The 69578-nt window shown below is 47.1% G+C and overlaps 4 protein-coding genes, 3 long non-coding RNA genes, 2 other non-coding genes and 1 pseudogene across 11 annotated transcripts; 4 read left to right on the top strand and 6 right to left on the bottom strand.

Moving 5' to 3' along the window:
* Positions 1-4238: 4238 nt before the first annotated feature.
* LOC120680448 lies at positions 4239-5298 on the bottom strand. Its single transcript, XR_005677674.1, has 3 exons — positions 5075-5298; positions 4343-4524; positions 4239-4254 (listed from the first exon to the last, which is right to left on the bottom strand). It is a non-coding gene; the product is annotated as an uncharacterized LOC120680448 (long non-coding RNA).
* Positions 5299-14531: 9233 nt separating this feature from the next.
* LOC120683428 (cytochrome P450 724B1-like) lies at positions 14532-19202 on the top strand. 2 transcript variants are annotated; one of them, XM_039965512.1, is made up of 9 exons: positions 14535-15015; positions 15340-15721; positions 15991-16143; positions 16285-16521; positions 16621-16707; positions 16863-16941; positions 17145-17251; positions 17743-17867; positions 18775-19202. In XM_039965512.1, exons 1-9 carry the CDS (start codon positions 14804-14806, stop codon positions 18872-18874), a joined length of 1482 nt encoding a protein of 493 aa, XP_039821446.1. In that variant the 5' UTR covers positions 14535-14803; the 3' UTR covers positions 18875-19202. The 2 variants fall into 2 exon arrangements, with proteins under 2 accessions (XP_039821447.1, XP_039821446.1); XM_039965513.1 differs by lacking the exon at positions 17743-17867 and having other exon boundaries at positions 14532-15015.
* Positions 18291-18775, bottom strand: LOC120683429. Its single transcript, XR_005678795.1, has 2 exons — positions 18601-18775; positions 18291-18460 (listed from the first exon to the last, which is right to left on the bottom strand). It is a non-coding gene; the product is annotated as an uncharacterized LOC120683429 (long non-coding RNA).
* A 5700-nt stretch (positions 19203-24902) lies between the features above and the next one.
* TRNAI-AAU lies at positions 24903-24976 on the bottom strand. Its single transcript has one exon. It is a non-coding gene; the product is annotated as a tRNA-Ile (tRNA).
* Positions 24977-25431: 455 nt separating this feature from the next.
* Positions 25432-26534, bottom strand: LOC120683680. The gene is made up of 2 exons (XR_005678880.1): positions 26044-26534; positions 25432-25931 (listed from the first exon to the last, which is right to left on the bottom strand). It is a non-coding gene; the product is annotated as an uncharacterized LOC120683680 (long non-coding RNA).
* A 265-nt stretch (positions 26535-26799) lies between these two features.
* LOC120683436 (ATP-dependent 6-phosphofructokinase 2-like) lies at positions 26800-28872 on the bottom strand. Its single transcript, XM_039965519.1, has 2 exons — positions 28187-28872; positions 26800-27886 (listed from the first exon to the last, which is right to left on the bottom strand). The coding sequence occupies exons 1-2, from the start codon at positions 28793-28795 to the stop codon at positions 27065-27067; spliced, it is 1431 nt and encodes a 476-aa protein (XP_039821453.1). The 5' UTR covers positions 28796-28872; the 3' UTR covers positions 26800-27064.
* Positions 28873-29174: 302 nt separating this feature from the next.
* Positions 29175-32612, top strand: LOC120680590 (monothiol glutaredoxin-S1, mitochondrial-like). 2 transcript variants are annotated; one of them, XM_039962088.1, is made up of 7 exons: positions 29199-29381; positions 29707-29784; positions 30864-31040; positions 31252-31351; positions 31449-31515; positions 31983-32061; positions 32147-32612. In XM_039962088.1, the coding sequence occupies exons 2-7, from the start codon at positions 29713-29715 to the stop codon at positions 32213-32215; spliced, it is 564 nt and encodes a 187-aa protein (XP_039818022.1). In that variant the 5' UTR covers positions 29199-29381; positions 29707-29712; the 3' UTR covers positions 32216-32612. The 2 variants fall into 2 exon arrangements, with proteins under 2 accessions (XP_039818023.1, XP_039818022.1); XM_039962089.1 differs by lacking the exon at positions 29707-29784 and having other exon boundaries at positions 29175-29381; positions 32147-32593.
* An 818-nt stretch (positions 32613-33430) lies between these two features.
* Positions 33431-33627, bottom strand: LOC120684088. Its single transcript, XR_005679073.1, has one exon. It is a non-coding gene; the product is annotated as a U2 spliceosomal RNA (small nuclear RNA).
* A 327-nt stretch (positions 33628-33954) lies between these two features.
* On the top strand, positions 33955-38696 carry LOC120680589 (annotated as a pseudogene).
* A 10507-nt stretch (positions 38697-49203) lies between these two features.
* On the top strand, positions 49204-50183 carry LOC120683333 (heavy metal-associated isoprenylated plant protein 16-like). Its single transcript, XM_039965406.1, has 3 exons — positions 49204-49440; positions 49567-49645; positions 49759-50183. Exons 1-3 carry the CDS (start codon positions 49435-49437, stop codon positions 50010-50012), a joined length of 339 nt encoding a protein of 112 aa, XP_039821340.1. The 5' UTR covers positions 49204-49434; the 3' UTR covers positions 50013-50183.
* The last annotated feature ends 19395 nt before the right edge of the window (positions 50184-69578 follow it).

Here is a 69578-nt window from a genome sequence, read left to right as displayed (position 1 = left end):
TTGACTATCACACATTTAGAATGATTTTTTTGAATTATTTTATGGTGACATGTGTATATGTTATTGTGCCAATTTATTTTGCTATTTAGTTTAAATTTACTAGATATGTGGCCTATGACACACTTACATTTTTTTTGAATTACTTCATAGTAACCTGTTTTTAGGGATAATGAGCATGATTTTTTTAATTTGTACAGATGGACCGGCAATGGATGCACGGAAGCCGGAGCACCTCGGCATGGATTCAGGGTTTAGATTCTTTTCTCAAGGCGGCAATGGCAAATAGATCGCCAAAGGGTTTAATGTGTTGTCCATGCAGTGTTTGCGAAAATAAAAAGGAATTCCGAAAAAGAGATACTCTATGGAATCACCTGGCCTTGAATGGATTCATGAGTAACTATACCCTTTGGACCAAGCACGGCGAAGTTGGAGTTATGATGGAAGATAATGAAGAAGATGACGATGGTGATAACAATCTTCCAGATTGGGCATGGGTTCATGAAGCAGGTGGCTTTCAAGATGAACCAATGGACGAGGGTGAAGCAAATGTTGCACAAGAGGAGCCACCTGACGAGCTAGGTCAGGCGTTGCTTGATGCACATAAAGACAGTGAGACTATGAAGGAGGCATTAAAATTTGAGAAGATGTTGGAGGATCACAAAAAGCCGTTGTTCCCTTGTTGCAAACCGGAGCAGAAGAAGTTGGGTACCACGCTGGAGATGCTGAAATGGAAGGCAACTAATGGTGTCACCGATAAGGGATTTGGTGAGCTATTAAAGATTGTAAAGAACATGCTTCCTGAAGGTAATGAACTGCCGTCAACAACATACGAAGCTAAAAAGATGGTTTGCCCTCTTGGATTGGACGTGCAGAAGATTCACGCATGTCCTAACGACTGCATCCTGTATCGCGGCGAATACGAGAACTTGGAAGCTTGTCCTGTTTGTAGCGCATTGCGGTATAAGATCAGGCGAGATGATCCAGGTGATGTTGATGGGCAGCCGGTAAAGAAGAGAGTTCCCGCAAAGTTGGTGTGGTACTTCCCTATAATACCACGTCTGAAGCGTTTTTTCAAAAACAAGGATAACTCTAAGTTGATACGGTGGCACAAAGAAGACCGTAAGGAGGATCACATGATCAGACACCCAGCAGATGGGTCCCAGTGGAGAAACCTTAACCGAGAGTATCCTCAATTTGACAACGACCCAAGGAATATAAGATTTGCTCTAAGTGCGGATGGAATGAATCCGTACGGTGAGTTTGGCAGCGCTCATAGTACATGGCCCGTGACCCTATGTATGTTCAACCTTCCTCCTTGGTTGTGCCTGAAGCGTAAGTTCATCATGATGCCGGTGCTTATAGAAGGGCCAAAAGAACCTGGCAACGATATTGATGTGTTCCTGCAACCCTTGATGGATGATCTCTTACTGCTTTGGAAAGAAGAAGGTGTACATGTGTGGGATGAGTATAAACAGGAGTCTTTCAACCTCCGAGCTTTGCTTTTTGTATGCATCAATGATTGACCTGCACTTGCAAAACTTTCGGGACAGTCGAACATGGGATACATGGCCTGCACCCACTGTTATGATGAGACCGATAGCATTTATTTGAAACACTGTAAGAAGTGCGTATACATGGGCCATCGCCGATTCCTTCCTACCGATCACCCCCTAAGAACCGAAGGGAAGCATTTCAAAGGAGAACCCGAAACTCGTCCTAAGCCTCTGTTCCGTAATGGAAAGCGTGTGTTCTCGATGATCAAGAATGTGAAGGTAGTATTTGGAAAGGGTCCCGGTAGCCAACCTGTTCCCAAGGATGACCAGGGACATGTTCCAATGTGGAAGAAGAAGTCTATATTGTGGAACCTACCTTATTGGCAAGTCTTACAAGTTCGCAATGCAATTGATGTGATGCATCTGTCAAAGAATCTTTGCGTGAACCTACTAGGCTTTCTGGGAGTGTATGGTAAGTCAAAAGACACATTGGAAGCAAGGCGCGACATGCAGCAGCTAGCTGGGCGACAAGGCTTGCAACCTGAGAAGAGAGACAAAGGAGGCCACTATTTAAAACCTGCCAGCTATAATCTGAGCAAAGAGGAGAAGGAAAGTATATTCGATTGTTTGAACAGTATCAAGGTCCCGTCTGGGTACTCCTCAAATATACAGGGCATAATAAATGTGAAAGAAAAGAAAATCCAAAACTTGAAGTCCCATGACTGCCACGTTCTGATGACACAATTACTTCCGGTTATACTGAGGGGTGTTCTACCGGAAAATGTGAGATTGGCAGTTGTAAAGCTTTGTGCGTTCATGAATGAAATTTCACAGAAAGCAATTAATCCAAATAATCTAATAAAGCTACAGAAAGACATTGTCGAATGTCTTGTCAGCTTCGAGATGGTCTTCCCACCTTCATTCTTCAATATTATGACACACCTTCTAGTTCATATTGTGACAGAAATAACTATCTTGGGTCCTGTTTTTCTACACAATATGTTCCCTTTCGAGAGGTTCATGGCAGTATTGAGAAAAGTTGTTGGAATTGAGAATACTTCGGACAATTCGGAAGATTATGACCAGATTGATGACCTTCCTCCATTCTCAGTTGACGTTGACCCTAGCATCCTCTTATCCAAAGAGGACACACCTTACTTACGCCGTGATCACGCTCAAGGCACTTTCGTCAAAAGGAAGATTATCAATGTTCCAGTAGATAATGATAATGAGTAGTAGTTTTATATAAGTTATATATTGAATTCTCTCAATCAGTGATGTAATGTAACGCACCGCATCGTATTTATCTCAATTCTCGATACTATTTGTCCAATTATGATACAATATCATCTTCAGATAATATTATATTTTTGCATGGTATAAATATTATTTATGTTCACTAATTTTGCATTACTAGAAGCATTGAAACATAAAATTACAAATAAATAATCAAGTAATATACGAATTAATTACATCATTGTATAGGCTACTATTGAAAAGTTTTTTGAATATTTTTGCATGGATCAAAATGAAATATTTTCAATTTATAACGAATAACAAAAACATATACACATATAAACCCTATAAGCTACACATAATTGATAATGGTTTCATATTCGTATATTTACTTCAAAACGAAATGTTTTCAATTTATTGTGTTGATATAATTAATAATATGCTAAAAAAATTAAGATATATTTTTTTCTATATTATTCTAATTTTTAAGCCTATTACGAATAAATTAATCAATATTAAAAGTTTATTGTAAAAGGGAATTGATAGGGCAAATTTTTTGTTCCCGCCAGATGGAACACGTTAGTGCCGGCTGGTAAAACCAGCCGGTACTAACTTTTCACGTTAGTACCGGCTGGTTTTATCAGCCGGCACTAACCTGTACTGCTGACGTCATCGAGGGCACATTAGTGCCGGCTGATTAGGCCAGCCGGCACTAACCTTACCACCACGCCCAACTATTCCCCTTCCTTCTCTCCGACGACACCTCACCAATTTCAGATCGACGTCGTCCGGCCGGGTGTGCCCCTGCTCCCGCGCTCGCCCGCCTGCGCCGCCGCCACCGCCATCCCCGGCCGCGCGTTGGTCCCCGACGGCCCTCGCCCCGCGAGCTCTGCCGCGCGTCGCGTCTTCCTCCGGCCCCGCGGTGCCGCACGCCTCATCGTCCTCGCGTCCCCCGCGCGTGCTGCGCCGGCGTCTCGTCCCCGGCAGCCCCGACGCGACACCTGCCCCTGCCGCCCCGGATCCTCGAGGTCGTCCTCGCATCCCCCGCCGCGCCGGCGCCTCGTCCTCGGCGGCCGCCTCGACGCTCTGCCCTGGCCGCCGCCCGGTCCCGACCTCGCTCGTCCCTGGCCGGCCAGCTGCCCCCGCGCCGCCTCGGCTTCGCCGTCCTTGTGCCCGCGCCGCCCCTCGCCGCGCCCGGTCCGCGCTGCCGCCCCTCCTCATCCCCGTCGACGTCCCGGCCGCGCCCTGCAATAGTGCTGTACCGCTCAAGCAGTATTGCTGCACCCAGCTCTCAGTTTCAGAGCAAAGTAAGCAGACCATCGATCCTTGTTTGATTATCCATTCGCCACAGCTAAGTTTATTTACGGTTTCTTTTTACGGTAAATTATCCATTCGCCACAGCTAAGTTTCAGAGCAAAGGATTCATTGGCTTGGTTTCTATTTACGGTTTACATCATAATAAATCGCCACAGCTAAGTTTATTTCAGAGCAAATGCTAGCTTTCCATTTGACCACCCAACAATCCCTGCATGATCCCTCATTCATCAAAAGACAGTTACAAACCATATAATTTTCTATCAATATAACAATCAAGTGAAACTTTTTGCTAGTACCTTGTAAACTTTACCAAAACCTCCCTTGCCAAGCATGTTGGTGTCAGAGAAATTATCTGTTGCTGCAACAATGTCGTTGAAGCCAACAAATGGGAACTCTATATTCTTGTTCCCTGCTTCATCAGTAGATCTCAAGTACTCTAGCATCATTTTCTTTTGGACTTTCTTCTTTTGTTGTTTGCCTGCTAGTAGAAACATCAATGAATTCTTTCCCCTAAACACTTATGCATTATTTGCTTGGAGCTGGTCACCACAGAATATCCTAGCCATGCCGAAATCTGATATCTTTGGGCTCATCTCCTTATCTAACAAGATGTTGCTTGCTTTCAGATCTCTATGAATTATAGTTAATCTTGAGTCCTGATGGAGGTACATAATTCCTCTTGCTACTCCCTGGATTATCTTGAACCTTGTCGGCCACTGAACCATTGATTTTCTTGCAGAGTCTGATAAGAATATTATGGAACAAGGCACATATGCAGATTTATTTGTTGAGTTTTGTAAACATTATGAAAAATTAGAAACTGAATGTACCAAAGAGGAAGTAATCCAAGCTTTTGTTGGGCAAGTACTCGTAAACCAGCATCTTCTCATCTTCATGAATACAGCAACCTAGAAGCTTAACTAGGTTCTTGTGCTGCAGTTTTGCAATCAAGACTACTTCATTTCTGAATTCCTCCGTGCCTTGTCCAGAACCCTTGCTTAGTCTCTTAATAGCTATTTTCTTTGGACCTCTTCTCTTACATTTCCATACAAGGGCTGCGAATGCTAGTAGCAGCAGACATGCTATAATACAAAACCACTGTTATTTCTGAAGAAACACAAGAAAGTTCAAAGAGGGCAACCAATATCATAGCTATACCTTCTTAGCATCTGGGTCCTTGATTTTCTTTGGGGGAAGAATGTCCCAGTGCTCGTAGACGCTGCCTGTTTGCTTCTCTTCATTGTCAATGAGAATGCTGCAATAAAGAAGTACCAAGTTAACTACATTATAAGATAAATAGGGTGAAAGAGTACGAGAATTGAGTCCAAAGCTACCTGTAAGGTGTGTCGCCACCGAATTTCTTCTGGTCCACATCACCGCCGAAATGGCATAGAACCTGTAGTCCTCAGAGGTCTGGATACCTGCAACAAGAAACACAGTTCAGTACATAATAAACTGAAATCACCAATCTTCCTCTCCAAGGTATTTAAAGGGATTGTGCATTCACCTTTGTCCTCAGCATCTCCATTCCATTTCCCAGAGGTGTGGTTCCATTCACCAGCCATGTTCTGATACAATATGTTTTTTTTATTGTTTCAGGTAGTGGAAATGGATCCTACGGATGAGTTAATGCACGAGCTCATTCGTGGTAGTACTGGGCACATAGCTCCAGAGTTTGATGAGGACGAGAACGATAGCAACCAATTTTTAAACTTGCATTATCATGGCGACGAGGAGCAAGATATTAGTGGGGAGGAAGAAGAAAATGTCGAGGAAGCCGAGGTATAAAAGTTTAGTGATTCTTTCAGGCATCAGGATAAACGTTTTGTCAATATATATGTTAGGAGCAAGATATTGTTTGTGACACAAGCGGCCCAGCTGCGAACTATTTGTGTTATGTTGCTAGCTTTGTTGATGATTTCAGTCCTTGTGTAAGCAGTCGTGCTCCAGCTAAAAATTCTTATGCATGCTTCAGTCAATAATTATCGATCTGGAACCCTTGCTTGCGGGTTATGCAGGTTACGCATATCTGCCGCGACGTCCACTAGTTGCTAGCAACCCGTTTGATAAATTTGCGATTCTTTCAGGCATCAGGATCGACGAAGCATAAACGGAAACGTGGCTCCAAGAGGAAGATGGTAGGATGTACGACCATCACGGAGATCAACGAAGCAACCGGCGAGCCACTAGCCCCTGGTCAAATTAAGACGACATTTGTAAATCAATTGGGATATCTTGTTAGGGAAAGCGTCCCCATAAAGTACAAGCTTTGGAAGAGAAATAAAGTCTCTGATCGACCTGAAGATATCGTGCCAGATTCAGAGAAAGATTTGTTATGGAAAGAGGTGTCGTTGCACTTCAACTTTCCCCCAGGCAAAGCTGACAAAGTAAAGGGATGGGCATTTAAGAAGATGGCAACTCAGTTCGGCTCGTTCAAGAAAAAATTAGTGGCAAACTTTGTCAACAAGGGCCTCACACCAGATTTTGATAAAGTCTGGAAGAAGCAACGAGAGTGGTGGAATGAATTCGTGAATTACAAGCACAGTGCTGACAGCATGGCAGCCTCGATTCAAGGCAAAATGAATGCTAGCAAAAAGAAAAACTTCCATAGACTTGGGCCTGGAGGTTATAAGGTTGCCATTCCGAAATGGGAAAAGATGGAAAATAATTTAATTGTAAAAGGAATCGTACCGCAAACATTGAGTTGGCCCAAACGAGCAAGGTATTACTTCTATGCTCATGGAGGCACACTAGACCCCGACACTGGAATGTTTGTGACTAGCGACGTACTAAGAGAGGCTGCCCAAAGACTCGAGGACGCAATGAGGCGTACCGAAGAAGGAACCTTCCAGCCCAACAGAGAGAATGACGAGCTGACTTACGCTCTTGGGAATGCGGAACACACTGGACGGACCCGAGGCGTGGGCGTAGTTCCATGGAAATATGGCTTTTCCGGAGATCTCGAAACCTACCGAAGCCGATGCAGAAGCAAGGCAGTAGTGGCAGAGAAGATCCATAGCTTAGAAAACCGGATAATGTCACTTGAGGCAGCAGTTGGGCAACGCTCGGACCAACCAGCTGCCAATGTGGAGATCAGCCCCTCTTCTCAGCGTCGTAGCAGTGTTGCTTCCACAGAGCACCCTAATTTGGGTGCCGACAGGCCGAGGGACCCCATTGATGACATCACTGTTAGGACCCAATGTGAGCTTCTGGTTCTTTATGGGAAAAAACTCAAAGTTTGTGCTGAGGGTTATGCGGAAGTCCAAGAAGAAGGCGGGACAATACATTGCCAGCCGATTCCTGAAGGATTCGCCAGAGTGTTTGTTGACCGAATTATTGAAGAACGCTGGGAAGATTTGGACCTCCCGATCCCTATAGGTCCTGAAGAAACAGAACTACAACATGCCGTACACACATGGATCGCGTGGCCAAAGCGCGACATAAGATTGGTGCAAGCAGCCACAGATTCCGCTCGGTGCTCAAGGCAAAGATCACCAACGCCAGCTGACAGGAATCCTAGTGTTGGCCCACCTTCTCCACCGCCTGCACGGGACCCCAGCATGGATCCGCCATCACCAGCCGCACAGGATCCGCCATCACCAGCCGCACAAAGCGAGCCAATTCCGGCATCATCACCAGCCGCACAACAGAATCAGAGTCAGCGACAGAAGGCATACACGGTACCTTCGGTCCAACCATCTCATAAGCAGCAAAGAAAGAAGAAAGCGAAGGCTACAGAAGAGGAAGAGGCAGAAGAATCGTTTCAAACCTTCTTGCTAAAGCGCAAGCTACTGAGGGAGGCTGCGAACAAGAAGCCGGAAATAGATCCGGTTGCAAAGGCACACTTCATTAAACACTTCATTAAAGATCCCACCAAGGAGAAAGAAAGGGAGTCGGATTATGATCGTCAGATCAGAAAGTGCTACAGCAACCCCAAGAATCGGCGGCTTAATGCAAAGACCGTTCCCCAGCTCGGAGAGCAGTCCAAACAATCGATCCCTCCGTTGATAGTGCCGCGTGAAGAATGTCCCGATGAATCAAGAGATCCATTGACCATGGCTGGGATGATATTGCAAACTGATCTAACAAGGGCTCAATTGCTTGGGGAGGCCCTACAGAATGCACGCGGCAAGAAAAAATTTGTACTTGGTGAACCTTTGATATGGCCAGAGTTGCTACCATTCCTACCAACGAGAATGGCCGAGTTACACAAATGGTATGCCGTGCAATCTAAAGCTAATGAATTAGAGATGTTCCCAGCTCGGATTAAAGATGAGCATTTCTGGCGGGGGGGAGATGATGTATATATCGAGTTTGCAGCACTTTACGATTTATACCATCAAGATGCCCTTCACAAGTCCCTCATGAGTGTATGGTGCATGTAAGTATTGTCTCTCGTTTCATTATTTTTAGCCTTGTGTGTTGACTGATCCCCGTTTTTCTTGTGTCCCGTAGGTCAAAAATTCAAATTTGCCGAAAGAAGAACTTCCATAACGTCGGGTTCTTCGACCCCGATATTATACACGAGAAATCGTTAGCGCAAAATTCTAGAGACATAGTCAATGTTATATACAGGGGGTTGCGTAAAAATAGCATGTGTCCCTTCATTCTCTTGCCATACAACCATCAGTGAGTCGTTCTTTGTTAGCCTCTTTTTTTCAATCCCTTCATATTAATAATACTATTTAATAACTATTATGATCAACATTAATTGGTTATGCGTATGTATATGCACAGCTTTCATTGGATATTGCTTTGTATTCGGATTGAGGAGCACAAGGTCTTGGTGTACGACTCGTTAAGGCAAGATATATCAAAGTACCAAGATATCATCGAGGTGGTAAATACTGCATGGAGTCGCTACCTCCACAAACACATAGGCTTGCCCATAGGTGAAATCGAGCCTCTTCATTGGGTGACTGATTTTCCGGTATGAATATACTCTCACTACTAATGTCATTCGCAATAAACATCAGAAAAATTCTATATCGTAACCCACATTTGTCCATAGTGTTGGAGACAGGGCCAAGGAAACAACTTATGTGGATACTACGTATGCGAGTGGATCAACTCTTTTGCAAGTGAAAAAGGGCAAATGACAGTGGAGGCATTCAATGTACGTGAGCACAATCACATCTGCTCATTATTTTAATTCATTATTTTTTATTCTCATGTTTTTATCGAAAAATGTGACAGCGTTGGTGGATGAAAGAAGAACTCATTGAAATCGCTCGGATCAGGGCAATTCAAGAAGCTATATGCGGATTTCTACTCGATGAAGTCATAAATCCTAAGGGCGAATTTCATGGCGATCTCCGTCTAAGCGTCGCCCAAGAAGATCCGACGACGAGAAAGTTGATACGTTACTATAGTTGATGTGCTTAATAATTTGCAATATCTCATGTACTTTTGAACTCCTAAGTGTTCCATACATGACAAATATATATATATATATATAAATAATGTTAGTGTAATATGCTGTTCTAATAATACTGTGCAATGCAAATAGTACGACTATGCAGTCACATACGGTAGAAATACGCATAGCCATACGTATAAAAACGAAAAGAAAAGAAACATAAAAAAGAAAAAACATTTAGTGCCGGCTAGTTATATCAGCCGGCACTAACGTTGCAGTGAGGACTCGGGCGGGGTCGGGCACGTTAGTGCCGGCTGGTATTTCGGACCGGCACTAACACGCGCGCGTTAGTGCCGGTCAGAGTGGCCGGCACTAACGTCTGTCACGTTAGTGCCGGCCATTTAGTGCCGGCCACAGGGACCGGCACTAATACGCCCTGTGACCGGCACTAATAAGCCATTCTCCAACAGTGGGTAGTGCCAACTCAGCTGAAATTCCACCCCAGATTTTGCACAAAAAAATGTAGGTCGCACGCCCTCAGCATTTTTGAGCAAAAGCGCAATGATATGCCTTCCTAAACAAAACAGATGAGAATCAAAACCGGGCTCGGTTAACACGTGAGGGGGAGTGGGAAGGAAGAAGAAGGCCATGGGAAAGAGAGGTCAGGCAGGTCTGAGGCAGCCTTCAATGGTTAAGCTAGTGCACTGTGTCTCTACACCTCATACCAAAGATAGCAAAAAGATCACATCTCCATTGATTTGTCTATCTTATATCATACTATTGTTCAAAGCATTTTATATCATGAAACCTTTCTTCCGAGCCGCTCACTTTTTCTCTATGAGTTACTCCCTCTAGACCTTTTTTATAAGAACAGTCTCAGTGGAAAATGTCAACGCATAGCTTGGTAATTATGCCAGAGGAGTGTCATGGTGATAACACTATCCACTAATCACATAAAACTTCTCTCACCTCATAAACGATTCTTCCATATCACCAAATTTACCAATATATCATAATACTCCCTTCTTATTGGTAAAGGAAGTTGTTTTGGACAAGATTTGGATCAAACATTGAGAATATAAATCATCAATAAATTTTAAGTTGTTGAGTTTACAAAAGTGAAAATTATATGAATAGATTGGTCTTGAAAAATACTTTTATAAAAGTTTGCGTATATTACTTTTCTATAAATATTTTTTGAAAAATAAGATGTCAAAGTTGTGTTTTGGAGACCGTGTCGTTGTCTTAAACGACTTCCATTACCAATGCGGAGAGAGTATTTAATATTTATGTTACTCTTGTAACACTCCCACTGAAATTGTTCTAGATATTTAAGCTTGTATTCCATGGCCTTGTTTGGCATTCTACAGAAATAGCGCGCACGTTTCCCGAAAAGAGAATCTTGCATGCATGAAGTATTAAATGAAGTCTATTTGTAAAACCATTTTAGGAATGGGTGTAACTTTTCGCGATGAATCTAATGACGATAATTAATCGATGATTGGCTACAGTGATGCTACAGTAATCATCCTCTAATCGCGCGGTCAAAGATCTTATTAGATTTTTCAAGGTCACTAGCGCGGGAGTTCTGGAGTTGGTTTTGTAAACTGTCTTGGTTTGACACCGTAATTAGCGATTAAAATGTCACTATTCATAGCATGCTAAAATCCTAGCGCGAACCCACCAAGGCCCATATACCAAGAACAATTAATCCTAGCACCGTTTTATCAATTAGCTTGTGAAGCCATCATAAATTTGCATGCATGCATGCAGGAAGCTTTGTGTCCGATCAAGCTCTAAGAACAATGGAGCCAATGTAGCTAGATCCATGTAACTGAGCTTACCAGTAATACTTGCTCTTAGGTATCTCAAAATAGAAAATAAAAATACATCTTACAAAAGGACCTGGTAGCTTTAGAAGAAGAAATAGTACAGTCTCTCCCCACATTCTCTTTTTTCCATGTATAACACTTTCATGAGCTAGCTGAGGTGGAAAGAAAAAGAAAGCAGCTGCAGCAACGGTAAATTAAAAGGGTAAATGCGGGATTAAGCATCTGGGGTGTTGTTGTGGGCACCCCTATCGATGAGGCTAAGGTGGACCTACCTGCACTGCGACCGCTGCCACTCGTGCGGCACCTTAAAAATTCTCTGCTACCCACACCCACCACACGCACCTCTCGCTCCTCCGGGCCCCACTCTCTCGTGTCGCCCGTGGATCTGAATCTGGCCCTTTTTTATTTGCAAAGTTCAAAATTTCAAAAAAAAAATCGGCACCTACATATAGACTTAAATATAAACAAAATAAAAAATGCATTTCACAGTTTGCCTTATAAATCGCGAGTCGAATCTAATCAATCAAATTAGGTAGTAATAAGACACTAAATTGCTACAGTAATGCTACAGTGAACATCCTCTAATGACGGATTAATTAGGCTCATTAGATTCGTCTCGCGATTTACAGACGAGTTCTGTAATTAATTTTGTGATTAGTCTATATTTAGTACTTCAAATGTAGAAACATTTTCTTTCAAAAACATTACACGAGGCAACTAAACAAGGCCCTGATCGTGTCAACTGAGCCGGGCGCCACAACTACCCTCGTCCGGGTGCGCTCGTGCGACTGTACGAGGCCCGATAGAGAAGCTCGCCTCTCGCGGCAACTTTGCTCTGGCTTCGCCTGTTTTCTGACCGATCAAAGGTGCCCGGTTGCCCAGGTGCCGTAGTCCAAATTTAGGGGAAGTCTATTCGTCGCAGCTGCGATTGGAATGAATCCAATCCAGCTGCGGTCTTCTTCTTCCTCCGCGGCGCTCCCTCGCTTTCTCCCACCTCCCCGGCTCCGGCGCCGCCCCCGGTGCCTCCGCCGCCACCCTCCCCCGCCGCCAACGCCAACTGAGCTCGCCGTCGCGCCGTCCAGCCGCCGTCCCGCCGCCTTTTTCTCGCCCCGCCGCCGGCACCGCCCACCGGGGGTCCGGCCCCGCCAAGCCGGCGGCGCGAGCGCCGCCGCGCCCTCCGCCGGCTGAACCGTCTCCGCTGCCGGGTTGCCGCCACCGGCGCCAAGCCCTCCTCTATGGCTGGCGGTCATAGAGCCGCCCCACCCCCCAGCAACCCAGAATCATAAGGCCGCCGCCGCCCTCCACCACTCTGGTCTCCGGCGGCCGCTTCGCCCACCAACCACCGCTCTCCGGCCCCCCCCCTCCCCTAGCTTGATGGCCGCCGCGCAACCCTCCCCTAGCTCGGGGAAGAAAAAGAACATGGGTTTCTTCCCCTTCTGCGATGGCGCGACGATTTTTCACGCACACGATAAATAGATTTTGCCCAAATTTATGTTTGACTATGCTGCACGGAGTAGCACGCAGCCCATTTCCCAAGTTTCAGTTCTAGTAGTAGTAGCACCGCTTCAAATATTTGTCCGTCCACGTATTTAGGAATTAGGCTCAGCTAGGAATTAAAAACATGAAATATCCGATAAAAGATAAAAGAATGAAATATTGGAAAAGGAGTTCTCATTGATCTAGCGGTCCAACTTGTAGCCACCCAGTATAATAGTATGGTTTACAACTATTTATAATAGTATGGTTTACAACTATTTAGCCACCCAGCTTATTATATCTATGAGTTGGTTCCCCAGCCAATTCCAAATAATATGCCGAATGCCGTTTGGTATTGGAGCAAATTTTCCAATACCAATTCCTAGACCATCCAAATAGCTGATATTCGGTTCCTCTAATGTCAACTTCAAATATCTTTGTATTTTTCAATTGTTTTTCTAAATCTTGTGTGTAGTCTAGAGAGCCATCCTTGGCTAGCATGAAATATTTGGATATTTAATTGAAGAGTTGTGGGAGGATAAATTTTCACCAAAATCTCTATTCCTATAAATTAGAGAATATATAAGAATATCTTGGAGATGCGGTTAGAAAACTCTCATGCAACGGGAAGGAATACATAAAAAAAAATTGGCACCAACTTTATAATCGTGGTATATGCAACGGGCAACGGCACAATTTGTTGGTGTTTGGTTACGGTGCATTTTGGTGACCATTGTGTGGGAGTAGGGCTAATAATTGCCACTGCAGGGTGGGGAGTCTCGGCAACAGTGGTTGTCGGAGTACCCCTTCTCTGTAAATGTAAAGCTCAACTAAAGTTACAAGGAAATGGTGCACTATATTTGAATAAATTGTTTAATTTTGGTTTAAAAGTTTTCTTTCTCTTGTGTTGCTATAAATTGTTCCAAGGGTGACTTTTTTTTTTGGTCCGGCGACAATTTTAGAAGCAGATGTATGCAAAGTCAAATACATTGTAGTCAACTATGTAAATGAGAGGATCATTTTTTTCTCTCCTCTCCTAGATACTAGGCACACTTTGACCTAGGACGATGAGATTGTACTTGCACACAGAAAGCGTAGTTTGACCAACATAGGCAATAGGATAGTCGATCTTTTTTCTTAAGTACTAGTAGTACAGTAGAACACTAGAACGTAATTCATCGCTGCGCCAATCCAATCAATGTATTGGTACTACAAGATGAGACAGTAGTCTGAAAGTGTGTTTCACCCCTCATTTTAGAAACAGTTTCTGATGCGTCCCTGGGATGTGGTCAATTTGACTACGATCAAGCCAGCTCATTGCTCCGTAGCCTCCGTTTTCAGCACTGAAGCGCCAAGGATTAGAAGTGACCGTTCGTTCATTTGTTTTTTTTAAAGAAACGGCTTACGTGGTCACAAGTTGCAATTTGCAAATCTCCACATTCGCGTGGCCTTGTCCAGAGCTGCATGCTTCAGCAATCACCTGCACTTGGCCGTTTCTACAATTTTTCTCTCTCTACCTGCGTGTTTGACTGCACCTTTGCAGCAGCCTAGATGCTAGGCTACTCTACGCTGGACCATCCTCCTAGTCCTAGCTATAGCCCCTCCTTGATAAAAGCTACACTTATGTTACTGTACTGTACAGCATCACGGTGGTAATTTGGCTGCAGTAAAAGAAAAACAGAGATCATATTGCTACCGTTTGTTTTTTAGGGGAAAAAACAGAGATCAAGCTACTCAAGGGTAGAACACTGAATAAATAATCGAAAAGAAGGAGGCCAAGGAAAGGAAACAAAAGGCAGCCTTATTTTTTCTCCCTCCTTTCTCTCTCTCTCTCTCTCTCCCTTTGCCAAGATCCTTCCTGCCTCGCTTCTCCTACTATATAGCTCCCCCCTCGGCTTGCATTCTAGAGAGGGAGAGGGAGAGAGAGAAGGGAACAGCAGCCCAGGGTTGAGCTGTGTGAGCCTTGAACAAAGCTAAGTGAAGCATTCACATACTTGCATATACACTATATAGATATACATAGATAGCCAGAGAGACTCTTGCAGGCTCCATGCTTGGGAGATGAAACTTGGGTGTGGTGGTCGTCGTCGATGATGGCGGGGGAGCTCGCGCTTGCCGCTCTGGCGACGATCCTGCTCGCCTGGCTCCTGGCCCTGGTGCTGAGCCACTTCCTGCCCTTGCTCCTGAACCCCAAGGCCCCCAGGGGCACCTTCGGATGGCCGCTCGTCGGTGAGACGCTCAGGTTCCTCACGCCCCATGCTTCCAACACCCTGGGCGGCTTCTTGGAGGATCACTGCGCCAGGTAAATACTCCAGCCTCAGGCTCCTTTACTTTTGAATTTTACCGCCACCCATCCATGCACAGCAGACCACAGATCCTCTGAATTACCGCGCAATTAAGTATTGCACCATTATTTCATGTGGCAGCCAAAAGGCAATGCTGCTGTCCTGTCTACGCAGCTTTATCATGATGCATCTATCCTTCATGTTTTTTTTTTGTGTGTTTTGCCTTGTTCCGAGCCCGTGACAGTGAGGTGAAACGAGAGACACGGTAAAGGTTAATAACATGCATGGTGGCAGTGGTTAACACAACAATGGTGTTTGTGGACTTGTGGTTGATGCTGCAGGTATGGGCGGGTGTTCAAGTCCCACTTGTTCTGCACCCCCACGGTGGTGTCCTGCGACCAGGACCTCAACCACTTCATCCTGCAGAACGAGGAGCGGCTGTTCCAGTGCAGCTACCCCAGGCCGATCCATGGCATCCTGGGCAAGTCCTCCATGCTCGTGGTCCTGGGCGAGGACCACAAGCGCCTCAGGAACCTCGCCCTCGCCCTCGTCACCTCCACCAAGCTCAAGCCCAGCTACCTCGGCGACATCGAGAAGATCGCGCTGCACGTCGTCGGCTCATGGCGCCAGGCCGCCGAGGGCAGCAAGGACGGCAGCGGCGGCGGCGGCGGCGGCGGCGGCGGCGGCAGGGTCGTCGTCGGCTTCTGCGAGGAGGCAAGGAAGGTTAGCAACTGTACTGGCCGCATGGCTAGCTGCTCCTGACTCCTGAGTGATCTATCGGTCATCAGCAGAGTGGCATGGCATGGGCATGATCCCTTGACACATGGAGAGAAAATCTCTCTGCGCATGCATGTCAACGACGTGCATCGTCGTGTTGTTACTTGCCATGCTGCTTTGCATGAATCTTTTTTCAATGGTGACTTTGACTTACTAGGATCTTTTTTTTCTTTTTCCTCCGGTGTGGCGTGGTCTCTGTCCTTGAAAAAGCACAGTTCGCGTTCAGTGTGATAGTGAAGCAGGTTCTGGGGTTGTCACCAGAGGACCCGGTCACTGCCAGGATACTGGAGGACTTCCTGGCCTTCATGAAGGGCCTCATCTCCTTCCCTCTCTACATCCCAGGGACCCCATATGCCAAGGCTGTCCAGGTAATCATCCTGACATGTCGTATTACTGCACATCAATAAAAAAATATTTTTTCTTACATTAGTAAATATGCATTATGATTATACAGTATATAACAGTGGTTTATATTTTGCTGTCTGCGCTGCTCCTAATAACTCACACAGGCCAGAGAGAGGATATCAAGCACTGTGAAGGACATCATCGAGGAGCGGCGGAGTCCAGGGTCATGCAAGAAAGGCGATTTCCTTGACGTGCTCCTGTCAACCAACGAGCTCTCCGATGAGGAGAAAGTGAGCTTTGTGCTGGACTCCCTGCTGGGAGGGTACGAGACCACCTCGCTCCTGATCTCCATGGTCGTGTATTTTCTTGGACAGTCTGCAGAAGATCTGGGCCTGGTCAAGGTAACATACTGTGTAATGAAGAAGACACAGATGATAGCTAAGCTGTTAGGCCGGTGGCCATCAGTAAACTATATACATGCTAACATGCTATGCACGCAGAGGGAGCACGACAGCATAAGATCCAACAAAGGGAAGGAGGAGAGCTTGACTTCAGAAGACTACAAGAAGATGGAATATACCCAACATGTAAGATGGCCACTCACTATGTACTGTATAAGATTTGTTAGTAACCAAAGGACTTTCTTTTTTTTCCCCTTCTGTTAGTAGCAAGCTACAGAAATGTCATTTTGTCGATATTCAGACTAATTGTGCCTGTGATGCTTATGTGCATGCTCTTGCAGGTTATCAACGAGGCTCTGAGATGCGGCAACATCGTCAAGTTCGTCCACAGGAAGGCCCTCAAAGATGTCAGATACAAAGGTAAACAAACCCTGCATCAGCATCGTGATGAGGCTTTCGTCGCAGATTCCATTTGTGCTCATCACATGATAATGGATCAGAGGCAGAGGGGATGGTCGCACCTTTAATCCTGATTTTTAAGCATTATGATGCCTAGAAACACATAGCTTTTGATAGACGAAGATGCTCAAAAGCAAGTGGCTCTCCCTTTTGCTCTGTTGCAGAGTATCTGATTCCATCTGGCTGGAAGGTCCTACCCGTCTTCAGTGCTGTTCATCTGAACCCCTCGCTTCATGGAAATCCCCAACATTTTCAGCCCTGTAGATGGGAGGTATGCTCTTTTCTGTCCTTTGATAGTGTATACTTTTGGACCTGCCATCTATATTGGTAATGAACTAACGAGCTGATGACTCATACAATCATATTTCATTCCTGTTAGGCCATAATTAACAGGTTAGCTTTGTGACAATAAGCTACTTATTCAAACCTGAAATATACAATTAAAAGGCTACATCACCTATCAAAGAAGCTTATCTGGGGCTTTTAGGGAATCTTCTTTAAAGTGTGTACTCTAACTAATTGCTTCCTTTAATTAGTGAGTGTCCACCTGTGACATAATTACCTGCAACTATGCTGGTATCTTCAGATGCCAAGCAAGCTCCCTGAGGCTGTACCGCCTGTTGTCAATGGTCCTTGCCATGATTCCTCTCAGTCAAAGCCAGCATCCTTGGCTTTGTTTCATTTTTTTCTTTTGATTTCTTTTATAATGTTCATAGCTTAATTATTGATATGCACGCGCGACTTATCTGATTGTTGTATCAGGGCTCAAGCCAAGGGACAAGCAAGAGGTTCACGCCGTTCGGTGGCGGGCCTCGGCTCTGCCCAGGATCGGAGCTTGCTAAAGTAGAGGCTGCTTTCTTTCTCCATCACCTTGTGCTCAATTATAGGTAAAACGATGGGAGTATTTGCCCTACTATAGTTGGAGATGCATACATAAGTCACTGGTACAGTCACAACAAAACTGACAAATCAAAGCAGCACAAAAGCATTATAGACATTTCTAATAACCGGCATAAGAAACTAATGAGGTGGGACAGCTTTTAAATTTAAAAATATGGACGACACAAACATGAACAGGAAAATAGAATAATGCGCTTATCATTGGATTGAACCTAGTAATACAAAGACATACTAGTAAGGAATGGCAAGGTGGTCAACAATGTTGAACAGAGAAAACAGACAAAACATGAACAAGGAAGCAGAACAATAAGGTTAGCAGTGTCACACTAGTAACACAAACTATTGAAAGTAATGGCAAGAAGTTTATGACGAACCACTTGCCTCCCTCCCTATTTATGTTTTCATCGACAGGGACCAGCAAGTCTTAAATTAAATCTCATGTAGTTTTGGATCCAGAACTGTAGAACATATTATCAGACGACAACACACAGTAGTACAAGCATGGCTGCACGGCAGCGTGGAGTTTTCTACAAGTAGGCTATGCAAGTTGAGTGGTACGAATGAACCAGGTAGAGAACACCTTGTGCAGACGCTCTCGCGGACTGCTGGCTAGTGGAGTTCGCTCCCAGCCAGGAGACCCGGGTTCGAGCCCTGCTCCCCTTCTAAGTGAAATGCGCGGAGGCGGTCTGCCTCTTCCCGTCTCGTTTTTTTTTTGAACACCATTGTGTGATCAAACTGCCAAATCTGGTTCATAATAATCTGACAAACAAGGGATCTGGCATTGCTTTCTTGGAGTCATAGAGTTACTTACAGTTACCGAAGAGTTACATACAGTTACTGAAGAACCGCTAGCTGATCATCCTTCCCCTCTCTTGAAAACTTGTCGCCTTGCAGATGGAGAATCGATGGCGATGACATTCCGATGGCATACCCGTATGTGGAGTTCCAGAGAGGTCTGCCAATAGAAATCGAGCCAATCTGCCATGAATCTTGACTGGCCTGAATGCCGTGTCACGGCGAGTTCATCTGTTAGCTAGAAGGTACCTGCACGAGAACATCCATGTCCATGAACGGCTTGAAGTTTCATGAAGTGTAGAAACACTGGGCACTAGCTTGTAAGTAGCTAGCATGAGGCATCTGAGACTCTGATTTATGATGTACATGATGTAGATATATTTTGCCCATGGCAGTTGCTCGAGGTGGTTGGTTCACTTCACCCTGTAACATTCTCCACTGTGGCTCGACCACTATTCTATACGAGAAGATGGGGCTCCTGGGATCCGGAAGGCTTTGGCTTATCACTTCGGAGCTGTTAGGACTTTGATTAAATGTCTTCTAGCAACCGACCACACTGAACTTTGGAGCGCGTCATTGACCGGTTACCTCATTTGAATTTGGTCGAGCACTGGCTTCAGGCTGTCAATCTGAAGAGCAGAGGATGAGAGGATACGGGCGCCAAGATGTCTTAGGAGCTTGGCGTTATGGCGTACTGCGCGTACACCAGAGATGATAGAAGTCATCTGGCTGTCCAGATTTGCCATCTTGACCGCCCAGCAGTTCTGGAGCTTGACTGAAGTCTGAACTTTGAGATAATTCGCTGTGGCTATTTTATAGACTAAATTCAGACTGCATATAACTCTGTTATCCTTATTTCTCTTTTATGCCGGTGGCCCTCTTGTTCTGACTCTTGTCATATGATCATGTTGTCATATGAAAGACGTTTTTTTGCCCAGATTATATATGACGCAAAGGTTTCCTTGGAAATTTTCAGTTGGGTAGTTCATGCGGTTCACATGTTCTGCATGGGCAAGTGGGCAACAAAGCAAGCAGTAGATGATGGTCCGGGCTCTTTGGGTGAGTAACTAAAAATCATGTTAATTTACAAGACAACTGCGAACATAATACATGGAGGAATATATTGCAAAAAAAATCATTTTGGTGGTTTACTTCAACCTACTATCAAATGATATGGCAACTTCTACTTGACAGAAAAAAAAGTCAGTGTTTTGAATGGCGGTATGCATCATGAATCCATTGGATGCTCTTGAGAGTAGCAATTAGGATATGAAAGGTATTTTTAATAATTAATTTTAAAGGTTAAGTGATGCACTGATGTGCTCTTGCATCCTTGAACCATAAACCAGGATCCAACTATTGCCCTGATATTCTCTCTTTTCCTTTTTTTTTAACTAACTCACAGGAGTTCTTTGTGGCTACTTTTGATCCGAAATTCAGACCCGTGATCTTGTTCTTCAGTAAAGATGGAGACAAAACGCAAAGACTGCACTCTGAAAGTCTGAAAGAGCGCATGCGCATGTGAAAACGAATTTGCTTTTACCAGCCTGGGAAGAACAGATACTTGCCGATCGCAGGGGCGGGCTCAGGATTCGAGAGCTGGGTATTCAAAATTTCAAAAAGTGTAATTTTTTAATAGCTCCAAATTTATAAATTACAATGCTAAGTTTCAAAATAAAGATCAAATTTATCACTAGTCAGTTCACTTTATGCTCAGGCTTAATTTCACTCAGACCTGTTTTTACTTGCTCGCCCAAGACATGGGCACAATTGTTGGAGCGGCGGAGCAGTGGAAGCCCTACCACACTGCGCAAAGCGGCAGCCCCAAGATGCTCCATGCCGAGCATGCTCGAGCTTGTTGATGCCCACTAACGACTATTTCTAGGCGTCAATTTGATCAAAAAATCATGAGAGTTTGCATTTCTTACACGCATCTTTATCCAAATAAATTCCTAAACCACACTTCACCTTGTAGAAAATGCAAGATGTGTTTTTGAGCTAATATGCAGGTTGCAAGCACACTTTGGCCCAGTATAAAATTACAGAAAATACCAGAGCACCGATTCAGGCTCAAATGGACCAAGTGTAGCCCAAGAACCCAGTTCAAACCACTCAAGACAGGCCGAGACCAGCATGGATCGGACAAGGGAGGCCAGAAAAACCCACTAGAAGAGAGTTGGGGGCTGTTGGCGCCCCGGGCTGGTCGGCCGACCAGGCCCATGGGCCCCACCGCATCAACTTTGCCACATGGTGCTTCACCATTGGTCCCTTAGGTCGGTTTCAAGGGTTTTAGCCCGTGGATCCCTCCTATAACTACAAGGGGAGGGGTAGAGAATGAACACACACTCACCTCTCTTCTCAAGCCCATCTTGTGTAGTCTATAGGCTTAGTGGAGTTTAGGAGAAGTTTAGTAGTCATTGAAATACCTGCAATCCCAATTGGCGTCTGCGGGTGTCATCGCTGCTTCCCGGTGGTGACGCTGGTAGGCGCCAACAGAGCCCTGCGCTCCTGCCTGGCTGCGGAGCTGACCTAGCCGCTACTCGTATCTCGTCTCCCGCCCAGCTACCACGCTCGTGGCGCTGATCATTTACCCAGCCGTAGAGCCCCTACCAATGTCCATCCTCGCGGCCAACAAGTCCCTGCCTGTCTATTCGTCTGGCCCTCATCGATTGCGCTCTTGCTGCCGAGATCGCCAACTTGAGGAGCTAGAGTTCCGCTCTTGCAGCTGGGCATTGGGGGAATCGAGGGACCGAGGGGGCACACAGGCGCTTGGCTTGTCGGTCAAACTGGCTGACTGGCTGCCTGATCGCTAATGGGCCAGTCGGCCGTTGGGTGGGGAGGGGTGGGACGTGGGGTGCTACGATTTTCAGCACCAAACAGAAACTAGAAGTTTGGAAGCCAGTTATATTGTCCAGTATTCATAGTTTTAATTCATATACATATGCTACACTCTATATATGTAAAAGGTTTTGCCAAAAAATAATGGGTATTCACTTGAATACCTTTCATACAATGTAGGCCCGCCCCTGGCCGCTCGGCAATGCTACTGGATCCACCGACGGGAAAGCGCCAGCCACGAGCGCCGTCGCCGGCCGGAGGTCGCGTCGCCGTATTTGCATCGAACCCGTAGCTAGTAGAATCCCTCGCCGTCTCTCACGTCACCGCGCCGCGCGGCGCGCGCCCTCGATCAGCCCTGCCGCGCGCGGCACCATCCCCGGAGAAAAGGACGATGAGTCTGGCGCCTCTAGTTGATCGCGATTATATATGCAAATAGGTCCTATAATTGTCCTCCTAATTTAGATCGCGACTATTAATTGCGATCCACATATTTGCAAATAACCCCATAGTATTTGGGAGTAGGTCCCCATCCTCGATCCGTTCGTCTTCCCGGCTTCCCGCCCGTCCGCCATCCCTCCGCCGCCTGCGGCCTGCCCGCCGCTGCTACCACCCTCACGGCCGGAATCAGGAAGCCCCATTGCCCGTTCTGCCTTAGCGCGATCCGTGGCCATTGGATTGGAGCCGAGTCGAGCTGGCAGTAGCGCGCTTGGCTTCACGAGGTCGACGGGCATGGGTTCGTCCTCCGATCCGGCACCATGTCTGCCGTCGTAGCCTCTGCCTGCACGACCACCGCCGTGACGGTGGTGGGGCCCTCTCCATGTTCGAGTGCCATCCCACTCTGACGCCATCCATGGCTCCTACAATTTTTGTTAACGAAATCGATCTCTGCTCTCTAGGAGTACTCTGCTTCTGGTTCCTCGAGTAGTAATTGACTGGAATTTCAGAACTGTGTGGCTGTCGAATGTAATTGGCACTTTGGCAGAAATTATCTCTTCTGAACTTGTACTTTCAGGCCTTTCCCGCTCATCGGCACATGGTTCTTCTCTGCTCGTGCTCGTCTTGTTCACTCTCTTATCAAACAATCGTGTTATGTCACATGAAAGATGTTCTTGCTAATGATTATGAACTCAATTAATGGGTGGTCTGGAAATTATCAATCATATCCATCCATTTGCTCTGCATGTGCACCAAAGCATCAAAGCAAGGAGTAGATGATGATTGATACCTCAGCTCTTTCAAGTGACTAACTAAAAAGTCATCTCAATTTTTTCAGCGGGTGAATTCCCAGCGGACTGTGGGTTCCCACTTCCCAACGGACTGAACAACACTGCTTGAATGCTGGATCAAGTTCAGAAAACCAAAGCAATTAAGGCCCTGTTTAGTTCAAAAAAAATATTGCACAGTATCCGTCACATCAAATCTTTGGACACATGCATGGAGCATTAAATTCAGTTCAAAAAATAACTAATTACACAGTCTAACTGATTAGCACGAACTAAATCTTTTAAACCTAATTAATTTATAATTAGACATTATTTGTCAAGTACCAACAAAATATACTACAATATCAAAATCCAAACTTTTTCACCAACTAACACATGTTGGCCATCTGGCATATCGAGTGGGAGCGTACTGAGACAATGAGAGCAAGCATTCAGGCCCTCTTTGGCAGAGCTCCGGCCTCTTTGGCAGAGCTCCGGCTCCAGCTCCAGCTCCAGCTCCAGCTCCAAAACGGGCTCCAGCCGGAGCTCTGCCAAACGGTGTATTTTGCACTAGCTCCCAGCGTGGAGCTTCCCCTGGAGCCCCTCGTGGCTTCCACACACGAGGAGGAGCCCCAAAACGTAGCTCCGCGCGGCTCCTCCGGCTGCTTCATCGCGACTGTCATCTTTGCCCCCGGTTTCGTTGCGCTCGCCTCCTCCTGCGTTACCCCGGTCACTTCGCACGATCCGCTTCCTCAAGGCGCTGCTGCTGCGGCAAGCCAGGTGGCGGATGGCACGGCCGGCTGCCGAAGGCCGCGTGGCGGCGGGCGGGGCGAGCTGCGGGAGGCGTGCGCGGCGGGCGAGGCCAGCTGCGAGCGGCGGATGGCGTGGCCGGCTACCGAGGCCACGCGGCGGATGGCGAGGCCAGCTGCGGCCTGTGCGGGAGGCGCGCGGGGCAGCTGCCGTGGAGGCGGCTGGCGGGCTTCGAGGAGGCCGGAGACGAGCATGGAGGCTGGTGCGGCGAGTTCGGGAGGCAGGGGGTGCAGCGAATCAGGAGGTGACTGTGAGTCCGTGAAGAAGGATAAGGTGGAGAGAGAAAGGAAGGAGAAAAATAGGAAGAAAATGGAAAAAGGAGAAGAGGGTATTATGGTCATTTCATATTTCTTTGATATTTTAAAAGGTAGATGGAGCTGTTTTGCCAAACGTTTTTCCAAAACAGCTTCAGCTCCACCATAAAATCCGCTCTACCAACGGAGCCAGAGCCAGAGCTGTTTTTGAAGAAACCGGAGTCCTACCAAACAGGTCCTCAGTGTCGGAGCGGCTGAAAACTTACTTTCTTTAATCATCAACTGCTAGACACGTGTTGAGGTGGCTGCTCCAGCATGGGTGTGTTTAGTTGGCGAAAAGATTTGGGTTTTATACTGTAGCACATTTTGTTGTTACTTAATAACTATTGTCCAATTATGGACTAAATATGATTAAAAGATTCAGCTTGTGCTAATCAGTTAGACTGTGTAATTAATTATTTTTTCAATAACATTTAATATTTCATACATGTGTTCGAAGATTCGTTGTGACGGATACTGTGCAAATTTTTTTGAGAACTAAACATGGCCTCACATAGGCCGTGTTTGGTTACAGATGAAATTTTTCGCGCACGTTTTTCGAGAAGAGAATCTCGTATGCATGGAGTACTAAATTAAGTCTATTTGCAAAACCTTTTTAGGAACGGGTGTAACTTTTCGCGATGAATCTAATGGCGGTAATTAATTGATGATTTGCTATAGTGGTGCTACAGTACTTACTCTAATCGCGCGGTTAAAGACCTCATTAGGTTCGTCTCGCGATTTACACGGGGGATTGTGGGGGTGGTTTTGTAATTAGACTTCGTTTGTTACTCTAAATTTTTAGTCAAAGATGCTACAGTAAATCCATTTTAACCAAACACGGCCTATTATCACTTTAAAGCTCTTGAAGCGTGACAAGGGCAACATCAATTCCATTCTGCTGTCCGATTGAACACGTCTTCTGGGAGATCTGTAAATGTTCAGAATCACGCTTCCCTGAATCATGGGTTAAGAGTAATTTTCTTCACGTGCTATTGCAAATCTCCATGATTCCGAATTTGACATCGCATATGAATTTGCGCACATTGCGCAGAACTGAAATGAAATAAAAAAAAAACTTGTTTGGCCCATGCAGGTCTCAAACCTGCTACCTTCACGTTATTAGCACGACGCTCTAAACAACTGAGCTAATAGGCCACTTTACTCTATGTGCTATTATCAATTTATTTCAACTTGGAAGCATCGGTTAGAATTAGATACACTGTGCGGTGCGCTGCCACAAATTAATATAACTAGGTGGACCGCGCGCTCCGCCGCGCTGGGAAGGGCCACGTAAAACCATGCGTGATTATTTTGCTTATATAATTATTAGACATTTCTTACATGGGTCATTTAAATATATATTGATAACCTGTTGATATGCGATTTGTTTGAAGCAATCACACAACACAGAGAATAATAGAATCAAGGCACAAAACTATGGCAGCAGGCCATGCATAAAATCAGCAACAAAGAGTTTTCTTTATTGCAAATACCCATAGAGTAATTCCGAAAGAAAAATTACAAAAGGTACAGCAGATCATCAAAACAATGCATAGGGAAAAATCACCCTAATCTGCTCATTTATACACTTCAGTCCTCCAATAAGACAGTAGAAAAAAATCAAGATATTTTTCATATAAGATATCAAGCGCTGCTATGTTATCTGGTGAGAGAAATACCAATTTGTATTTTAGGCACCATGAAGAGATATAACCCTCTTTAGAGCAGTAGGAATACGATCCTCGAAATTATATCATATACCCATATGCAATTGGAGGCCGCATGCAAGATGAATTGCAAAGTCCAAATACCCAGCTGCCTTCAAGGAGAGAGCAAAAGTGGCTTGGCTGCACACAACAAATTCTGAACATGAACGTTATGTTGCACTGATCATCTACCTATGTTGCACTGATCATATACTTATAATTGATTACAAGACCTTATATAACTGCATATACGTTAGCAAGGCAAACTGGAGATTACACGTAGCAGTTGTGCCCTCCATCCGAACTCCGCCGCCCACCCCACCACTGAGCTCCGCCGCCTGCCCCTTTTGCCCCAGCCGCAGCCTCCAGCTGAGCTCCACTGCCTGCCCCTTTCCTCAGACCATCTACACAAGAGGAACCAACGCCGCAACAGAAACAAAGTACAACACAGATGAATCAGCAACATAGATCAAGATGAGGACCATGATTTGTGTACTGGGCGGAGGGTGGACTCACCAACGGAAAGAGAAAACAGCGGTGGCGCCACGCACAGAGGCGGCGGGAGCAGAGGGTCGACTGTCCACGGGGCCGTGAGCAGCCGCAGGGGCCTGCAGGCGACCTCTGCTGGCACCCCAACTTCGGCGGCCGCAACGGAGCCCCGCCGCTGCGAAGTGCGAACGCCAGCGACGCCTGCAGTGGAGCTCCGCCGCCGCCGCACCCGCGCCCGCCTCGCCCGCGCTCCATCGCCTGGCCGCAGGCCTGGATGCGCCGGCCGTCGCCCGCCGCCGCCGCACCCGCGCCCGTGCTCCTTTGCCCGACCGCACGCCTGGATCCTTCGGCCGTCCCTCCTCTCCAACCCCAACCCTAGCAACTGTGGCGGCGGGGCGGAGCAGACGACGGGGGTCGGAGGGGCGGCGGTGGCGGGGGTCGAGAGGTGGGGAGCCCGGGAGAGGGGGCAGCGGCCGAGGGCGGCGACCGGTGGCGGCGGCGGCGGCGGCGGGGCACGCTAGGGTTAGGTTTAGGGGAGGGGGCGGGGGAGGCCGGGGGTGGGTGCGCGTGGGGGTGGGGGTGTGGTGGTGCGGCGTGTGGCTGCGGGAAAAGGACAGAACGCCAAATCGATGGCTCGCGTCGGGCGTCCCCTCCGGGGACACGTGTCGAGCCTGCGTGCATCGGTGCCTCTCAGCTCTCCCTCCCCGGCGGATAGTAATAAGAGTAAGTATGAGGCAATCAGCTGCGTGCGTAAGACAAGACTTTCTCATTAGAACAAGAGCATAGTAGACATCATTTCATTCCAGCGCACCATTTATTCATGAGAAGACACATTTCAACATACGTACATGCACAACAATGGCTGTCAACATTCTCGGAATAGTTTCACAACCACACAAACTGGAGAGGACAACATCTACCACTACCATCTTATTGAACAGAATTGAACTAGGGAAGCAACTGGATCAGCAGAAATCCATTTTAACATGTGCAGTGAGGATCAGTCATATTACAATTTGGCGACACCACCGAGCTTCAGGTCTTGGGCTTAGGATTTTAAAAAATCTGGCTGATTTGTGACTGACCTGACCCATGCCCATTTGTGATCATTCACATCAACAGGGTTCTTTGCCACAGCAACATCTTCCAGCGGTATGTAACTGTAAGTCCCATTTATCGGACCAGGTACAAAGCCGGTAAACCCAGCCATGACCCCATGGATCGCCGAATGCGCCAGCAAGGTGCAATACAAATTGTCAGTAGCATTTGCGGGGACAGCTCTAATCATGTATGTAGGATCAATGTATTTCACAGTGAACAGTTCATCGAGATGCTCTTTCTTCCACCATCTACCAAGCTCAGATTTCAGCCATGGACCTACATCAAGAAACACTATGTTGCCAGACTCATCCTGTTCTCGCTTCTGATCATCAGTCCGGGGAATCAGTTCCGGACCAGCTCCTTCAGCAACCACAACGACAGCATGCCCTTTCTTCTTTATCCGTTCATACAGGAACTCAAACAGACCTCCCTTGCCTTCCAGGAAGAAATCAACCTCTGGAATCAAGCAGCAGTCGACGTCACGGCTGCTCAGAGTGGCATGAAGGGCGATATGACCTGTACTCCTCCCCATAAGTTTGACGAGACCTATGCCATTGACAGCGCTAACAGCCTCCACATGTGCTGCATCAATTGCCTGCTGAGCGATCTCCACCGCGGTTTGGAAACCAAATGACCTGTCTATGATGCCAATGTCATTGTCCACAGTTTTCGGGATGCCAGTAATGGATATGTTCAAACCGCGGCGTTTGAACTCCTGAAAGATTGCCACAGCTCCTCTCATGGTGCCATCCCCACCAATCGCATATATCTTTAGCACAGAAGAAAGATTTGAATGTGATCAGTTTATAATTAATCCCAAATATCTCATATGCAAGAACACTCAACTCGTGTAAAAAGGGAAACAACTGGCATTCTGAAATCTGAACCAAGATTATTTTGATGCCGTCGTGTATAATAAACAGTTCAATAACGCACAGGCTACTTTGTCATTCAGAAACCTGAATCTCGAACTGATAGGACTACTACTTCTCTTCAGCAATTGCTAATATCCATAGTCGATTTCACATATAAAGCAATTTTACATTGCACAGTGTTTGCTTGCTCTTACCTGCGTATACCCGCGCGCGACGATGCCGTCGACAATCTTGGCGAGATCGAAACCGCCCCGCGTGGTCTTGAGCGCGGCGCCGCCCTTCTTGTGCCAGTCGTCGACGGCGGCCGTGTCGAGGCGCACGTGGTCCTCGTCGCCGCCGTAGAACCCCCGGTACCCCGCGGCGACGCCGAAGACGTCGCGGACGCCGTAGAGCTCCTGGAGCCCGACGACGAGCTCCCTCAGCACGGTGTTGAGGCCCGGGCAGAGGCCCCCGCAGGTGACGAGCGCGGCGCGCGCGCGGGCCGGGTCGACGGCGAGGTCCCGCCGGGGCCCCGCGCGGCGGTAGGCGACGAGCGGGGAGGGCGCGGCGGAGGCGAGGTCGAAGAAGGCGTGGCGGAGGGAGACGTCCCCTGGGGAGATGTAGAAGTTGGACGGCGGGTGGGAGTAGGGGTGGCGGGAGATGGGGTTCGGGACCGCCGGGGTCGGGGACGCGAGCGCGGCGGGGAGGCGCGGCACGTCGCGGAGGGTAAGCGGCGGGAGCGTCACGGAGGTGCTGGTCGGGGCCGTGGCGTCGGCGGCGTGGTCGACGCCGCCGCCGACGGAGCCGGGGGCCGCGGGGTCCATGTGTCGGCGAGTGAGAGGAGGGCCCGCGGCTGGCGTGCGCTGTGGCGGGACGATCAAAGGGGACTGCGTGTGGAAGTGAGGTGGGGGGTGGGGGGTGTGTGTGTGTGTGGGGGGGGGGGGTTAGTTTGACTAGTCGGCGACGCGTGGCGCTTCGGCGCCGAGGTTCGAGAAACTGTGGAGGCGCCGCGTCAGTGGGGCACGTCATCGCCCGCGGGCTTAAACAAAACGGGAAAACGGCCACGTAACGGTGTTACGGAACGGAGAGCTGTGCGGCCACGAGTTAACGACGCGGCCACGTAACCGTGTACGTAATCATCATATCCGAAGCATTCAGTATAATTAGGCCCAAGCTCGAAAAGCACTGGGCCCAGCAGCCCCCGTCTCCCATCGGCCCGGCCCATTCACCGTCTGGCACGCCTCCGCTCCGCCGAAGCGAAGCACGGGACGGGATCCATCTCCGGCGGCCAACCCGTATTCGTCCCTCGTCCTCCTCTGCTCCTCGCCTCCTCCCCTCCCTCGAAGGCCGGCCGGCGCAGGGCGGGAGATCGATCCGAACTTGGAGTTGAGTCGGCTCCTTCTTCTGCTGGTAAGGAGAGACTGGGCTTCGCTTGCTTTCTTGCTTGGACACCGTTCTTCCTTTCAGTTCGTCGCGGATTTGGTTGTTGTCCGGAGGGGGGGGGGGCACTCGCTTTCCCCAAAAACTCTGGGAGTTCAAGTGTTCAACTGAACCCCCTCGCCCCACGCTAAGCTCGCCGCCGGTCCTGTCGCTGCCCATTTCGTTCGTATTACCGTTCAGCACGAGTCCGTTGCTGCTGGGTTGGGGCTTCTGCTGTCAGTTGATTTCTCCGGCTCGTTTGGCGGATCCATGGATTGCTCGTCTCGTTAAATTTTTCTGAATCCGCCGTCTGCAGGGTACCATGAGGAGGTTGGTGTTGACCGCCCTCGTCGCGAGGGGGCTCGTCAGGTCGTGCCGCGCGCCGACGACAGCTGTAAGGCTCGCGAACCCGTTCCTCGAGGGTTTTCCTTCCTGCTACCTTAGCGAGACTGCTTGATACAGATGTGATGGTATTAGTTGTTTTTTCCTCTTTATGTTCTTCCTAGGTAATAGTGCATATGTTGTTTGGGGTCTAGATCAATGTGACCTTGTGCGTGCATGGTTCCATGGCTAGTGTTGATTTTGAAAATCGTAACTGTGTAATTTCCATATGTAGTTTGCATACATCTAATTTATTGGTTTCAGTCTGAGGTCGTGTAATAGTGAATATGTGTGGGTTTAAGTTAACAGTTGCCATTGGCTGTGTTCGTTTTGCTGTGGTTGATGGCTGTTGCTGATTTGTTATGAGAGAACAGTACTGCTGACTGGCTGGTAGCTGGTGGCTGGTGCTGATTTAGTATGAGAGAACAGTATTGCTGGCTGGTTGGCTGACAAGCCAAGGGAACACAGCGATTGTATCTTTGGACACTGTACCATTCTATTGTAGTAGCACCAGGAATGAGTGAATTTCTTTATTGTTACCTCTTTTGTTGCCCGTTTTGATTCGCAAGAGCTGATCATTTCTTGTATAATGCTATGGATGCTATAGTCCTCTCACGTACTCGGCACTCCATGAAATTAAGCTGTTCTTGGTGCCATGTGACAAAATTTTAAAAGTAACCCACTAGAAAAATAATGCGTGCAAATGTACTAATGAGAAATGGGGCAATTTGTCTAGTCTTGGCATAGATATTCTTTTTCTCCTTCTGATCACAATTGAGGGTTTATTATTGTGTTTATGTTACCATTCTCTTTTATACTTGTGCTTTATGTGTGTCAATTTGATTTGTAACCTGTGCGATTAAGTGCCAGCCAATTATAGTGTTCTCCTTGTGGTTATGTGATATTATGCATGAGTACATATGAGGTAGTCTCTCTGTTTTCTTTTCTTTAATTTGTTTCCGAGAAGTAGGTTAGTCCTGTTACATATTTGAAACAACACACCACTATACATGATGTATTTACCGTTGTATTAGTGTTTGGCTATACATGATGTTTTGTGAATCCTTGTTTGCATGGTAACCGGAAGAGCAGGCTGTGTCACAACCAGCTTTTCAGCAGTTTATGAACTACTCGTCAGGACATGGTGGTGATCCTAATGCAAACGGGGATTCGACTGTAACACGAATAGCTATTGACCGTGATACACATCAAGATTTCAAACCAACGAGCAAAAATTTGGACACGTCTTTGCATGACATTGTTGCTCAGGTATTTACATATAAAAGGATATTTCAGAATATTTAGACCAAAGCTCCTAACCCTTTTAGGGTTAACAAGGGGTAGGGGGTTGTCCCCACCTGATTCATTTCATTGGACTTCCAGCAAGCCGTGAGAATACATTAGGGTCCTGCAGGTTTCGAAAACCAGTCTATCATGTCTTGCTGCCATTTTGTCATGTAACAGCAAATTTTCTGGGCAGGATATCAGAGAGAACCCAGTCTTGATCTATATGAAGGGTTTCCCTGAGTCTCCAATGTGTGGCTTCAGTGCACTGGCAGTCAAAGTCTTCCAGCAATATGGTAAGTTGGCTCTAGTTAGTTGATTACCATTTTTTTTTGAATCAGTCAATAACCAATGGTGCTTTCTAAGTTTTAAGCTATATCTTGTCCATTGCAGATGTCCCTATCTGTGGTAGAGATATTCTGGGAGATCTCAGGCTCAAAGAGGCTGTTAAAGCCCACACGTAAGTGTCTCTTTACACCTCCCAGATGATGTGTTCATAGATCATTAGATGGCAAATGCTTACACACTTGTGCAGGGACAACGCTCTAGATTGAAGTAACTTATCTAAATATCCATGATTGAAATTGTATGACATCATATGGTAAAGCCATGAAGGGAATGGATTTCAAGCTTGACTTTAAGAGGGAATAACCAGCTTTGACCAACAGTACAACAACAACAACATAGCCTTTTAGCTTTGACCAATAGTGAAAGAACAAAAATTACAGAATATGTTAAAGGCAATAAAATGGGTTACAGTTATCAGGTTGACATTCAGTTTTGAGCCTGCTAGGTTTGATTTATATCATCCTCATACAAACAGTGTCAATAACATCTGTTTGTTTCTTGCAATATGATATTATTACAGAGATCTGAAGTTGTTGATGCTTGTCAATTTCAGAAGTTATTTTATTTTTTTGTATGCAGTAACTGGCCTACGTTTCCACAAATATTTATCAAAGGAGAGTTTGTTGGGGGATCTGACATCATACTAAGCATGCACCAGGCAAGTTTGCTTTTCATTTTCTTTTGTTAGTGCATTAAACTTATCATCTTAAAATAGTGCCTGCTTCCTTCCTAATTTTCTTCAGAAGGGGGAACTAAAGGATCTGCTTGGAGACATCACACAAAGAGATGGACAAAAGGCGGATGCTAACTAGCCATGAAGCAATCCACGTTACATTGTTTTTCACAGAATATTATTCTCTTAGACAATCCTTTGGTGACTTTTGCATGCTGTGTTCTTTGCAGCTCTGGTCCCAGGTTTGGTTGATCTGGCTTTCTGACTGAGGCAATCATGATCATGTCCAGGAGTGCACCAAGTTCTCTGTCAGAAACTCAGAATGAATAATGCCACTACGCAATGCCATTATTTTTGTGCATTGCATATGGAGCTTGAGTTCCAGGATACATAGGTTGCATTACACTGCCCATGTTTTGTAATTCAAATGAACCTGCAATAACAAGTGGTAAGGCTGTAAAATGCTTAGGGATACCTGTTTTTGTTCAATATATTTACTTGGTGCTGTTTGCGAAAACATGTCAGTTCCGCCACCATGATCATACAGAAGCAAATTGTGAGCTTGATGATTACTGTTTACTAAAAATATTTTAATCTGCGAGTGAAGGACTTGTACGATTTGTGTTGTCATAGGTAGACATAATTGCGAGTTGCAGCATGCATGTACTGCGCTGATCTCTTTCCCAGGGTCATCCAGTCAGTCCAAACATGTGGAATTGGGTATGCTTCATCTGCCATTTGAAGACAAAATGCAGATTTATATGCATATTGCATATAAAAACTTAATTTTAATTATTTCGAATAAATAAAACCAGCAGTATTACTCCCTCCGTTCCAAAAAACAAGTCATCCTGGGATTCAAATTTTGTCTCACAAAACAAGTCATCCTAGCTTTTGGACAATTCTATAGACCCACAATCATTGAAAAATACATCTCGCATGCATGTTTAGCCCCGAGATTTTCTTAGCACCCCCTCCCCTTTCCATGCTCGGCGCCAAATAAAAGCCAACAAACCTACATGCGCACCAAATAAAAGCATGCAACAAATCAAAATCTGCATGCAGCCATGCAAACATCTTCAACTAAACAAATCAAAATCTGCATGCAGCCATGCAAACATCTTCAACTAATTAATTGGGGCGTGTGGATTCTACTCCAACCGTAGGGGCTGCATGGTCAATGTACTCTCCCACTAATCTGTCCGAAATTTCCCAGAATGACTTTTTTTTTGGGACGAAGGGAGTAGTTGATATACACCTTTCGAAAGTGATATAAATTTCTAATTCTATGCATAAATGAATCAGTCCACCAAGACATAACTAAACTCCCAAACTAAATTTAATTTTGCTTTGGTTGGGGTGCGCCAGGCCTAAGCAGTAGTGCAACGCTTAGGCGACACTTGAGAACCCTAGTGGCAAGCCACTATGATGAGTTCTCCCCCACAAAAAATAAATTTAATATCATTGTGGGTACTTGACCCACATATCAGATATTAAACTGATAAGAACAGATACTACACTTGATCTTAGCCAAAAGGCCGAGAAAGGTATGAGTTGTTCCGTTCACATGCCCCTTATTTTATATCCTTCTCCACCGGCTCAAATGATCTCTCCTAGCGATGTGGTACTAATTAACAATCTGGAGGCTGGAGCTAATGTTAAGGGTGCGCTTAGCTAAATCGGGATACGGGGGGCAAGTTGTGACGTTGGGCTGGCTTCGTGCTACGAGCGGCAGGCTGACCTGACCTGGCCCACTCTTAATTCAATGCCTGTCTATAGGCTCGGCCCAGATTGGCGGCCCAATCTTCCATTTTGTAAACTGGGCCTTCACGTCGGGCCATACGAAGAACAGAGGAGGCTATCCAACACAATCCACGGATATCTTTGGCTTGCCGCCGATGCCTGCCACTGGGATGAGCGTCCGGCTCCCCGGGGCCTCCAAGCCCGCCACCGCCATGGCCACCGCCGCGCTGTCCCTCCCACGACTCCCCCACCGAACTTCCCCTCCCGCGGCACCGGCCAGCTCGCCTCCCCACTCCGCCTCCTCCTCCCTGAAGCGGCTCTGCAAGGAAGGCGACCTGCGGCAAGCCCTGCTCCTGCTCCTGCTGACGGCCCGGGCGCCGCCTCCTCGGGAGCACTACGGCTGGGTGCTCGACCTCGTCGCCGCCAGGAGGGCGGCCGCGGAGGGCAGGCAGGTCCACGCGCACGCGCTGGCCACTGGTTCCCTTGAGGAAGACGATGACGGCTTTCTCGCGACCAAGCTGGTGTTCATGTACGGGCGGTGCGGGCGGGTGGACGACGCGCGCCGCCTATTCGACGGAATGCCCTCGCGGACCGTCTTCTCCTGGAACGCGCTCGTCGGGGCGTACCTTTCGTCAGGTAGCGCCGTCGAGGCCGTGCGGGTCTACAGGGCCATGCGGGCATCGGCGGTGCCGGGGTCGGAGCCTGACGGGTGCACGCTCGCGTCGGTGCTCAAGGCTTGCGGTGTGGAGGGGGACGGACGCTGTGGGCACGAGGTGCACGGTCTGGCTGTGAAGAGTGGACTTGATAAGAGCACCCTCGTGGCCAATGCACTTATCGGGATGTACGCCAAGTGCGGTATGCTGGATTCAGCGCTGCGGGTGTTCGAGTGGCTGCATCAAGGGAGGGATGTCGTGTCCTGGAACTCGGTTATAACGGGGTGCGTGCAGAACGGGAGGACCTTGGAAGCCCTGGAGCTGTTCCGAGGGATGCAGAGCTCCGGTTACGGTATGAATTCCTACACGGCCGTGGGGGTGCTGCAAGTTTGTGCGGAGCTAGCTCTGCTGAATCTGGGCAGGGAGTTACATGGAGCACTTCTCAAATGCGGCAGTGAGTTCAACATCCAGTTCAACGCTTTGCTTGTCATGTATGCAAAATGCGGCCGGGTGGATAGTGCTCTAAGAGTATTCCGTCAGATTGATGAGAAAGACTACATATCATGGAATTCAATGCTCTCCTGCTATGTCCAAAATGGTTTGTATGCTGAGGCCATTGATTTCTTTGGTGAAATGCTTCACCATGGTTTTCAGCCTGATCATGCCTGTGTTGTAAGCTTGTCCTCTGCAGTGGGACATTTGGGTTGGCTAAACAATGGCAGAGAGGTTCATGCGTATGCTATAAAGCAGAGGCTTCATACTGATTTGCAGGTTGGGAATACATTGATGGACATGTACATAAAGTGTGACTCCATAGAGTGTTAAGCAAAACTATTTGAAAGCATGAGTATTAGAGATCACATATCTTGGACAACAATTCTTGCTTGTTTTGCGCAGAGTTCACGGCATTTTGAAGCCCTGGAAATGTTCCGAGAAGTGCAGAAACAAGGGATTAAGGTAGATTCCATGATAATCGGAAGCATTTTAGAAACATGTAGTGGTTTGAAAAGCCTCTCTCTGTTGAAACAAGTGCATTCTTATGCTCTTAGAAATGGGGTGCTTGATTTGATACTGAAGAATAGGATGATTGATATATATGGGGACTGCAGAGAGGTTCGCAATTCACTAAACATATTTCAGACAGTAGAGAAAAAGGACATTGTTACTTGGACTAGTATGATTAATTGTTGTGCAAATAATGGGCTGCCGAATGAAGCTGTTTCCTTATTTACTGAAATGCAGAAAGCACATATTGAACCTGATTCTGTAGCATTAGTAAGTATTTTGGTGGCTATCACTGGTTTGTCATCATTGACAAAAGGAAAACAGGTTCATGGCTTCCTTATCAGAAGGAACTTTCCCATAGAAGGTCCGGTAGTAAGTTCCCTTGTGGACATGTATTCTGGTTGTGGAAGCATGAACTATGCTACCAAAGTATTCTATGGGGTTAAATGTAAAGATGTGGTTCTTTGGACAGCGATGATTAATGCTACTGGCATGCATGGACATGGAAAGCAAGCCATAGATATTTTCAAGAGAATGCTGCACACTGGTCTGACTCCTGATCATGTTTGTTTCCTTGCTCTGCTGCATGCTTGTAGTCATTCGAAGCTTGTCAATGAGGGTAAGTACTATCTGGATATGATGATGAGCAAGTACGGGTTAAAACTGTGGCAGGAGCACTATGCCTGCATGGTTGATATTCTTGGCCGCTCAGGCCAGACTGAGGAGGCTTACAGGTTTATTGAGTATATGCCTATGGAACCAACATCTGTGGTGTGGTGTGCACTGCTTGGGGCATGTCGTGTCCACAAAAACCATGAACTTGCTGTGGTTGCAGCCAATAAGCTTCTTGAGCTAGAACCTGACAATCCATGCAATTATATTCTTGTATCAAATGTTTTTGCTGCGATGGGAAAGTGGAACGATGTCAAAGAAGTTAGAACCAGGATGGCAGAACGGGGGTTGAGAAAAGATCCAGCTTGCAGTTGGATTGAGATAGGGAAGAATATCCACACTTTCACTGCAAGAGATCACTCTCATAGAGAATCGGAGGCCATCCAGCTCAAGCTTGCTGAGATAACTGAAAAACTAAGAAAAGGAGGTTACACAGAGGATACAAGGTCTGTCATTCACGATGTGAGCGAAGAGGAGAAGATAGATATGTTGCACAAACACAGCGAGAGGCTCGCAATAGCATTTGGCTTGATTAGCACTCGTCCAGGTACGCCTCTAAGGATAGCCAAGAACCTCAGGGTGTGTGGTGACTGCCACGAGTTCACCAAGCTGGTGTCCAAGCTGTTTGAAAGGGACATCGTAGTCCGAGATGCCAACAGGTTCCACCATTTCAGTGGAGGCTCTTGTTCTTGTGGAGACTTCTGGTGAACGTGATTTAAGGCAATGAGGCATAGAACTAAGTACATAGGCGTCCTATTGATTTGGAGGTTACTTACACCAGAGGCAAAGTTGGTGATGTGGCTAAGCATGTTTAAGACCAGAAATTGTCTCTTCTGGCGAGAGGCCCCCATAGCCCGTCATTCTGTGGGCGGAGCAACTGAGAAGACACCTATTTGGATTGGTTACATGTAACTGTGCGCTCCATCCAATCAGTCATTTGCAGTTGGGCCTTTGCCTATTTAGATTGGTGTTATGCAATGTAAATGATTATTCTTTTATCCACTATATAGTTAGTCATTCACCTAATTTTTTTGCTAAAAGGATGTGATGCAAACTGGATAGCATAATAGCCAAAGAAAAGAAATTCCAAATTATTGTTTAAAGAAACCTTTTACACCTCTGTTGAACTTTTATACCTGTGCTTTATGTGTGTCAATTTAACCAGTGTTATTGAGAACCAGCAAATTATTAGAGTTTTGCGGTTTTGCCTCTTTTGTGAATATGTGATATGATGCATGAGTTCATATGAAAATAATCTCTTTTTTTCTTCCTTTTTTAATTGTGAGAAGTTAGTCATTGCCTATTTAAACAACACACTACTATACTTGATGTGCTTACCGTTCTATTGATGTTTACCTCTTGCCCCATAGGTAATTTGGGTTTCCATTTTATTTTTTGTGAATCCCCATTTGCATGGTAACTGGAAGAGGAGGCGGCGTCGACCAGCTTTCTAGCAGTTTATGAGCTACTCGCCAGGACATGATGTTGATCCTAATGCAAAGAGGAAACTGAGCTACTGATCATATACACAACAAGACTTTGAGACAAAGAGCAAAAGTTCATACACGTCTTTGCATGACATCATTGCTCAGGTATTTACATGTAAAGATGAGATTTCAGAATATTTAGATCAAAGCACCTTACCTTTTATAGAGTTAACCAGGGGGAGGGGTTGTCCTCACCTGATTCATTTCATTGGACTTCCAGTAAGCCATGAAAATACAGTAGAATTCTGCAGGTTTTGAAAATCAGTGGTCAATTTGCTAGGCATGACCTGAAGCTTATTAATGTAACATGTCTTGCTGTCATTTCTTCATTGTAACAGCAAATTTTCTGGGCAGGATATCAGGGAGAACACCATTCTTCATCTACATGAAGGGTTTCCCTTAGTCTCCAATGCGTGGCTTCAGTGCACTGTCAGTCAAGGTCTTTCAACAATATGATGAGTTGGCTCTAGTTAGTTGATTACCAATTAGTTTGAAATGCAGTCAATAACCAATAGAGCTTTCTAAATTTTAAGCTATATCTTGTCTATTGCAGATGTCCCTCTCCGTGGTATAGAGATTCTGGGACATCTCTGGCTCAGAGGCTGAAACAAAAAAACTCGACCACGGGGCCTACGTTTCTACAATTATTTATCGAAGGAAACTTTGTTGGGGGATCTGAGATCATATTAGGCATGCACCAGGCAAGTTCGCTTTTCATTTTATTTTGTTTGTGCACTAAACCTATCATCTTAACTAGGGCCTGGTTCTTCCTTCATAAATTTCTTCAGAAGGGGGAGGATCTGCTTGGTGATATGGCACAAAGAGGTGGACAAAAGGCGGATGCTAACGAGCCGTGAATCAATCCACAGTACATTGCCACTATGCAATGCCGTTCTTTGGTGCAATGTATACGGAGCCTGAGTTCCAGGAAACATAGGTTGCGTACGTTACCCTATTTTTACTTCAACTCAATCTGCAATGATAGATGATGTCTGTAAAATGCTTGTGCACTACTATTTTTATGCAATATACCCACTGGAGATGGTGTTTGCGAGAAACATGTTGTCGATTCCGCCACCGTGATCACACAGAAAAAAGCTGTGATCTTGATGATTAACTGCTTACTAAATATGTTAAGTTGATTCCAATTTCCAAGTGATGGACTTGTACAAGTTTGTTTATTTTTTTGATCTCATGTACAAGTTTGTTTAGCTAAGCAAAGATGCGCAAAAGATGCTTACTAATCATATATTGTTTGCTTAGCTAAACTGGGGCAAGCTGTCATGCTTGGGCTTGCTTCGGGTACAGCCTTACGAAAGAACCAAGATGGGCCGTTTCCGCCTGGTGGCAATTTAGTAGATGGACCGACTTGGGCTACCAAATTTACAAATGGGCCTAGAGGGTTGTGGCCCACCTATGTGATCCATTTTCTTAACTGGGCCTTTCTGTTGTTCTCTCTCAAAAAGAGATGATACTATACTTCCCTCAAAGAACAAAAAAGGAACGATTGCTGATACTGTTTGGGCGGTGTAGTTAGGATTTTTGCATAAGATACGCGGAACCACAATTTTCATATACGAACCGATAAAATCTATTTAGCAATTCGTTAAAATTTCATAAAAATTGCCCTGCAATTCGATACATAACTAATAAATGATATAATAAATCTTAAATTACAATATAAATAGTTCAAAACAACATACTAATAGTTTGGAATATAAACAAGCTTAAATAACAAATACCTAAATTAATTGAACTAAATATGTGAGTAATCCACCAATGCAATACATCCCTAATTCCTACTGGACACATCTACAAGGTACAATAGTTGAAGTACATCACGGTAAAATCTAACAACTAGCTAACAAATTAGATTGCATTGAAGAAAAGTTAACGTTAGAGATTTGAGGAAAATAAGCACGGAACAAGTAGATGGCAGAGCTGCTCACCACTTCACCGGCAGGTGGCAGGGTTGAAGCAGGCCACCGGCCAGAATGCCGTGGACGGGGCGCCGGGCGGCCGGTCTAGGATGGAGGCTAGATTTTGTTGTCCACAGGTCTGGTCGTCTGCCGGTCTGGAGCCAAAGATGTGTCATGGCAAGGTCGCAATGGCACCGCCGCCCAGTCGTCGGCGAGCGCCTAGGGGCAGGGGAGTTGACAAGCTGTGGAGTGGATGTGCTGTGCGGAACTCTAACTTTCAGAACGAAGAGACTAGGGGTATAGATCCAGCCGGAGGAGGCGACATCTACTCCATCTCAAAATAAGTGCACTTCTAAAATTTTAAGAAAAAGATCAGTGTTAGTATAAAATTATATATATACATATACCAATTGTTGTACCTCCAGTGAAGATAAAGTAAAAACAACAAGAATTAGTTTATTCTATTTATAAATGTACAATTATTTTGAGATAAACTTTAAATTCTAGAAGTGCACTTATTGAACGAAGTATATTTACACAAACCTAAGATATGCCGTATCATATCTGTGTCACCACCAGGGATTTTTTTACCGACCGCCGGGACCGAACCGCCGGCCACCGGTTCCGGTTTACCGGACCGGTTGGACCGGTTACCGGTAAAAACCGGCCAAACTCAAATTTGAATTCAAAACCCACAGTTATACCGGTTTCGAACATCTAACCGGCCGGTTAGACCGGTTTACCGGTCCGGTTTGACCGGTTACCGGTCGGTTTGACCGGTAACCGGTCGGTTTAGGTTAAATTCAAATTTTTTTTCTTTTTTAGTTTAAATTCAAATGCCCGCAAAGTATACTAAATGAATGTTTGTATAATATGTTTTAGCCTAAATGAACCCTCCAACTCTCTTTTGTACTACTTTTACATTGTATTTGTATATTTTTGTATGCATGTTTTTTTTGTTTAACTTCAAATGCTCGCAAAGTATACTAAATGAACGAATATTTGAAAAAATTTGACACCATTAGATTCGTCGCAACTTGAAGTATTTTTAAGAATTTTTTGGGATTTTTCCATATTTTAAAATTCAAATTTAAAATTTGAATTTGGGCCGGTTTGAAACCGGCCGGAACCGGAACCGGTCCGGGCCGGTTAGACCGGTAACCGCGGTTACCGGACCGGTTCCGGCCGGTTTTTTTAACCCTGGTCACCACTCGCGACTTAAGGGCTCGGGGCGGCCTGCCACGAGTAAAATTGGGATGATTGCCAAGTAGTACATTGTACGGAAACAAACAAACTCAAGTACTGCTAACTCCAAAGTCATAATCTTCCATTTTCTTTTTTCTGTATGTAATTGTAGTTATGTTTCCTCTCTCAAAAAATAAAAAATGTAGCTACTAGTGTAACAGCTCCCATTGCGCTGACCAGCCGTTGACTCGTGGCCTCGTGGGTGTTCACATCCACCATCCCCCACTTTGGCACTTTCGAATCGAAAAGACACAATTTGAAAATGGTTCCGGAGGATAAAAAACCTCAAGCCATGATAGTGGGCGTCTCTGATATTGGTGGTTGTTGTTAGCATATGCTGAGACAGAGATGAACAGAGCCTGCTGCTCGTCATGACTCAGGACTGAGGAGTCGCAACCACCGCCAGCTGCACGGGTGCTGCGCGTGACCTTGAGTGGAGCTGTCCCGGCAGCCCACCTCTACTTGATTTCGTGTTCTGGGTCTGAAACCGATCCAATAATCCGATCCACGTACTCCCTCCGTCCCGCAATAAGTGCATTTCTTTGACTTGCAGACATTATGTTTGACTATTCATCTTATTTAAATTTTTTATATAAATTATAAAATTAATAACTTATTATTAAAGTATCTTTAGTGTTGTAATAAATTATAATAAAATAAATAATATTTATATAAAATTTTTGAATAAGACGAATGGTCAAATACGATGTGTGCAAATCAAATAAATGCACTTATTATGGGACGGAGGGAGTATGTGATCCAGTTGAGTTTGTTACTAGAATATTTCTTTTTGTTGGAAATAATTTTTCAATTGTTTCAGCAATTAAAAAAATTGTTCTAAAAAATTATTCCGCAATAAAAAAAATACCACCTTGATGTTTTAACTGTCAGTGCGACTCTTAACGTTTGCCAATTGCACCCCTCTGTAGTGTACTGTCCCCGGCTACCTGTACTACGTCGTCGACTCCGCGATGGATCTGTTGGTGATATGCCCAAGAGCCCATCATCACAATACGGTTTAAAGGCTCAAGAGGATATTGATCCAAGAGGGATTATAATTACTAATAGACCTATGAGATAGAAACCCATTAATACGCTCTATATATACGAGGGAGGGGCTAGGGGGCGACACAATCCTGTGAGCCGCACCACCTCCCTAGCCGCCGCCCCCCTTCTCTCGGCCGCCGCCCTTTGCCGTGTGTGCGGTGCTAGCACACCGACGCCCGGCGTTTCATCCCCGTACGTGTGGACTCCGTGGAGGCGCTGCTGCGACTGCTGCGCTGATCGGCTGCTGGGATCAAGGACGAGGAGCTCGGTGCGTGGGACGTGATCGACTACTTCCTCTACATCGACGCGCGACTTCTTTCGCTGCACTGCGCGTCTAGTGGTAACGATCTATGATCTTCTACTCGCAAGCATCTTGGGTATATGCGGTAGTGATGCTAGCGTAGCCTACCCGTTTCCCTACAGTGGTACCAGAGCCATTTTGCGTAGTTTTTGGTCTGGATCATTAGCATATAGGTGATATGTTGTTGTAGTAGATTGAATCTATTACTTTTGCACGGTTTGATTAGATCAATTGGTCATAAGGGGTTAAAACTGGAGCGAGTTGATTGCGCGGCATGTGACAAAAGATTAGTTCGTGTTCTTTCTCTGTTATGCATACGACATGTCCCTACCGGCTGGAATCACCATCAGAGACTAAATGTGTGCATAGTCAGCAGATTGAACCAACAGATCAAAGTCATGTGTAGATGCAGTCTTCTCAAGTGCAAAGTTTGCACGGTCAATGTGATTGACCTAGTGAAAATTGAGGCATTATGAATGGCTCGGATTTGAGGTGATGCGATCACTCTGATGAGATTTTCATAGGGATTCCATAGATGCGATATGTGTAATTCCGTGAGGTTTTCAGGGCGCCGTTGCTTTCTCGCTATAGCGGCTTCCTAAGCGCTACTTTGTTAGAACACGTCGTACGCCTAACTTATTTTTGCAGGGTGTGATGTGAATGGTATGGCCTCAATGCCATGTGATGATGTATGTGATGATTTGTGCGGCCTGCGTGTCGCAAGTTAATATAACCGGGTTGAGGTTGCACCATTATTGTATAACGACATGCGTGTCGACTTGTGATGTTTGAATCCTCATGTAATTATTTCACTAGCTATTAGATGTAGTAGCTTAGTATCTTTTCATGGAGTCTTCAATCATGATGGCGATGATGATCATCACAATACAGGACGGATGGCAATGGAGGTCACCTTGGAGCCATGGCGATGGAGCCCATTGTGATGCAAGAGGCCATACTATTCATAATATAATATGATTATATGCCTGTGATGTTTATTTTCCTGTCATACTATTCTTTCATGCTTTTACATATGGTGGATGTTTTAATCATGATAGAATAGCTTCCATCAGAAAATGTTGAGTTTTTGATGCCTTTTACCAATAGCTGCACCTATAAGCTTACCTGTATCACTACTTTTCTAGCCGTGATGCTAAAGCTCACTAGGATTTTAGTAATTATGGATCTTGAACCACTATATGTCATTAGAGGGAAGATGACTTTGATATAGTAGGTTGTCTTTTGTTAAATCAGTTAATGAAAATCTTTACATAAACTTAGTGCTGAAATCTTGCTTTACTTTAATGTTGTAGATCATGTCTGCCAGTAACAATTCCGTATTCAATTTGCGTTCTGTTCTTGAGAAAGAAAAGTTGAATGGAACAAACTTTATTGATTGGTACCGCAACATGAGAATTGTTCTCAGGCAAGAGAAAAAGGAGTATGTTCTTGAGCAGCCATATCCTGATGATCTCCCTGACAATGCAACTGCTGCTGATCGCAGATCTTATGAGAAGCACTGCAATGACTCACTTGATGTCAGCTGTCTGATGCTCGCCACCATGTCTCCTGATTTGCAGAAGCAGTATGAGCATGCGGATGCTCACACCATGATCGAGGGACTGCGTGGGATGTTTCAGAACCAAGCCAGGACTGAGAGGTTCAATATCTCAAAGTCCTTGTTTGCATGCAAGCTGCCAGAAGGTAGCCCAGTCAATCCTCATGTGATCAAAATGATTGGTTATATTGAGACTTTGGATAGACTTGGTTCTGAACTTCACCAAGACTTGGCTACTGATGTTATTCTACAGTCGCTCCCGGCGAGCTATGAGCCTTTTATCATGAACTTTCAGATGAATGGCTTGGATAAAACATTGAGTGAGTTGTATGGGATGCTAAAGACAACAGAGGAGAGCATTAAGAAGAATCCCAATCATGTGATGATGATTTAGAAGGGGAACAAAAAGATAAAGCGTTGGACGCCTCCTAATCCCAAATGTAAAGGCAAGGAAAAGAGTTCCAGTGGTGAGTCCTCGGGCTCTAAGCTAAAGCCAGCACCTAAGGCCAAATCTGGCCCTACTTCTGAGGATGAATGCTTCCACTGTCATGAAAATGGACATTGGTCTAGGAACTGCAAGAAGTACTTGGAAGAAAAGAAGAAGAAGAAGGGAAGTGAGACTTCCACTTCAGGTATAAATGTTATAGAAATTAATATTGCATTATCTTCCAGTGAATCATGGGTATTTGATACTGGATCGATGATTCACACTTGCAAATCGTTGCAGGGTCTAAGTGAGACTAGAAGATTTGCAAGAGACGAGTTGGACGTTCGTGTCGGCAATGGCGCAAAGGTTGCGGTGTTGGCGGTCGGCACCTACCACTTGGCGCAAAGATTATTGCATTCCTGCTTTGAGCAAGAACATTATTTCTTCTTCATGTTTGGAAGAAGTTGATGATTTTAAGATTGTAATAGAGAACAAACGTTATTCTATTTTTTGCAATGGTATTTTTTATGCTCATTGTCCATTGGTGAATGGATTATATGTTCTTGATCTTGAGGATAAATCTGTATGTAACATTAATACTAAGAGGCTTAGACCAAATGATTTGAATCCCACTTTTATTTGGCATTGTCGCTTAGGTCATATAAATAAGAAGCGCATTGAACAACTCCATAAAGATGGATTGTTAAGCTCATTTGATTTTGAATCATTTGACACATGTGAGTCTTGTTTGCTTGGAAAGATGACCAAAGCGCCTTTCACTGGTCATAGTGAGAGGGCGAGTGACTTGTTGGGACTTGTACATACCGATGTATGTGGACCAATGAGCTTAATAGCCAGAGGTGGTTTTCAGTACTTCATTACTTTCACTGATGATTTTAGTAGATATGGCTATATCTACTTAATGAGGCACAAGTCTGAATCGTTTGAAAAGTTCAAAGAATTTCAGAATGAAGTACAAAATCAATTAGGCAAGAAAATCAAATTTATGCGATCTGATCGTGGAGGAGAATATTTGAGCCTTGAATTTGGTGATCATTTGAAGCAATGTGGAATTATTCCGCAGCTAACTCCGCCCAGAACGGCTCAATGGAATGGGGTATCCGAACGGAGGAACCAAACCTTGTTGGACATGGTTAGGTCCATGATGAGCCAAACTGATCTTCCATTGTCATTTTAGGGTTATGCTCTTGAAACTGCTGCGTTCACACTGAATAGAGTTCCAAGTAAGTCTGTTGAGAAGACACCATATGAGATATGGACTGGGAAGCGTCCCGGATTATCTTTTCTCAAAATTTGGGGATGTGAGACTTATGTCAAACGTTTGATGTCAAATAAACTCACTCCAAAGTCAGACAAAAGCTTCTTTGTGGGGTATCCTAGGGAAATCAAAGGATATTATTTTTACAATAAGGCGGAAGGCAAAGTGTTTGTCGCTTGCAATGGTGTTTTCTTAGAAAAGGAGTTTCTCTCAAAAGGATTTAGTGGGAGCAATGTGTAACTTGAAGAAATTCAGGAAACACCTGAAACTGTTTCAGCACCCACTGAAGATCCACGGGATGTGCAAGATGTTGCACAACCCGTAGTTGAGGCACTAGCCCCACGAAGGTCTATAAGGACACGTCGCGCTACTAACAAGCTCAACCTCCTTATTACGGAGGAGCGCCACGTATTATTGATGGAAAATGATGAGCCCTTGACCTACAAAGAAGCAATGATGGGACCCGACTCCGACAAATGGCTTGAAGCCATGGAATCCGAGTTAAAATCCATGCATGATAATCATGTTTGGAACTTGGTCGATCAAATTGACAGTGTAAGACCTGTCGACTGTAAGTGGATTTTTAAGAAAAAATTAGACATGGATGGAAATGTTCACATCTATAAGGCACGATTGGTGGCGAAAGGTTTCCGACAAATTCAAGGTGTTGACTATGAGGAAACTTTTTCGCCCGTCGCAATGTTAAAGTCTGTTCGGATTCTCCTAGCAATTGCCGCATATTATGACTATGAGATATGGCAAATGGATGTCAAAACCGTTTTCCTTAATGGACATCTAAGTGAGGATGTGTATATGACACAGTCTGAAGGTTTTGTCGATCCTAAAAATACTGGGAAAATATGTAAGCTTCAGAGGTCCATCTATGGATTGAAGCAAGCATCTCGGAGTTGGAATATTCGTTTTGATGAAGTAGTCAAAGGATTTGGCTTCATCAAGAATGAAGATGAGCCTTGTGTTTAAAAAATGTTAGTGGGAGCGCACTTGTGTTTCTGGTCCTATATGTGGATGATATATTACTGATCGAAAATGATATTCCAATACTTGAAGCTGTTAAAACCTCATTGAAAAAGAGTTTTTCGATGAAGAATTTAGGAGAGGCGGCTTACATTCTGGGTATTAGGATCTATAGAGATAGATCAAAAAGGCTAATTGGATTAAGCCAAGACACGTACATTGACAAGATATTGAATCGGTTCAATATGCAAGATTCCAAGAAAGGTTTCTTGCCAATGTCACATGGCATTACTCTAAGCAAGAGTCAGTGTGCTACGACACCTGATGAGCAAAAGAGGATGAGTACGATTTCTTATGCTTCAGCCATAGGGTCGATCATGTATGCTATGCTTTGCACGCGCCCAGATATTTTCTTTGCTCTAAGTGTTACGAGCAGGTATCAGTCAGATTTCGGTGACGCTCACTGGACAATTGTAAAGAGTATCCTTAAGTACCTTATAAGAACTAAGGATATGTTCCTAATATTTGGAGGCGAAGATGAGCTCCTTGTAAAGGGTTACACCGATGCTAATTTTCAAACAGACAAAGATGACTCCAAATCGTAATCCGGTTTTGTTTTCTGCCTCAATGGTGGAGCAGTGAGCTGGAAGAGTTCCAAGTAAGATACGGTGGCTGATTCGACGACAGAGGCCGAGTATATTGCAGCTTCCGAAGCTGCAAAAGAAGCTGTTTGGATCAGAAAGTTTGTTTCTGACTTGGGTGTTGTTCCTAGTGCGTCCAGTCCAGTAGACCTCTATTGTGATAATAGTGGTGCCGTTGCACTAGCAAAGGAGCCTAGAACAACTAAGAAGTCCAGACATATACCGCGGAAGTATCACCTCATCCGTAACTTTGTTGAGAGAGGTGATGTGAAGGTTTGCAAGGTGCACATGGATTCAAACGTTGCTGATCCGTTGACGAAGCCTCTCCCACAACCAAAGCATGAGGCGCACATGAGATCTATGGGTATTAGATACTTACATCAGTAATTCTAGTGTGCGTGGGAGATTTTTGTGTCATGAGTATTTTTATATAATAAATAATTGTTATTTGTTACATGGATGATTATTTTTTACATTGATTATCAAGTGCGTGACTTGTTCGTGAAAATGTTTGTTGACAATGATATAATTCTAAATTATCCCTAGTTTATGTCGTTATGTGGGACAACAACGACGTTGAGACTAGCACATGCATTAATTGATGATCATGTTTCACGGATCATGGATATGGAGATATCGGATTAATGATGTGGACACATGTTGGTGAACATGGTGTTGGATTGACCCACTCCAAGACAATGTTGGGATTGTTATTCTGTATGTGCCATCAGTTATTTTTGAGTGTTATACCTACTGGATCCTTAGACCTGAGATCGCCATTGTTTCTCACTGTGTGTAGTGGTGCATCTTGGGGCTGCTAAACGCTACTCCGTAACTGGGTAGTTACAAAAGTAGCTTACAGGTGTGTCATGAAACATGGAATGGGATGTTAGCGGATCAAGATGGAATTTGCCCCTCCTAGATAACGAGAGAGATATCTCTGGGCCCCTCGAGATAGTTGGATTTGAAAGTGCATGGCCATGCCAAAGTGATTAAAGAGTTAATCATTATAATTAAAGGTTAGTTATTAATAGAATCCACTATTAGATCGAGAGAATGGTCGAGCTATCACAAAGGTGGCACGCATCTCGCCTTGAGCTTGACTGGTATCGTGTGGCAAAGGGATTTGTGTATGAGTATATCTAAGATTCGGCCGATATGATCTTTATGTGTATTTGTGAGTCACTATGCCCTGCTAGGTGCCGCTATTGACTTGTGATTCGGAAGTGATTTCCGATCACGACCACCTACACATGAACCTAACGGGTCACACACTTAAGGGGTTTGGAATGTTTGAAAGCTTGCCTGTATGATTGTCTCTAGTGCAAATGGGAGATTGTTGGTGATATGCCCAAGAGCCCATCATCACAATACGGTTTAAAGGCCCAAGAGGATATTGATCCAAGAGGGATTAGGGTTACTAATGGGTCTATGAGATAGAAGCCCATTAGTACGCTCTATATATACGAGGGAGGGGCTAGGGGGCGACACAACCCTGTGAGCCGCACCACCTCTCTAGCCGCCGCCCCCCTTCTCTCGGCCGCCGCCCTTGCCGTGTGTGCGGTGCTAGCACACCGACGCCCGGCGTTTCATCCCCGTACGTGTGGACTCCGTGGATGCGCTGCTGCGACTGCTGCACTGATCGGCTACTAGGATCAAGGACGAGGAGATTGGTGCGTGGGACGTGATCGACTACTTTCTCTACATCGACGCGCGACTTCTTCCGCTACACTGCGCGTCTAGTGGTAACGATCTACGATCTTCTACTCGCAAGCATCTTGGGTATATGCGGTAGTGATGCTAGCGTAGCCTACCGCATATATTCAAGATGCTTGTGAGTAGAAAATCATAGATCGTTACCACTAGACGTACAGTGCAGTGGAAAAATTCGCGCATCGATGTAGAAGAAGTAGTCGATCCCAACCCTAGCCTACCCGTTTCCTATAGGGTCGACTCGGTTTGCGCCCGCTGGGCCGGGCCGCGCCTTCCGGGAAACGGGGAAAGCAAGGGCAAAAGGCCAGTGGGCGCAGTACTAGTGGGACTAGTCTACCCGGGAGCCAAGTCAAGTCGTCGTCTTTCTCTGCCAGGGAAAGTGATTGATCTGACTCCGACGAGGAAGCCTCCAGAAGACCAGAACGAACGCGTTTTTACTAGTGGGACTAGTCTACCCGGGACCTCGATCACCCGCTACGAATGTTCTTGCGCCATGGCCGATTCTCCCTTATATAAGAGAGCTCCGTCGCCGCTCGGTTGCAGCCACCCCTGCAAAGAAAACATCGATCGGAGTAAGCAAGCCAAGCCACCCGATCAGCCTCGCTCTACCGATCCAATTTGTTTCCCCAGCTCCTCTTTTTCGCCTCAGGAGGTAGCGGACGCCAGAAACCAGCAGCTAGTTAGCACGCTGCGATGAAGGTAACTAGGCAGGCGATCAGCCGCTTCACTCCCTGCTCCTCCTCTCGCTGCACTCTGCAGCCCTCTGCATTCCTCCTCTGCTTCGCGACGCTGACGCCTGTGCTCGTGTGCTCTCGTTAATTGCAGCAAAAGATCGTGATCAAGGTGAGCATGGCGTCCGAGAAGAGCCGGTCCAGGGCCATGGAGCTCGTCGCTAGAGCAGACGGTACGCCGGCCACGCGAGTTCATGCTGCTTGCTTGATTGCTCCTCCTAGCTAGCTTGCTCTGTCGCGCGTTCTTCTGTGGCCGGCGCTGACGGTTCCGGCACGCTGTATGCAGGGGTGAGCTCGATGGGGGTCACCGGCGCCGGCAGGGACCAGCTGGAGGTGGTCGGCGACTTCGTCGACACCGTCTGCCTGGTCAAGTGCCTGCGCAGGAAGCTCGGCAAGGCCGACATCCTCAAGGTGGAGGAGGTGAAGGACAAGAAGCCCGAGGAGAAGAAGCCGGAGGAGCCCAAGATTATCGCGGACCCGCCGCCGTACTATTACCCCGGTTACTACTACTACCAGCACATGCCAGCACCGTGGTGGTGACGATAGAAACGCGAAGGAAACAGCTAGTTTTTGTATTTATTTGATTCAAATTCGTTCCACACTCGTTTTTGCTACTGTTCTGCGTGAGGGGAAAGTTATAAGAAACAGTTTTGCTATTGTGCATCCGTTTGAAATTTTGGTTCTTTAATAACGAGGACCGAGATCTTGATCGAGGTTAGCTACAAGTACGTCAGTGAGTGCGCATTTGTTTGGTCCTAATAACCGATTGCCCAATAGTTGGACTGGTAGTCTCGAGTTAGAGACCCGGATAAGTTTCTGTAACATTGGATCCGCGGACAGGTAAGAACGTTCAGCGCAACATGATATGGCTTAATGTGGACTTTCTTTTGCATTTAAACCCTTTCTTAAATCATATTTTGCGATTAGGCTCAGGGAGACTAATTGAAAAAGAAAAACTGGACCTTATTTCGAATGCCGTGGCCTTTAACACTGTTAGTCCACGGCACAACACCAATATCTATCCTGCACAACATATGCACTGGGTAATGGCGGATCCTATGATAAAATATGGATGTTGCGTTTGGGGCGTGGTGCGGTTTAGTGCAATATATATTGGATATGATGTTGTATTGTACATTCCTTCTTGCCAAGGCACGGTTGTGAAAAAAAATAATACAACACATTTCTTCATCTTAATGGAAAACGTGATAAGACATAACCGAAGAAAATGGTGCACGTTCTGACAATATTCATCAAGCACTAAGTCACAAACGTGTGACTCGCTTCACTTCTCTTTATTTAAAGTTTTAAACTCAAACTTACGGCCTGGCTATGCCTTATACTTTCCACCTACAAGTATCGCACCTTTCCTCTTCCAATCCCGCTCAAGTTTCGGGGGAAAATTAAAACAACAATAACAACAACATCAATCTTTCTCTCCCCAGCTTACCTTGCATACTAGGGATGCCAATCTAGGATGATGAGCCCCCTCCTCACCCGCCGGTGACCGCCCCTACCGCCGACGGCCACTCCGGCCATGGCGGCCTCACCCTTGCCGGCCCTACTACCCTCGACCTCTTCCCTGGCGGCGTCCCCCATGGCTGTGCCGCCCCCTCGCCGGCTTCCCCCTCCCTTGCACCCAAGCTGCTGGTCCCGACGGCGACCCCGCCACCCTCGTCCGTTGCGACATCACCCGTGGGGAGCCCCGCCCGACGCCGTCCTCTCCGCTCTCGGCGGCCGTCCCTGGGACCTCCCCTTTGGGTGGGCGCTGGGTAGAGGCGAGTGATGTGGAGATGGTCGACTACGGGCCTGTTTGGTTTGCTGAATTTGCTCTGGCCAGGCTCTCTAGATGCAGTTGTGCTTTGATTGGTTGTCTGGACTAAGGGTTGAGCCTGGCCGGCCGGATGCAAAAGGTGCTGGTGAGCCAGGCTCTCGGGATACGGAGAAAATGACCGTTTGTTCAGAGCCTGGCTCTGGTGGTGCAACCGCGCCCGCAGTTTGCGCTGAAACAAGCTTTAACGTATGTAGCTGCTACTTTATGCGGCCAACCAAACAGGAACACTGAGCAGCCAGCCTAGACAAATATTACAACCAATCACGGGAGTGTTGCATGCGCTCGGCCTGGTTCTTGAGAGCCTGGCTCCTTGGTACGAACCAGGCGCTGCACAACAGCAAACTGCAAACCAATCAGACCCTACGAGTTCTCACCCTCTCCCTCCCTGTGCGCGTCGACCCCCCGGCCGGCTTCCTACCGCGACGCCGTCTGCCGCCAACCCCCAAGCCCAATCCACACCCCCTCCGTCCCTACTCCCGCCCCCGAGCCTGAGCTGCCTGGCCCAGATCCGGCTCCGGGAACCTCTCGTCGCCGGCGCAAGTGACCTTCCCGTCGCGTGCGTCATCGGCGGGCGCCTCTTGTCCATGTGGCTACTCCACCGAATGTCCGCAACGCTCCCCCTACCTCGACCGACGGTGGCCGCCGCGGCCCCGGGTCGATGCTGAGGGGTTCGAGGAGGTGCTTCCCCGGTCGGCTCGCCGCCCTCGCCATCACGGTGACCCCAACAGCGGTGTTGTCCTTCACCACATCCCCCCTGAGATGGCGGATAGGTGCCTCAACTGCCTCTCGTACAACCTCCGCGTCGCCACCTGCCGGCTTCCCCGGCGCTGCCTCAGGTGCCACGGCTTCCGCCACCTCGCGTGTGATTGTCGTCGACCTCCTCGTGCGGCGGTTGGCGGCGCCCCTCGTGGCCCAGCACCGTTTTCCGTGCGACCGGTGCCTCCCACCACGCCAGGCCGCGTCAGTTCTTCCGCGGCCGGGATGATGGGCCACCGACCCCGGCTGCCTCCGACGCCCCTAGCCGCACACCCTCCCCACCCCCAACTTCTTCCGCCGCTGCTGCTCAAGCGGATTCGACGGGTCTGGCTAGGGATCCCTCCCAGCCAGAACGGAACTCTGCTACATTGATCGCAGCGATGCTATGGCAGCGGAGGAGGCCCGCCTCCGGTTGGCTCTCATCGGCCAGATGGGCAACGCGTCGCACGACACCTCCGGGCCTGACGTCCTACGCTTCATCGTGGGTTACACCGGTGTGCCGGAGGCGGAGCTCGCCGTCAAGCCTTTCCACCTGAACAGCTTCCTCGTCCAATGCTGCACGCAGGCGACCAGGGATCGTGTCCTTGCGGCCAGTCCGATTCCCCTCGTCTCCTCTAGCCTCTCACTAAGGCCGTGGACGAGGTTGGTGAATGCTGAGCCTGCTACGTCGTTCAACAAAGTTGTCATCGAGTTGATGGGATACCGGCGCATGCCTGGGACCTAGACACTGCGAGCAAGCTCCTCGCCCCGTAGTGCTTGATCGAACGTCTCGACGATGCTACTTCCACCAAGGCCGACTTGTCGACATTCAAGGTGACGGCCTGGACGTTGGATCCGGCGTCCATCCCCGCTGCCAAGAGGCTCTTGATTGCGGAGCCGAAGGTCCAGGCGGTGCACTCCGATTCTGTCAACCAGCGCATCTTCGCCAACATTGCGCCGTACCTGCGGAAGAAACACGTCCTCAACTACCCGGTGGAGCTTCACCTCCGTCGCTTCTTTGACTTCGCGCCGCGGACTCCTTCTTCCTCCGGCGAGTCTTCGCCTTTCGACGATGGGGATAGTGGCCCTGACAGTAATCCGGATCGTTCCTACGGGTTTCATCAGGGGTCGGCGGGTAGTCCCCGCATCTCCGCTTTTCCTCGCCGTGACGGCCGCGACTGCGCCAATGGCGGCGGCGGTGCCCACTCCGGCGGCGGGGGCTCTGGGGGAGGCACCACTGATTGGGTGCGGAACCCGTTGCATCGTGGTGGGACCGGGCCGTAGCGTTCTGGGCCCGTGATCCCAAAGGGCGACTCTGCCCACCGGTCCACTGATTCGAGGCACCAAAAGAACTTTCCTCCTTTGGCTGCCGGCAGGAAGGAGACGACAAGAAGGGACTTGACGGGTCAGCGGTCCTCAGCACTCGCGACAAAGATAGGCTCCTCCAACACTACCCCATCTCCTGTCCAGGCTGCAGCTGTTCCTGTCAGACCGCCGCTCGATGATAAGGCTGAGGAACTCGTCCTCGGTCTCTGGCGGGACGTGGGTTCCGACCGGCTCCTGGACCCTATGCTGCTTCAAGCCTGCGTGGCCCCTCTGGTGCTGCTCACGGGCACGGTACCGACACCTATCCCTGAGGCTGTGACAATTGCGCCTGGGAGCACACCTCTGTCACCACCGTCGTTTGACTGCCTCCCCGGCCACTTTGACGCGCCTGATTGTGCTCCGTTGCTTGAGCTGCCAACGGTCGACAGAAACAGTTGGGCCGCCCCGGGGCAGCCCACAAACCAGTTGCCACCCTCGGCCCACCTCGAGGCCCAAGCACCGGCTACTGTTTAGGATGCTGGCCTGGACGGGAGTGATGAACTCCATGCGCTGGCCTGTGATGCCCTGGCGCGACATTGTCCGTGTTCTGATGCAAGACACCCGTGCGTCCATAGCTTGTCTGCAAGAAACCCCCGCTTAGCGTGGTAGGTGCTGATGTAATTCCAGAACACAGGAGAGTATTCGACTCTCTCTTCATGTGCATCACCTGGGCAATCTGGAAGGAGCGGAACAACCATATGTTCGAGGGCACGAGCTGCACTGCACAGGAGCTGCAGGACAAGATCAAGCTCGATATAAAGCTCTGAATTCACGCGGGTGCACGTCGTTTGGATTGTCTAAAACAGGAGTAGTACGAGAGTGGGTTGGCCTTTTGAGGCTATGTATTTTCCTTTCTCTGGTACCGGGTCGGTACCTACGTGCGTGGGCTTCATGCTTAGCGTGGTTGTAAAAATCTTTTCGTCTTAATACAATGATGTGCAGCTCTCCTGCATATTCAAGAAAAAAAACAACAACATCAATTAAGTGAAGCAATGCTTCCTTCCCTTCCCTCATTTCGATATGTTTGGTTTGACTTATTTGGTGAAAACCGAGCCTCAACCTAGAATAATGGCTGCTGAGTCCACATGAAAATATCAATCCAAGAAGGCCTGATTTGAAAAGTGTAGCGCAGAAGGGGGGGTTGTTTGACACCATTTAGCCATTAAAGTACGGTGCTAGTTGTTTGCGCATCGTAGTAATCATTACCATGATGGTCAACATGCCAAGTACACAACACCATCGTAGCTAGTGGCTCAGTGTTAAGTACCGACGACAGATCATATTTTCTTGTGCGCGTTTAAAGGATGCACTGCATAATTTCCCAGCAATCTTTCTCGAGAGGTCTATTCGTACTATGCATATTTCGAGAGTGGCCAGTTTGCAAATTAACCAACCCCTGACTGGGGTGAGCCGCGCGCCTGCTGTTTGGTATCGGCTCCTGTCTAACTGTACTATTATGTTGACCTCGATCTCTTGCTTGACCCGTGGAGTGGAGTATTAATTCTTCTAAACCCTTCAGAGTTCTCACTTGCCACGGACTGGTAGTTCAGAGACCCAGCCCGCTAGCTCGGTGTTGATCTGACTGTGCCGGCTACACCGCAGCTAGCTGCGACTCGCGAGTCCAAAGAAAGTTAGAAACGTCAGAGTCCGTCCTGTCCCATGATGTAGAAACCTGAAAGGAACATAACGCAGCGTGGATTGAATTGCATTGGATGACTGGGCGACGACCACCCGGCTAGCGATCGTCTGATCAATTGATCATGTGGCGTGGCGACGACCGGCCAGGTCTCCGCCGCCGCTAGCTGCTGCTGGGGTGTGTCGGCCGTCCAGGTTTCTTCTTCTTCTTCTTCTACCGCCGTCGCTGTCCGTCCGAACCCGACGCGTGCTTCTCTGGATGGGATTCCCTTGAGCGTACTAGTTCCGATCCCGCGGGCTGAAAGATCGATGCAAGCAGCAAGGCCTGTCCTCCCATCGCATGTCCCACGGCGTTTGACGGTTCAACCTCGCACGCATCGCAGCGGAACGCACGCGCGCGCGGCCGGGGAAGAATCGATCAACGGCTCCAATACTCGTCTCCGTATGCATGCTTGCCACGGAACTACTTCGAAGGTTATTAGGATCGGTGACAGCCAGTCGACAGTCGTCGTCGACGTCTCGCCGTTCGACGACTTGGAAAGATCTGTTGGATTGATCTCCTTCCTAATAGGCCCAACGGCTTATTAGGCCTTTAATCCGCGTTCTGATCGGGAGCGTCCAACCCTTAATGGTTGGTGGGCCCCCGCTATACAGTGCCATATAAAAGGGGGTGAGGGGCCAGGCACTCGATACGAGGTTCACCGCGCCGCCAGCACCCTCACCCACATTCCTAAATCCTAGCCGATCTGGAGGGGGCGCTGGAGCAGCGGGAAGACTCGCCGCCGCCGTCGACGCTAATCCATCGACGTCGCTGCCACCTTCCTCGACTACGTCGCTACGCTCACGACTCCTCTGCATCGCTCGTCGCCGCCCTTGAGCGGATCGCCATCAACGAACCAGAGATGACCGCTTCAAGCTCCACCGGTGGTGATGGTCTCTACTTCTCTCTTCCTGTGTACTCAATGTTCTAGATCTAGGACTCCCTTTTTGTACTCAGATCAAGAAAAGAGAAAGAAATCATACTCGATCCATGCACTGTGTGATCCTAGAAAGCTAACAATGGTATCAGTCGCCTACACACGTGTAGATCGAGGTCGGGAAAGAAAGATTCGAGTGCGAATCGAAACAAAAGTCAAAGAAAAGCGAATCGATTTCGAATCGAGCAGAAAGGATCTAACCCTAATCCTAGAGATGAAAGGGCGCGGGACCTACCTGGTCTGCGCGCCACTGCCGCCGTCGGTGCGCGGGACGCATTTGCGCCGCCGCTCACCGGACTTCACGGCACAGAGGAGCCGCTGGCTCGCCGCTTGAAGCGTCCCCTCATAAGAGAAGACTTAAATGTGTTTCAAACATCAGTCCCAGGAGGCTGATGACACATTTATTACATCGGATGGTTCATTACCGTACACATCTACGCGGTAGTGAGCAGAGAAGCACCACTATCGCGAGGATTACAATCCACACACACAATGATATTAAATATAAAAAGAAGGTCATCAGAGTCTTGCGCCATGCGGTAACTCCTGCGGGTGATCCTAATCCACAGGCAAGGCTGGGTGCAGGACGGTACCCATACTCAGCGTCGTCGGGTACAAAGTCTGGATCTTCTTCTGTAAAAATAAAGAATGGGGTGAGTACAAACGTACTCAGCAAGTCCAACCATACCCACGGAGGGGGTATAAACAGAATATCATGCACATGGTAAATCAAGGAATAAGGCTAGGGTTCGGTTTGCGGAAAACAACATTTTATGCAGGGGTTCGTTTGAAAACAAATATTTCTAAAACCAGTTTTTCTTATATCGAGTAACACCAAGGGTTGATCCGCACAGGATCTAAGTTTTAAGACTGCTACCGGACTCCTCATCCGCCGTAGCACACGGCACAACTGCCGGACACATCTCCAAAACAACTCACGCCAAACCATCCATTCCCAGATGAAACACTAGTTGTGAGACCACACCGTAACTCGCCCAGTACCGTGGGCACGGCTATTCGAATAGATTCTTAACTCTGCAGAGGTGTGCAACTTTACCCACAAGTGGGGTACCACAACACGATCACCTTAGTGTCGGTGCAGATCCCAACAAAGCCATTACCCACCTTAGCTAGACCTGACTAGCCATCACGGGATGCACCAAGGGGTCATCGACCGTTCACCTAGGTTTAACCGGGGCATAAGTCACTCGGGGCTTATCCCTTCTCCTTAGTCACCCGTTGCTCTCAGCTCTCCTGATGGCTATCAGACTAACTAGTGGGATTTATGCTAAGCCGTTGCCCATACAACGGTCGAGTGGTTTGCACGATAGTGGAGTTTAGTGAGATGCAACACCAACTCAGTCCTTAGGGGTGACAAGATGGATATCTCCCTTCCTTGCCCTGCCACACCGGCACGAGCACACCAAACGGCAAATCACACTGAAATGCCATCCATCCCGTCTAGACTCAACTTTCGAAAATCCACTTTTATCCCTTCCCACACACACACCTTTTCTTTATAAAACAAGTTGTATAAAGTAGCAGGTCCTAAGCGTTCTAGTATTGATTAACGTCCAAGCAAAATCAGGCATTAATCTAGGTGGTCAAGGAATGATCATAACAAATCAAGGGGTGGCTATCCAACCGTGTTTTCAGCAAGCAAAGCATATGCAATTTTGTAAAACAGGCCAATAGGTTGTGTTTATAAAAACTAGGACAAAAGCATGCATCAGAGGATGGGATTGAACTTGCCGTCTTCAAAGCCTTCGGGGAGGTCCTGGTCGAAGCACTGTCCTTCGGGCTCAGGGTCGCGAAGCTGGTCCTCGTTCGCGGGCTCGCAGTACTGCTCGTTAACGGGCTCTCCTTCGTTCACACCGTAGTCTACGACACGTACAAACAAACACACAATCAAGAAAAAGAAATAAAAGTTTTATCGTTGAGCTCGAATTGAGAATAATTAAGATATGGAGCTCGGGGTAATATTTTTGGGCGGTTCCCTAATGGCATGGACAAAATTGTGTCATGAGAGGCGTGGTAAAGTTTTAGGTAGATCCGAGGTCGTTTGGCGCATGAAATGATAGGTTATATAAAGGGTTAGGGGTTAAATTAGGGTCCAGGGGCCTATTTGTAATTAAATTTAAGAAGGCAGGGGCTTGGTTTGTATTTTAGAAATTATTTGGGTTATTCTAAAAAGGGTCAGGGGTTTATTTATAACTATGTTTATATGGGAGGAACGTTTATTTCGAAATATATTAAAGGGAAGGGTTTTATTTGCAAAAATGTTAAAAGGTGGAAGGGTTCTTGAGTAATTAGAGGAAGGTCCAGGGGGTTATGGGCAAAATGCCCTGTCTTTTCCTTCCCCTCGCGCTGGGAAACAGGGGAGGGGGCGGCACGTCGCCGGCAACGGCCCTAGGCCGGCGGTCTGGCCCGGGAGCGGCTCTGGGTGAGGGAAAATGGGAGAGAGAGACCCGAGGGGCCGATTCCCCCCTTTGATTTGGGGACAGGGGGCCCGCAGGGCGGGGATTCACGGCAGCGGCGGTCAGTAGGCGGCGGCGGTCATGGTGGCGCCGCGGTGGGGGTCGACGGCGGCCAAGGATGGGGCAAGAGGGAGAGGGGATCGTGGGGGTTCGATTCCCCCTTACCTCGGGCCGAGGTGGATCAGGGAGGTCGGGACCCGGAGGTGAGCGGTGGTTGGCGCTAGCGGCTATGGCGGTGGCGCTGCGGGGCTGGAGAGGGGTTGGTGGGCGGCGGTGGAGCTTGTGGGGGTGGAGAGCTGCGCGGGGACCCCTTTTATAGAGCAAGCGAGGCGGTGGAGGGTGGGGTGCGCCGGTGGCGGCCGGCGAACGGTGCGGAGCGCCTTAATGGCGTCGCGACACGGCGGCGCGGGCGGCGATGCGGCACAGCGGCGATGCGACCGCTCAGGCAGGTGGTGGTGCGGCGAGGCGGGATGGGACGCGTCGAGCAGGCGGCGACCGGCGCAGGCGGCGCTGTGCGGGAGTCAACGGCGGTGGAGGTGGGAGCTGGGCGACGGCGCACGCACGCGGGCGGCTTGGCACGGCTGCGCGCGCGGGCGGCCGGCGTCGCGGCTCGGTGCTCCGCGGCGCGGCGGGCGCGTGCGTACGCGCGCGTGTGCACGGCCCGGGTCGGCTTGGCGCGGCGCGGCGCTCGGCCGGGGAAAGGGAGCTGCGGCGGTGTGTGCGTGCACGGGGCAACAGCCGGGGGCGGGGCGCGCGCAGGAGCGGGGTCCAGGGGGCGTGCGTGCGCACGCTCCGAGGGGAGGCGTGCTCGGGTGGGGAGCGTGGCCTGGTGGAGCAGGAGGCGAGGGGGGGCCTGGCCAGGCGCGCGCGGCAGAGGAGAAAGGAAGGCGTGCGGGCCGGGCCGCGCGGCAGAGGAGGGAGAGAAAGGAGGAAGGAGAGAGGAAAAGAAAAGAAGAAAAGGAAAAAGGAAAATGGGAGAAAGAAAAAGAAAAGGAGGGGAGAGAGAGGACGAGCGCTCGCCGGCGGGATTCGCGGCGGCCGCTGTGACCCGGTCGGCCACGCGCAACGTTGCGTGCGCGCGCGGATGAGGCCACAGGAAAAAGATCGGGGTCGGGAATCAGACGTTAGGAACGGAGAGAGGAATTCCGGGAAAAGGGGCTTGGGTTTTAAGAGTATTTTGAGCTCAACGTTAAGAAGTTTTGCAAATAATTATTTTAGCGTGTGATTTGTTTTTGATGGATTTTCGGGATGTCACACCGCTCCGGGACGCCGGGGTCGCGCGTGCGGGGCTCGAGAGCATGGCTCCGTCCACGGCCGGCTCGACGGCGGCGCGCTCACCCTCTGGCGAGCGCGCGCGCCGGCGAGCAAGCCGCGGCGGCGCCGTCCCACCCGCTCCACCCGGCTACCATGGCCAGTGGCCGTCGCCGCTGCGCAGTGGAGAGAGAAAGGGGAAGGCGAATGACCTAGGGTTTGTGGGACACCGCGTCGTCGTCGGGTTTTGATCTGGCGAAACGCGCGGACGACCGTCCGATCAAGATCAGCGGCCGAGATAGCGCCTCGCCTCCTGGGCCGGCAGGCAGCCCATGCGGGCGGGGGAGGGGATGCCGCGGCGGGCCAATTTGGCGGCCCGGCCGTTGGCTGTCGGACCTCGGGCCCAAGAGGATGCGGCCGAGCAGGCCGCAGGCTGTTTTTTGCATCTGGGCCGCCTGATGAGTGTTACGTTTTATTGTTTTTTCTATTTTCCAGATGCAATTTCAATAGTTTTTGAATAGTTTTGATTATAGTTTGATCTTTATTCAATTTTGCACCAACATGTTTATTGTTTAGAGATAAAAGTTTATAGTTTTGCTTCTGGAAATAGAAATTCCTACATGTTTCCGCTGCTAAGTTTATATAGTTGCTTTTTTACTTTAATTCGAACCAATGAGACAATTAAAGTTTAAAAGCATGGTTAAAAGGTTATTTCAGGATTATGGTATTCTTAATTTTCTGACCAATGTTGTTAATTAGAATACTGTAATTTCATAGTTCTTGTGCATTTATTTCTATTTCTGCCCAATGGTGATATAGATTTAATTGCATAAACAGTTGTATGTTCTATTTTTGACCAACGTTAGAATTATTACATGCAATTGTTGTTATTATGTTCTCACTATTTTTTGAAATTTTCAGCGGGGATGAACTTGATGGGATTCATCAATCACATCCCAACTCTAAAAGGAGACAACTATGGCGAATGGATCAAGAAGGTTGATCTTGCTTTCGTCTATGGAGAGGTGGATGAGATGATCACCACTCCAAAGCCCACTGAGCCACCGGCTCGAGTGAGAGGGGAATCTGATACTGATGCTGAGTGGCAGGAAAAGCAAAGGGACTGTGCTCCTTTAAAGATGGCTTATGATCTCCAAAAGATAAAGTGGAATAATGCCAATAAGAAATGTGTGGCAGTGATAAAGAACACAATTGATCCTAACATTCTGGGTTCAATTGGAGAGTGTGATTTAGCTGCAGAGTACCTTGAAAAGATAAAGAACCAGTTTACTGGTTATTCAAAGACATATGCCACACAGATCATAGAGCAGTTGGTTACAAAGAGATACTGTGGCAATGCCGGTACTATAAGAGATCATATCATGAGGATGTGCGCCTTGATCTCCAAGCTCAAACCAATGAACTTGGATCTCAAGGAAGAGTTTATGGTGCACCTGTTATTCGCCTCTCTGCCAAAAGAGTTTGCAACGTTCGTTGTAAACTATAACTCACAGCCAGAGAAGTGGAATATGGAAAAGGCAATTGCTATGTGTGCGCAAGAGGAAGATAGACTCAAGAAACAGAATGGTGGGTCTATCAATTTTGTGCATAATGACAAGAAAAGGGCTTTCCATGCTGCTTCTTCCTCTAAAGCCAAAGACAAAGCCCCTATGCCACAGAAGTATCAGCAACAGCGTCCTCCAGCTCAAGATGAGTGCTTCCACTGCTATGACAAGGGGCATCGTAAAGCAGATTGTCCCAACTACTTAAAGATGATAATGGCAAAGAATGGTGAGAATGTAATTTCATTTGTTAATGAATCCCTGTATATACAGTTTTCTAAATCTACTTGGTGGATTGATTCTGGTGCAACTGTGCATGTTGCAAATTCTTTACAGGGATTCCGTTCGACAAGGACTACGCTAAGAAGCGAAAGACACATTAAAGTCGCGAACGGAGTACAAGCAGATGTGGAAGCTGTTGGCGATGTCTCCCTCGAGCTAGTTAATGGTTTCATGCTTGTATTAAAAGATGTTTTATTTGTTCCTTCGCTTCAAAGAAACTTGATCAGTGTATCACGCTTAGACACAGATGGTTTTGGTTGTCATTTTGCGAATGGCAAATGTGAACTATGGTTTGATAATAATTGTATTGGTGATGCTTTTCTTTATAATGATCTTTATTTATTATCTATGCGTGATAAAGTGCATTATGTATGTGATGTGAATTTAAATGAATCCTTGTCAGAGAAAAAAACAAAGAAAAGAAAGAGAACTCAAGATACTTCATCGAAATTATGGCATTGTCGTTTAGGTCATATTTCTAGGGGGAGAATTGAAAGATTAGTGAAGAGTGAAATTCTTCCTCAGCTAGAGTTCTCTGATCTTGAACAATGCGTCGAATGCATTAAAGAAAAATTTGTAAAGCAAATTAAAAAGGGTGCCAAACGAAGTGCAGGAACATTAGAAATAATCCACACTGATATATGTGGCTCGTTTCCTGTGAAAAGTATGGATGGCTATGATTTGTTCATAACATTCACAGACGATTACTACCGCTATGGTTACATTTATCCAATTAAAGAAAGATCCAAGGCATTGGATAAATTTAAAATATTCAAAGCTGAGGTTGAAAATAAGCTTGACAAAAGAATTAAAATATTAAGATCAGACCGTGGAGGGGAGTACTACGGTCGACATACCCCTTATGGACAAGTCCCTGGACCTTTTGTAAGATTTTTACAAGAAAATGGAATAGTTGCCCAATATTCCACACCGGGGGAGCCTGAACAAAATGGAGTAGCTGAAAGGCGCAACCGTACACTGATGGATATGGTGCGCAATATGATGAGTTATTCCACACTGCCATTGAGTCTGTGGATGGAGGCGTTAAAAACCGCCATCTATATTCTCAATAGAGTGTCAAGCAAATCGGTGCCCAAAACACCGTATGAGCTATGGACAGGAAGAGAACCCTCACTGACTCACTTTCGGGTCCGGGAGAGCCCAGCTGAGGCTAAAGTGTTTAATCCAAGTATTGGAAAATTAGATCCCAAAACTGTAAGCTGCCATTTTATCGGCTATCCTGAAAAGTCAAAAGGTTTTCGTTTCTACTGTCCAGACAGATAAACAAAGTTTGTAGAAACGAGACATGCTGTCTTTCTAGAAAATAAAATGATCAGGGGGAATATGGTACCTAGAGAAATTGACCTTGAGGAGAAGCGGGTGTATGTGACTACTCCTATGATTCAAGAGCCATTTTTCTCATTACCTGTTGATGCTGCACCAAAAATTTCTGAAATAGTGATGCCAGCACCTTCTTCGATTGTTGCTGCACCAACTATTGCAGATATTACGGTGACAACACCTGTCGCAACTCCACCCATACCAACAGTTAGCGAAGGTTTGGAACCTGTCATCCAGGAACCGCCTGAACCCGCGGTTGGACATGAGGAGGAGGAGCTACAGCCCCATATGGAAAATGTGCCAGAAGTTGAGGCACAAAATGTGCCACAAGCAGTGGCCCTTAGAAGGTCACAAAGAGAAAGAAGGTCGGCTATTTCTAGTGACTATGAAGTTTATAATACAGAAGAAATTTATATGGAGGGTGATCCCACTTCATATGAAGAAGCCATGAGAAGTGTTCACTCATCTAAATGGCTGGAAGCTATGAAGGATGAGATGAAATCAATGAGTTCCAATGGTGTTTGGGACTTAGAAGAAATTCCTAAAGGAGCCAAAACAGTAGGCCGTAAATGGGTTTACAAGATAAAACATGACTCCAAAGGGAATGTAGAAAGGTTCAAAGCACGACTCGTGGCAAAAGGCTTTACGCAAAGAGAAGTGATAGACTATAACGAAACATTTTCTCACGTTTCGTGTAAAGATTCCTTCAGGATTATAATGGCATTAGTGACACATTATGACTTAGAGTTACATCAGATGGATGTAAAGACGGCATTCCTTAACGGGGATTTGTATGAAAATGTTTACATGGCACAACCGAAAGGTTTTGTCGTGAAAGGAAAAGAACATATGGGATGTCGCTTAAAGAAATCCATTTACGGATTAAAGCAAGCCTCTAGGCAGTGGTATTTAAAGTTTGATGAAACCATAAGAAAATTTAGATTTAAAGAAAATGAGGAGGATAATTGCATTTATGCAAAGTTCAGAAGTGGAAATTTTATTTTCCTGATCCTATATGTGGATGACATTCTACTTGCTAGTAGCGATGTTGTCTGCTACTGGAGACAAAGAAATTCTTGTCCTCAAACTTTGATATGAAAGATCTCGGTGAAGCTTCATTTATTTTGGAAATTGAAATTCACCGAGATAGAACAAAGGGGGTATTAGGACTGTCACAAAAGGCATACTTAGAAAAAGTTCTAAAGAAATACAGTATGCATATGTGCAAGCCTTCACCTGCTCCAATAGTCAAGGGCGATAGATTTGGGAAATTTCAATGTCCCAGGAACTAGTATAAGATCGATCAAATGAAAGCGGTTCCATATGTTTCAGCTGTCGAAAGCCTACAGTATGCTCAAGTTTGTACACGCCCTGACTTAGCTTTTGTTACCGGGATACTTGGCAGATATCAAAGTAATCCAGGACATGCACACTGAATCATGGTAAAGAAAGCTTTGCGTTATGTGCAAGGCACAAAAGGCCTCATGCTAACATACAGAAAATCAGATTTCCTAGAGATAGAAGGGTACTCAGATGCGGATTTTGCGGGGGACATCGATGACCGAAAGTCCACGTCCGGTTATGTGTTCACACTCGCAGGGGGAGCTATATCGTGAAAAAGCTCCAAACAAAACGTAATTGCATCATCGACGATGTACGCTGAATTTGTGGCTTGTTATGAGGCCTCGGGGCAGGTTGAATGATTAAAGAAATTTATACCTGATTTAAGAGTGGTAGACAGCATTCAAAGACCACTCAGAATGTACTGCGATAATGAACCAGCAGTGTTTTATGCTCACAACAATAAGTCAAGTGGTGCTGCCAAACACATTGACATAAAGTTTTATGTTGTGAAGGAGAAAATCCAGAATCACTCTATTACACTCGAGCATATAAGTACAAAGAAAATGCTTGCGGATCCGCTCACTAAAGGCTTACCACCCAATGTGTTTATGGAACATATAGCCGGCATGGGTTTAAGGGAAAGCCTGTGATTTCTGGAGAATAAAAAGGCCCAAAAGATAAATGAATTTGTTTCAAAACAGTGATGTGTATGGTAGCTGTTGAGTCTATCGGTTTTGGACCGTGACGATAAAGCACGCTCTATTCATTAATCTGTGATGGAATAATTAAAGAAAAAAGGTTTCAAGTTAAAGTATAAAGATAAAGTACAAAGTGAGATCAAGGGGGAGAATGTTGGATTGATCTCCTTCCTAATAGGCTCAACGGCCTATTAGGCCCTTAATCCGCGCCCTGATCGGGGGCGTCCAACCCTTAATGGTTGGTGGACCCCGCTGTACAGCGCCATATAAAAGGGGGTGAGGGGCCAGGCACTCGGTACGAGGTTCACCGCGTCGCCAGCACCCTCATCCACATTCCTATACCCTAGCCGATCTGGAGGGGGCGCTAGAGCAGCGGGAAGACTCACCGCCACCGCCGTCGGCGCTAATCCATCGACGTCGCTGCCACCGTCCTCGACTCCGGCGCTACGCTCACGACTCCTCTGCATCGCTCGTCACCGCCCTTGAGCAGATCGCCATCAACGAACCAGAGATGGCCGCTTCAAGCTCCACCGGTGGTGATGGTCTCTACTTCTCTCTTCCTGTGTACTCAATGTTCTAGATCTAGGACTCCCTTAAGAAAAGAGAAAGAAATCTCACTCGATCCGTGCACTGTGTGATCCTAGAAAACTAACAAGATCTGCTACTCCGCGGTCGTCGTGCCTCCCTGGGAGCGGCAGCGCACAGCCTGGCCCTCGCTTGTCCACTGACAAACACGCCGCTGCCGTTGGCCTAGCCCGAGCCCGATCGGGCAGTTTCTCCGCGTCCATGTCAGGTTGGAGTTGTCGTCCGTTGTCGCAGTTAGTTTACTTGGAAATACTAAGGAGTACAATTTACTACCAGCTTCGTGCCATGAACGTTCTTACAGTCTCGTCTAGGCGTCGCCGTCGATCGCCTCTCGCTCGCTCCACCTCGCGCGCGCGCGTATATAAACGAGCCGCAAGCGTAGCGCTAACAGCCAGCTCGTCGAGAATCCAGGCCTGCTCGATCTTGGTCGTCGCAATCTTTGCATCGCCGACCACCCCAGCCCATCCCTAGTACTGCAGCTCGATCGATCAGCCGGCTACGCGCGTGGACGATGTCGAAGCCGGTAAAGGCTTCGATTTACTTCCTCCTGCCGTTTGATTTTTGCTTGCTCCATTTCTGCAAGGAACTGCGCTCTGACGCTAGCTAGGGCTCTTGGCTCCTCGTTGTTACGTTGTTGCAGCAAAAGATCGTGGTCAAGCTGGGCATGCCGAGCGCCAAGAACCGGAAGTAAGCCATGGCGCTGGCGGCCAAATTACACGGTATGCACGTACGCGTTAGTTCATCTCATAAACGAGCTAGTAGCTAGCTACCTCAAATATTGAGCGCGCGATCGATGTGTATACTTTTTTAGAAAAAGGTTTATGAATCCGATCGATGTATATATATGTGTGTGTGTGCAGGGGGTGAGCTCGGTGGCGATCACCGGCGGCGACAAGGACCAGCTGGAGGTTGTCGGCGCGGGTGTCGACGCCGCCAGCCTGGTCAGCCGCCTGCGCAAGAAGGTGCTCCGCCGCGCCGACATCCAGCTGGTGGAGCAACCCAAGGACAAGAAGAAGAAGCCGGAGGAGCCCCCGCAGTGGTGGTAGTGGCCCAGTTACTACTACCCTCAGGCCTCAGCACCACCCGCCGCCAGTGGCCGAGGAGCCAGCGATGGCCGGTTGCCACATCATGTGAAACTACAAAATATATTAGATGCAAACCAATTTTTTCGTGCAAATCATGCAAAATCCAATATGTACCACTAGATTAACATCCAAGGGGCATGAGGATGATTGGATAATTTTACAATTAACCACCCACTCTTGAATTGAGTAATCACAATTTTATAAATCCCCCCTCCCACTTCCCCTGCTTCCCCTCTTGGATGTTGATCTAATGGTCCTGATTGGAGTTTGCACAATTTACACAGACATGTTGGTTTGCACCAAATATATTCCCGTGAAACTATTCAAGATCGATTTTGCCCTAGACTATAGATGTGCGTGTGTGTCTACAGGCGCGCGCGTGTGCACTCACATCGAACAGGCTGAGCGCATGCAACACTATCCTATTTGTTTGATTATATCTACGTAGCCTGGCTGAGAAGAGGTGCTGTTTGGTTATCTCTGTATAAACTTATATTGCATGGGATAAAAGTACTATAAGATTATGCTGTTATCGCCATAAATTAACATTTATGGGCCGAAAGCAAGATGGGCTTAAAGCAGAAGACTAAGAAGACTTGTAAATCGGCTCCTGCGTGAGCATCTGGGCCACATGGGCCATGTATCCTTAGATTTAGTTTAAGATTAGAAGATAGAGTCCGATCGGGACAAGATTAGTTTATATTGTTTCTCAAGTCTCCGGACTATAAATATGTATCATTTGTTATTCGCAAAGAAGGGCGTCATCACGTCTCGCAAACAACAACTCTCGGCGCATCGCCACCCCTAATCCTAGGGTTTCATCCAAGTAAGCGACATGCTGCCCTGATCGCTTCTTGCGATCAGGGCAGTATTGTTCTTGCTTTTACCTTGGTATTACTCGTACTGAAGCGTTTTTTATGGCGAGTAGTACTAGTTATCTTGATGTTCGTAGCATGGCTTTTAGTAAATCTGTTGTGCTTCGTTGCTTATCATCTACGAATATCATGTTGTCTCTGTGCAGTCATGTTTCAATCTCATGCTAGTTTTTGTCGCATATAATTAGTTGCACAGAGGCAACACCCTGCTTCTTTTATGTCTAGTAGATCTGATCTGTTATGGTTTGCTCTTATCTTAAGAGTTAGGCGTAATATCTGCTAGGTTAGGCCTTACAAACGGATTGGATGATCCGGTGGTGTAATAGATGCTTTATCTTAGCCCAGATAGGGATTGTTCCGGGAATCGGCTCTTGCAGTTCTTAGGCCTCTGTTTTGGGTTGTGGTTTAGTTGTCTATTATGTTCATTAGGCCTAGTCACGTGTAGGATGTTCCGATCTGGCAGTGAAGCTGTTACCATCGTAGATTAGATCAATTAGATTTAATTGAAGCAGCTTTATATTTATTTGCTTTATTCATCAATATCTGGATGCAACAGATCCAATCTAACACCAGGACTCGATCGTCTCTTTAAAGCCGATGCAAGAGTCGTCCCGGAGAGCCGACAACGGCTCGGACTTACATTTACACATGTCTTTGTATGCAGGAAACTGTTTGGAGCACGTTCGCACCCTCCTGATCGGGTATAGGTCAGGTGGCACGCCCGGTCTTCCACACATTTTCCGGGCGCGTGACGGAATTGCGGGCCGTCGATGAGGGAGCAGTGCCTGCCAGCGCCCCGGCGACCTCCCGGCTCTTCGTGTTGCCCGTCGCTGATCGCCGGTGGGTTTCGACAGACAACATATGCTTACAATTTTTATTTTGTACGAATCCACTGTTAAAGTTCTTATTTTATCTAATTATGCATTAAACATCTTTAAAACACATTAATATCACCGAATATTTACTAACTAGCATATTTAAACCTTTGTACTCTTAGATTTAATACTTTGTATTTGCATCTTGAATACTTCACATTCTAGATCCAATACTTTGAAAAAAATCGGTACATCTATAGCTTTCAAGTGATACGTATAAAACATTATAGTGTGAATACAAAAACTTCAAAATTAAGTACATAAAAGTTTTTATAGTTACCAATGTGACTTGATCTCACATGTATGCTTCATATGCAGTGCTAAAAAGTCTTATTTCGGCATAGGGGCCTATCATAGCCACAATTTGAAAACACTAGGTTCAGTCAAGAATTTATTGTGCAAACTGCGCTGCAACATAATAATTGTTCAAAGCAAGGTACATAGTAGATAAGATCTGTTCGCTGCAGGAAACATGCGACTAACTAAAGCAAAATGGTCGTCGGATGCCGCGCAGCACTACTCGCGGGTGCGCGTGCCCATTGTCCCATTTGCTCCGCTCAAGTCCAAACACCAAACTCCACTATCTGCTTCCTCTCGAACTAGCTATAACCACTCCTTGCTCCCAGACAGCCGCAACCGCCCCAAAACCCCCCGCGGTGCCCAAAACCCCCGCGACAGAGGTGGAGACCAAGATGGGCGAGCCTCAGCCGTCGTCATCGTCAGCGATCGACGAGGAAACATTCTTCTCCACCAGGGTTAGGCGCTTGTTAAGCCGCAACCTCGGGGGAAATCCGTACATCACCACTCCGACCAAGCTGGACGACCTCGAGTCCATACAATGCGCCCTCGAGGGGAACGTCCCCCACCTTAGAGGTAAGCCTACCGCCGATCGGGAGCCTTCGATGACGCGGCGGACGCTACCCCCGGCCGCCTGCATTGCACTTAGCGCTAGGGTTTAATTTCTGGGATTCGCACGACAGTGTGCGTCATCTACTGCATTTGCTTGATCTAACCGCAGTTCAGTGCCGGCCCTAGGATTTTGAAGGCCCTCTGGCAAACTCATCGTGACGCCCCTATAGAGTCTAGACCTTATATAAAATTTTATAATATATACGCTATTTTCTTATAAAGCGAAAACAAATATATTGATATCTTTTTAATATAATGTCGGGGACTGAGGTGGCC

The sequence above is a fragment of the Panicum virgatum genome, chromosome 7N (assembly GCF_016808335.1).
Source record: "Panicum virgatum strain AP13 chromosome 7N, P.virgatum_v5, whole genome shotgun sequence".
NCBI lineage: Eukaryota > Viridiplantae > Streptophyta > Magnoliopsida > Poales > Poaceae > Panicum > Panicum virgatum.
Note: the sequence above shows the minus strand (reverse complement) of the source record. Positions and strands in the feature narration are given on the sequence as shown.

What these genes read in the sequence shown, in the direction of transcription:
- LOC120683428 (XM_039965512.1), top strand. Translation starts at nt 14,804, where the DNA reads ATGATGGCGGGGGAGCTCGCGCTTGCCGCTCTGGCGACGATCCTGCTC. An exon ending in CAAAGATGTCAGATACAAAG is followed by an intron (nt 16,942 to 17,144) that starts GTAAACAAACCC and finishes GCTCTGTTGCAG; the next exon opens with AGTATCTGATTCCATCTGGC. An exon ending in TTCAGCCCTGTAGATGGGAG is followed by an intron (nt 17,252 to 17,742) that starts GTATGCTCTTTT and finishes TTGTTGTATCAG; the next exon opens with GGCTCAAGCCAAGGGACAAG.
- LOC120683436 (XM_039965519.1), bottom strand. Translation starts at nt 28,795, where the DNA reads ATGGACCCCGCGGCCCCCGGCTCCGTCGGCGGCGGCGTCGACCACGCC. An exon ending in TCGCGCGCGGGTATACGCAG is followed by an intron (nt 27,887 to 28,186) that starts GTAAGAGCAAGC and finishes TCTGTGCTAAAG; the next exon opens with ATATATGCGATTGGTGGGGA.
- LOC120680590 (XM_039962088.1), top strand. Translation starts at nt 29,713, where the DNA reads ATGAGGAGGTTGGTGTTGACCGCCCTCGTCGCGAGGGGGCTCGTCAGG. An exon ending in GCCGCGCGCCGACGACAGCT is followed by an intron (nt 29,785 to 30,863) that starts GTAAGGCTCGCG and finishes CCGGAAGAGCAG; the next exon opens with GCTGTGTCACAACCAGCTTT. An exon ending in CAAAGTCTTCCAGCAATATG is followed by an intron (nt 31,352 to 31,448) that starts GTAAGTTGGCTC and finishes TGTCCATTGCAG; the next exon opens with ATGTCCCTATCTGTGGTAGA.
- LOC120683333 (XM_039965406.1), top strand. An exon ending in GCTCGTCGCTAGAGCAGACG is followed by an intron (nt 49,646 to 49,758) that starts GTACGCCGGCCA and finishes CGCTGTATGCAG; the next exon opens with GGGTGAGCTCGATGGGGGTC.